This window comes from Oryza sativa, chromosome 3 (genome assembly GCF_034140825.1).
Source record: "Oryza sativa Japonica Group chromosome 3, ASM3414082v1".
Classification (NCBI taxonomy): domain Eukaryota; kingdom Viridiplantae; phylum Streptophyta; class Magnoliopsida; order Poales; family Poaceae; genus Oryza; species Oryza sativa.
The window spans coordinates 16,576,614-16,647,845 of NC_089037.1; the positions used below are offsets into that span (position 1 = coordinate 16,576,614).

Genomic DNA, 71,232 nt, shown 5'->3' on the forward strand with positions numbered 1-71,232 from the left:
GTAGTTGTTGGATTGTTGGAAACTTTGGAATATGTACCAACCTCGGTACCAGTCAAATGCCAATCATACAGAGTCAACACAAGCTACAATTATTCTCAGGCCAGTCCCAAGCCAAGACACTATACATAGTTTTCATAAACTCCATGTCACGAAGAAACTAGTACTCCCTCTGTTTCACAATGTAAGACTTTTTAGCATTGCCCACGTACATATAGATGTTAATGAATCTAAAAATATACATATGTCTAGATTCATTAACATCTAAATGAATGTGGACAATGCTAGAAAGTCTTACATCGTGAAACCGAGGAAGTATTAGACACTACTCTTTCAATGCAAACACCCTTGTTCCATACTTAAATTTAATACTACTTATCTCACGTAATGTTTTGGATGTTGTGTTGAAACCATGTCTCACGCAAGAACCGGTTTCCTTCCCTTTCCTCATTCATTCATTTGCCACATCATTTTTCATTCTAAGTGACGGCTTATTTAATGCTATGGATACCATTCTAGTCATTGGGTTGGGATTGGCCTGATATACTCCAACCATCCTAAAATACTAGCTAGAGTATGTGGATGTATTTATTAACAAAGTAGGTAAAAATAATTATGAGAAGTTGTGATTAGTTGAGAGAGAAATGTATGTTAAGAAATTAAATGAAGAATATAGTTGTAATTGGTGAGATCAAATGGTAGGTGTGTAGAGAGTTAGCTCCACTTATTTGAAACAAAGCTTGAGTGGTACAAATAGTTTTAGTTTGGAAGGGAGAGAATATTTATTTTTAGCATATAAAGTGCTCTCCAATTAAAATATTTCAAGGTATCCTCGTCAAAATATATTTGTTTTATTTTTTAAAATAGGATTGATTATTAAATAGAAGAGTTATGAAAAAAAACTGTCAAGACAATAAGAAAGAGGGATGTACAGACAGATTATACCTGATCGGTATTTTAGGGACATACGGTACAACTCATCGAGTTAAATTTAACAATGTTGTGGGAGGCAATGGTGGATGTTCTGGTAACTGTAAGTGGATATGCTCGTGAGCACTCAAATCATGGTGGAGCTGCAGGTTTGGTAAAGAAGATGGAGCGCTTTGAATTTGTATTATATTCATCATGCATTTCTTAATATCTTTACTCAGGTCATGTTTAGCTTCCAGAAGAAAAATTTTCATGCTATCATATCGAATGTTTGGACACATATATGAAGTATTAAATGTAGTAAAAAAAACCAATTACACATATTGCGTGTAAATTGCGAGACGGATCTTTTAAGCCTAATTGCGTCATGATTTGACAATATGGTGCTACAGTAAACATTTGCTAATGAGGGATTAATTAAGCTTAGTAAATTTATCTTGTAGTTTCCTAGCAAAATCTATAGTTTGTTTTTTTATTAAACTATATTTATTATTTTAAATGTGTGTCCGTATGTTCTATGTGACAACCAAATCTAAAAATTTTTCCCTAACAAGACCTCAGCATCACAAATGAGCTATATCAAAAGCTATGCAACGGAAGGATCATGATACCGTTGAAGCTATGGGTTTGAACTTGGATGTGAAAGAGCGTTTGCAAGATATGGGATTGATGTGCCAAATATGCATGGATGATCTTATTGAGTTATGGGTTAATCTCTGTTCAGAGAAAGTACAAGGTGAGTAAGTGACTCAATATCATTATTACAATGTTAACATTTTCTATGTCGTTATTGATGCAACTAAGCCTGCTAATGGACTGAGATCCAGACCAAAACCGCCCCAGTTCACTTGTATCTATAGTACACTTCTAAACCAATCCAATTCAATTCATAGTTTGCAGAAACCAAACCAATCCAATCCACTCACAGAGCAAGCCCAAACCAATCCAAACCAAGTGCAGACAAATGGATTCAACCCATTCTCAACCCATTTCCAACCCAAAGGAAATGCACAATATTACTCTGAACACCAACAGGCATCGTCATCTTCTTCCTCCTCCCTCCTTCGGTCAGCTCCGGGAGGATGAGCAGCTTGCAGAGGGCATCAATGGAGGATGAGCAGCTTGCAGAGCTCGTACAGGGTCGTGGGAGCATCTGGCGCTCCCGTGCGCCACGTCGTCGTCGCCGCCGCAGGGAAGGAGCCTCACCAGCGCTGGGATGCCGCGACCACCGCGAGCGCGTTCACCGACTCACCGTCGCGAGGCTCGTGAGCACTACAGCCGCGACCACCGCGGCTGCACCGCCGTAGGACTTCTCCCCCAAGTCCGCACCACCGCACCACCATTGTCCGCCACAAGCCCCACGTTGCCCCGCCCTTCTCCCCCATGATGGCGGCCGCGGCCACGGCCTTCGATGCCGTCGCTGTTGCCGCGGGCAGCCAGAAGATCCGGAGCCAGGGTTGATTTTTTGGGGACTTTGTGAAGGGAGAAGGTTTGCCAGAGGAGGGAGAGGAAGGTAGCAAGCCACCGGCGACGAAGTCGAGCTAGCGATGGCGGCGATGTGGTTGTCGACTTCTCAAGGAGACGATGGGATTGGGGCCAATCCAGTGGATACCCATGGGTTGAATCCAATCTGGGACCAAACTTTTGCAGCCAAAACTAAACCAATCCAAACCATTTCCCATCTCCATCCAAACCAGTCCAGTCCATCAGGTGCAGCAACCCATTTCCACCCGCCCAAAGCTAACCCACACTGAAATCCAACCCACTATATCCACTTAAACCCAGTCCATTAGCAGGCTTAGATGCAACTTTGCATGAAATGAATCATCACTTCAATGAAGTCTCCTCCGAGCTTGTGGTATGCATGTCTTGCCTTGATCCAAGAAACTCCTCCTCAAAATTCAATGTTAATAAGCTTGTTCCACTTGCAAAGATATATTCTGGAGATTTCACAACATCTGACTGATTATTGCTAAGAAGTCAGCTTCAAACCTTCATTCTTATTAATGTTAGGAGAACTGATGAATTTAATGAATGTACTAATATCTCAAGCCTTGCTCAGCTGACGGTTAAGACTTAAGACCACTAAGCATAGAACATTAATTTCCATTGGTGCATCGTTTCATTGAGCTTCCATTGCCCATTGGTGTATCTCTGTTGAGTGCATATTTTCAGCAATGAAAATTATCAAGACTGCAGATCTGCGCAAATAAGATATCAGATAATTGGCTTAATAGTTTGAAAGTATAATATACTCCCTCCTTCCCAAATTGATCATCATATATGTTTATATACCAAGACTAAGAATAATTTAAATTACATCAATTAAGACACCATGTACACATTCTCCCACAATATATGTATCGATTAAAACACCATATCAATCACACGTTAGCATGCACATATTCTCACGTGCTGCATTAGTTGTATTATAATGAAATCCATGTACATGTGGTTATATGATAATCAATTTGAGAAATTTAAAATTTTATTATATGATGATCAATTTAGGAATGAGTGAGTACTGAGCTAGAGATATTCAAAAGTATCGATTATGATGCAATCATGAAGCAATTCTAAGCCTTGAAAACCCGCAAAGTATCTTTGTCGACCTGAAGAATAAATTGCAATGACACGTTGCTTCTTTTAGTTAATGTGTGTTTACTTCTACCATTCATGCGTTACTAAATGTGCTCATTAATATATCCAGGTGGCTGTTCACTTTGCTCTTTACCAAAGATCTAAGAAAATTAGCATCTTACTCCCTCCATCTACTTTTGATAGTAATATTTCATCTTGGCACACAGACTAAGAATAAGCAATTCTACTTATCATCCATTTAAACATCCTACTAGTTATTCCTCGTAAACAAGCGATTCATTAATATTTATATTTCTCAATGCCCATGTAGACAATTTTGTGTGGAAGAATAGAGAGTCACACATTAAATCCGAGAAAGTCATTAAGATCTAGATTGTTGGATTGAAATGTCTATCAAAAATAAATTTTTCAGATTTAGAAATATGCCTATCAAAAGTAGATGGAGGAAGTACTTGACTACTGGTTAGTCAAGGTACGTACGTCTTTTATAATTAAATATGTTTTTCTATCTAATCATGAAAGTGTTACATTTGATTTGATAATGTTATGTGTCTTATTTTAGCATTACCGACTTAGACTTTCAGTCTAGCATACCCTCAATTTTTATTCTGTATTTTCCATTGCTTAGAGAGACACACCTACTGTAGTAGCATGGTGATAGTAGCATAGGTGTGGGTACAGCTGGCCAATGGTTTTGTCGTGTGTCTGATATTTGAATACACTGTGCTAGATAGGTGAGAAGGAACACCCATAAACAGTTCCCAAGGACGTAAGATTTGGCTTAACCTCATTAACAAATACTATGGTAGTATTATACTCTGGTGTCGTCATCAAGTTTAAATCTTCTATGGTGTTATTTTGTGTTCAGCTACCGATATCGATTTCAGAGCCAGTCTTATAATATAATTTTTTGCCGTGTTATAGTGTCTTTAACTTCAACCGTATTTAAAACTTAAAAGAATTATCGAACCAGAGGAAGAGGAAGTATACGTTAGAGGGATTGGGATCCCTTGACGTAAAGTCAGAGGGACGTGGTGACTGACATGTGGACTCCACAGCTCTTGAACCCACATTTTAGTGGCAGTTCACATAAGAGGAGAGGCGTCCACACTAATTAACCAGGTGAAATCATGTAAAGAAATTTCCATGTAAACACTAACTAGCGATATCCTGTTGCCCTTAAAATGCTTCCGACCACCAACGGCAAACACTAACCAGGTGAAATCATGTAAAGAAATTTCCATGCATGGTCACACACTTTTGCTTCAACATTCTCGTTATTCTTTCGACGAAGACGAGTACTGGACGCAAAAAACAAAATCCCGAATTTTTATTTTTTCCTCAGAACACATCACAAATTCACAGCCCGCATGCAATGCAATTGCGAACTAGTTGAAAGCATCGACGGGCCAGAATGGCCGAGCTTAACGACGACTTAATTACAATCAAGATGAGTAATAAAGTAATTAAGCTGCAATGCAGCTAAGCTAGCTAGCTAGGCCATGGTGGTGACGTAGACGTCCATCTCGAAGACGCCGGTGTTGGGCGTGGGGTTGCCGAACTTGGTCATGAGGCTGTACCCCCTCGCCCGCCGGAACCTCCCCGTGCCGCCCACCACGGCGCGCTCCATGTCGCCGGCGGCGCCGAAGTCGACGCGGCCGTCCAGCACCAGCGTGCTCCCGTTGTAGTCCCCGCCGGCGAAGGCGAGGGTCAGCAGCGTCCACGCCGCCGCCGGGTTCCCCAGGTCGGCCTGCACGACGAGGCCCTCCACCCGGCCCAGGTACCGCGACGCCGCGTCCGAGCCCTCCCGGAGCTCGTCGTCCAGGGCGCCCACGCTCCCGAACGACGAGTTGCTGCCGGCGACGGCGAGCGGGGACGGCGCCAGGGAGGCCGTGGTGGCGTTGTCGCCCGCGAACGTCTCGTGGATGTAGAAGTGGAGGTGCGTCGTCGTCGTCGTGCCGTCGCCCGTGGCGGCGGCGAGGACGGCGAGGAAGGCGAGGAGGCAGATGATCGTCGTCGGCGTCGGCATCATGGAGGTTTGTGTACGTTGCGGTCGGTATAGGAGAAAACCATGTAAGTGGAGTAGTAATTAGTGCGTGAGAGTCAGTAGAAGGAGCAGTTGGGCCTCAACTATCGTGGGGACTGGTCGTGGGAATCTTTAGAGCAGGTACAATAAGCTATTCTGACTGGTGATAATGCATCCACGGTGGATTTCTTTGGTGAGCTGGAAGAAAGATTAGAGGAGAGAGAGTGTGAGCCGGCGACTAATTTGTCGCCGACTACACACGCGCTCCAAGGCCGAGCGAATGGGAAGCTAGTGAGCAGCTATTGGACCCACAAGAACTGTGCAGGAACAAAGCATGGCAGGACGCCATTGAGGCCGTGAGCTCGGGGTCGAGGAACAGTGGCCAGGAGGGGAGCTCGGTGAGTGACGCCATGGTGACTAGAGTGGCCAGCTTGAAGCCTAGCTAGCTGCCATGAAGGAGAAGTTGAGAGCGTTGGCATGCCTGATTGGAGGAGGATGAGGTAGGAGTGAAGGCTGTCACCGGCGTGGCTTGGGCACGGAGAGCGGAATTTTTTTTATTTTTAATTTTTTTTATTAAAAGTTTTACAAAAATAATTTTCCATTTTGAAAATTGACGGAAGTGGTCGCCTACCGCCCTCTGGGAGGGCGATTTTTAAAAATCGCCATCCCAGAGGGCGGCGAAAATGACGTGGCAGACGGCCGTTCGCTCTCGGGCGACGGCCGTCAACGAAATTTGCAGGCGGCCCCCTTGCCGCCCTGGGGGAGGGCGATTTTTGCCTCCCCCTATAAAGCCCAGTCCCCCCTCTCTGAAATTTCATTATATTCACTAAAAATCCAAAAAAAACGAAAGAGAGAGAGGGGAGGGCAGCAGAAGGGGAGCGGCGAAGCCCTGCTGGTTCGCTCACTTCATCACAGGTTTGCTCCCATACATCTTTTGCATTTGTACTAATATGTTATGTTTGAGTATATATGTTGCGTTTTAGTTTTAGTTCCATATATTTTAGCATATCTGTAGCACACAGCACATATGTGTAGATCTAGAGCATAGAATATAATAGTATGAATTGAGACATAGACAGTAGTGTTAATTGTAAGATGTAGTTTAGTTTGATCTGGAGAATGTAACCTACTTTTAGAATTTTGGAGAACAATATTGTAGAGAATGTAACTTAGGGCGTAGTACAGAAATGCGAGGTTAACGCAGTTATTGTTTTCATCAAGCACAATGTCAAATAAGGTCACATTTCAGATAGTTCACGGTGAAGGAAATATTAGATTTGGTCCAGATGGTGTTGATCTGTCAGATTTTGTAATGACATCTAAGGGCATCGATAGGCCTGCGGAGAGAACATTTCAGTCAATTTATAGTTGGTTGTTGAGAGGATTTAGAATAGACCAAGAAGTCTACACAATGTCAGTATCAGTTGTAGTGAGTCGTGCAACAGAAGGTTATTTTTGGGAACTAATGCCGATGGACAGCACTGCTGCTTGGAGACGGTATGTGGAAATGGCTTTTGAACGGTCATGGCCCCTCGTTATATTTGTGTCGGTACAAGAGAAAGATATAAATGTTTCAATGCAAACCGAAGATGTAGAGGGTCCTATTAATGCAGGGGATGTTGTTGGACCATCGATGCAAAATGAGGAAAATCAACCAAGGGAGGAGCAGGCCATGGGCATGGCGGATGAGGGGGAGAGAGTCGGTATAATTGTTGATGAAATGGAGAGGGAAGATTCGGATAATGAGGAAGCGGACGACGACGCATCATCCGATGAGAAAGGTGATGTAATGGCCACTGATTGGGCAAATGAGGACTTCTCTGGACTTGTTATATCAGAGGGTGATCATGTACCCTGGGAGTATAAGGAGAACGAGGTAATTGACGGTGCAAGGTATGCTCATAAGGATGAGATGAAGGAGGCGGTGAAGCATTGGGCAGTTTCCTTGCAGAGAGAGTTTAGGGTGGTCAAGTCAACAAATTATGTGTATGAAGTGAGGTGCATGAAGGAAGATTGTCCGTGGCGTGTCCATGCATATAAGGGTAAATGAAATGATTATTGGAAAGTTAGCATTGTGACCGAGCACAAGTGCTACTTACAAGGGGTGGAGAAGTATCACCGAAACATCACTTCAGCTTTTGTGGCAAGTGAGATGTACAACAGTGTTGTTGGTAACATTGGCTTTGAACCAAAATCAATTATTAGGCACATCGAGAACAAATTCAAGTACACCATAAGCTATGCAAAGGCCTGGAGAGCCAAACAAAAGATTATTGAGATGAGGTATGGCACATTTGAAGCTTCTTATGATAATTTGCCTCGTTTGTTAGCCACCATTGCCCAGAGGAATAATAATACTTACTATGACCTACATACATTTACATCGGTTGATGATCGAACAAAGAGTGTGCTGCAAAGAGCCTTTTTCTCATTGGGTGCTTGCATCAATGCTTTTGTGCATTGTCGACCTGTTCTATGCATAGATGGAACTTTTATGACAGGTAAATACCGAGGTCAGATATTGACAGCAATTGGGTGTGATGGGAACAACCAGGTTGTACCTATGGCTTTTGCATTTGTAGAGAGTGAGAACACTGAAAGCTGGTACTGGTTCCTAGAGAGAGTGCACATTGCAGTGGTGCGTATGAGGCCCAACGTTTGCCTTATACATGATCGTCATGCGGGTATGTTGCGGGCTATTGACTACTTGCAGAACGGTTGGGATGAGAAAGGACTTCCAGCTAAGTGGCCTGATGTTCGGAGTCGGTGGTGCATGCGTCACATGGGTGCAAATTTCTACAAGCAATTCAAGAACAAGCATCTTATGGAGCTCTTTAAGAGGCTCTGTGCACAGAACCAAGAGAAGAAATTTAATGAGTTGTGGGACAAGTTGGATGAGTTGACAACGAAGCAAACAGATGAGCAATCTCGCAGACCACAAGTTGAAGGTGACGAGCCTCCCATACCTCTTGGTGCATTACATGATGACCCACCAACAATGAGAAGGAGGTCAGGGTCGTCCATCAGAAATTTCACTCAGTGGATTGAGAATGAGCCTAAGGAGAAGTGGTCTCTATTGTTCGACACCGATGGATCTCGGTATGGCATAATGACAACCAATTTGGCAGAGGTGTACAACTGGGTAATGCGAGGAGTTCGGATACTTCCATTGGTTGCTATTGTTGAATTCATCCTTCACGGCACGCAAGCGTACTTTAGGGATCGATACAAGAAAATTGGTCCGTCCATGGCCGATAACAACATAGTGTTTGGCAACGTAGTGACAAAGTACATGGAAGATAAAATCAAAAAGGCACGGAGACATAGAGTTGTTGCTCAAGGCACACAAGTGCATCGGTATGAAATAATGTGTGTTGATAGGAGCAGGCGTGGTATCTATCGCAAGCAAGCCGTGCAGGAATGTGTCTTGAAGGCGGATGGTGGATGTACCTGCAGTTGTATGAAGCCGAAGCTTCATCACCTTCCTTGCTCACACGTTCTTGCTGCTACCGGTGATTGTGGCATATCTCCCAATGTGTACGTCTCAAATTATTTCAGGAAAGAAGCAATCTTTCATACATGGAGTGAGGAGATATATGGGTTCGGGATCTCAGGATCTTACACAACGCTGAGTGCCCAAGTTTTTTACATTCCAGATCCATCTAAGTTAAGGGTGAAAAAGGGTCGACGCCAAACTAGACGCATCAGAAATGATATGGATGAGTCAGAAGCAGGTGGGAGGACTTTACGCTGCAGCAAGTGTGATCTGCGCGGCCATACTTACAATAAATGCCCGAAGAATGCAGAAGTTTCAAGCGGCGCAGATGCTAGTCCATCTGGACAGGCAAGTGATGGTAGGCGACCACCTGGTGAAGGAACAACAAGCAGGCGCGCAAGGCCAAGGCGTCGTCGCGCAGCAGGCGATTCCATGGTGTAACAATGCTATCGATTTAGGAAATAAAATGCTGTTGTGATGTGATGAGTGTTCGGACTAAATACTTGTATCGTGTAATTTCAATTGAATGTTGTTGTAATGAGTACCTCCGACTATTGTTGTACTAGTAGTATTGCGAACTATTCGGTGTTGTATCATAATGTTATCGTGATGAGTGTTCGGACTAAGTACTCATATTGCGAACTATTCGGTGTTGTATCATAATGTTATCGTGATGAGTGTTCGGACTAAGTACTCATATCGTGTAACTGCAGTTATTGTTGTAATCAGAAATATTCCGTATGGTGACACTTTTGTTTGTTTGTACTCTTGTTTAATATGTGTTAGTAATTCGCTTATGAACATTTATTACTTATGTTGAACTAATTATTTATATGTTTCTGATCAATCTATTTGATGCAGGTATGGCGTACGACACACCGGCGCTGTTGAACCGTGGGATTGACAGGAACCACCGCTCGTTCCTGTCAGCAGTCGAGGGTGCACAGCTCGGCACCTTCCGTCCACGCACGTCGCGCGAGTGGTTGCGTGTCGACCCCCGTCACGTTCCTTGGTACGCGTATGTTCACATTTCAACTCAACTTTGCTTTGTGTTGTACTTATGTTTGAAGTTTGCTCTATACAGGTTGCGTGCGGCAGACCTTCTACCACTTTGTAGGCTTGTTGAGGCGGCGGCGGACGACCGTGACCCAGCGAAGCGGTGGGATGCAGACCGGTCACTCCTTGCCGCTCTGGTAGACCGCTGGAGACCTGAGACGCACACGTTCCACCTTCCCTGTGGGGAGATGGCTCCGACACTGCAGGATGTGTCGTACCTGCTCGGGCTACCGCTGGCGGGAGCACCAGTTGGTCCCGTGGACGGTGTTTTTGGGTGGAAGGAGGATATCACTGCGCGCTTCGAGCAGGTGATGCGCCTTCCACACCTAGGACCGGCCAACACCCTTCCTCCGTACTCTACAGTCGGGCCTAGCAAGGCTTGGTTGCTCCAGTTCACTGTAAGTAAATAAGTTGTTATTATCATACATGCTTATTTGCGATCAACAGAGTGTTTTGTACTAACATTTCATTCTTAATTGTAGGCGGACCTTCTGCACCCTGACGCTGATGATAACTCGGTCCGACGCTCCCTTGAGGCGTACCTGTTGTGGTTGTTCGGGTGGGTGATGTTCACTAGCACCCACGGGCACGCTGTGGACTTCCGGCTGGTCCACTACGCACGGTCCATCGCGGATGCTCAGCCACAGGACGTGCCGCAGTGGAGCTAGGGTTCTGCCGTGCTAGCAGCCACGTACCGTGCCCTCTGTGAGGCGTGCACGAAGACTGACGCGGGAGCGATCATCGCTGGCTGCCCTATGTTGCTTCAGCTTTGGGCAGCCGAGAGGTTTGCCATAGGTCGACCAGTGGTGGACAGCGCACCCTACGGGGTTGGTCGCAGCGCGCAGTGGCCAGAGGACGGTCCCACGATGGGGACTTACTGGTGTCGACGTGGGGTTAGTGCAACTTCGCTGCGTTATAAGTTTATCAGTCGTCTTCTTTTTTTTCTTCACATAACATGTCTAATTCCGATCATGTTTATTGCAGCGTCGTTACGCTCACGTCCAGGTGAGACGAGGTTACCCGGACTTTGTGTTCGAGTTTGACCGTCTCCAGCCGAGCGACGTCATCTGGGAGCCGTACACAGAAGAGGCCGTCGCTGCGAGAGCACCGCTAGGACTTTCGTCGTTGTGCACACGCGACCAGGCTTACTGGCTCACCATCCTGCCGATGGTGTTCGACATTTTCGTTGAGCCTCACTGCCCGCAGCGTGTGATGAGACAGTTCGGACTTAGGCAGGTGTTTCCGGGCAACGTGCAGCCGACCGTCCTCCCTGCCGACCACTCGTGAGTTCGGATTGTTCATTTCTAAATTTTTATGATAATTACTTCATCGAGCCATATAATTTACCTCTCTTCACAGGTTGACTCGACGGGGACAGCTAGCAGGCGCACTTTGGGCTCCACGTGTACAGCAGTACATTGACGACTGGGTGTTAGCTACAGAGGAGGTGATCAACGAGCTCTTCCCACACACGGAGGAGAACTACCGTGACTACCTTCGCTGGTACCTTCCTCGCACTCGTGCGCGTGTGACCTTCACTCCAGACGCCCCAGAGCCGCACGTTGCCGCTGTGACGGACGCGTATCCCACGCACCGTGACCGAGACTACTTCGTGGGGGTACGTCGAATTTGTATTAGTTCTTACAATTATTTCATTTATCTTGCATAATATAGGACAACTACTGAATTTTTTATTTCCATCTTGCATAGGCTGATGCCGCACGGGATATCAGTGCCGATATCACCGCAGTCCAAGTGAGGTTGAACAGAGGTTTGCACTTGACTGACGTTGAGCAGAGGGTGACCTTCGACCGGATGCAGGAGAAGATGCGTGCGGTCATGCGCGTCTTCTCCTGTCGTAGCGCCGTGGACGTCGTACCTCCAGCTGGTCCGGTACAACCACGGCCTCGCGCGCCTACCGTCGGAGCAGGACCTCGACCTACGGTACCTGTTTCGCACGGTACTGCTCAGCCCAGAGGTTTCTTAAGTTTTGTTTCTGTTTTTGTTCGAAAACATCACCCCGTCGTAACTTGATGTTCCATCCTCGCAGGACCTCGTTTGCCTTCGAGCGCCCCTAGCTTCGGAGCAGTGCGACCTACAGCACCGGTTTCGCACGGTACAGTTCAGCCCAGAGATTAGTTCATTTTTGTTTCAGCTTTTGCACGAATATGTCACCATGTTTTAACGGCACGTTTCCTCATCGCAGGACCTCGTCTGCCTTCGAGCGCGTTCACAGGCACGACCGGCGCTTCCGCGAGCTCCGCAGGGGCGTTCGCCACCTCTTCGGGCGCGTTCGCCAGCTCTTCCTCTCACGGAGCGTCGATCCCTCGCCCACACGGTACTTTACTTTTTATTAATACTATTAAATACCTGTATGAAACTGATGGTCCTTGTCCAGCAGGATTTGCAGCCGGGATCTTCGGTACTGGGGCCTCTTCGTCTCACGCCGGTAGGACTAGTCCTACTAGCCAGTTCTACGACGACGACTTGCACGGTGCACACCACCACGACGTACTAGGCTCCTCTTAGCTTGGAGGAGCTCCAGAGGCGCACACTCAGGAGCAGCCAGAGGTCACACCTGTACAGGCAGGACGGGTTGGCCGTGCCGTACCCCCGGACCGACTCACGTACTCCCAGGGGCACATTAGGGCGCAGGGTAGGAGGGACAGGGGTAAGAGGCCTCGTCAGTAGTGTTCTACCTCTTCAGTCCTTATGTGACCGTTTCTTTTGGCTTACAAACTTGTAAAGCAGTACTACTTTTGCTATTACTACTGCAGTACTACTTGTGTTTGTCTCGTCTGCATAGTTCTTTTCATTCATATGGTGCTAGAACAACTTATGCTCACGACAACACACTTTCGGCGCTTCACGGTAGTGTCAGATCCAGTAGCGCGCACAGTCCACAACAGCACACATGAAAAGCGGCAGCTCGAGTTGTCACTATCAACTTTCGGCGCTGCCTGTTGACATAAAGTGAATCACGCCCACGCGTGATCGTCTTGTCACATCTAATGAATAATGTATCTCATTGAGTTCACATATATTGCAGTGAAAACGACGCTATATAATTGACAATCTGAAGGCAACCTCTTCATATCTTCTTTCCCACTAGCACACAATACACGAAAATGGAAGCGCCATTCCTTGAGCGTCTCAACTGGCGAAGCGATCCTTTTGCTGGTTGGTTTCCACCATGGTGTAACCGTCCTTTGTGCGATTGTGGGGATGGATGCATACTCAAGTCTTCCCTCATGATACAAACTCGGGGCAGGAGATTCTTCCAATGCGCGAACTTTGATCAGGTATGCTTCATCTATTCGAAGTTCAAATGGATAAAAAAACTAACTTCTTCGTACACAATTGTAAAATCTTACGCAGACATATCGTCCAATGTGCAACTTCATCGAGTGGGTAGACATGGAGAACCCACAAAACGACGGAACCCGTGCTTACCCACGTAGTGAAACAAGATCGGACTACCTAAGGTGGAAGGATGAGCATGAACGTCGAATTGCTGCTGAGGCTTTAGAATGGCACGTAAATCCCCTAGGACTCCCCACGTGGCGTGAGCGTCCGGAGTGTCGTTGTGGTGACCGTTGTCAGGTCATAAGGTCCGTAAGGCACCGAACTCGAGGACAAAGGTGTTTCGTGTGTCCAAACATTGTCGACGATGATTTCGTGGTAATTACAACTATTCTTTTCATCACTCCTCAGTACTATCATTAACTTAACTATCCCAAAATGGATGTACATAGAAGGATGTAAGGAAATGTCAATTCGTACAATGGATTGACACAGTCAGAGTTACTTCAAGTGGCGGGCCGATAACGCAACCTGAACCGACCATACAGTTCATTCATGCTTGGATGGAGTACGAACGTCGGGTGGAAATTGCAAGCTTAGACTGGAGGAACAATCCATTAGGGTTACCTAAATGGTCCGAGCGTCCAAAGTGTGGGTGCAGAGATCGCTGGCAGGTGGCTATATCCTTTGCTGAACAAACATTTCGAAGGAGATATTTTGTCTGCCCCAATGTAGACAACGATTTCGTTGTATGTCTAACCATTTACAAAATCCGCTATGATTTGCACAAAATTACTACCCAAACTAAATAACATTACTATTTTTACAGGGCAATCCAAGGATGGGTGGATTTACTTGATGGATCGACAATGTCACTCCATCATATCATGGCCAGAAGATAACAGAGTCAGAAACACAAGTAGAGTATCAACGATTGAAGGACCACGAGAATGCAATGCATTCTGACCGACCTAGAAGGTGCCGATAGGTTACCGCATGCTTGATTCGTCGAGATCGACAAATTTGTACCGTGTATCGATGGCACTTCTTATCTATCTTATCATTACAATGTTTAATTATGGTGGTGATTTTTTGTATGCGTAAGACTAAGGGCCTATTTGGATTGCTACCAAAAACATGCCCTACCAATATTTTGGTAATTTGAATAGTACTTGTGTTTGATTTCGATTGAAGCCTATTCATTGGTAATACGTAATCTAGATTTGAGATTATGTAGAACATTCTTCACTACAATTTTACATTTTGGCAGCAAACCAAATATGATCAAATGCAATTTTACCTTACCAAATGTTTGGTAGTGCCAAAACTTGCTTATATTTTGGCACTAACAAAATATTTGTACGGTAACATTCCAAATAGGCCCTAAAAAATAATAAAATTGTATTTTACCAGTCTTGGAGATTTTAATCTTGTATAGTTTTCAATATAAAAAGATTTGATAACTATTGATATTTATACAAAAATATAAAGCACAGTATAAATTCGCCCTCCCCCAGGGCGGCAAGGGGGCCGCCTGCAAAATTCCAGGCCCCCCGCCGCCCATTTGCAGGCGGCCCCCCGCACAGTACAAAATCGCCCTAGCGGAGGGCGGCAAGGGGGCCGCCTGCAAATTTCGTTGACGGCCGTCGCCCGAGAGCGAACGGCCGTCTGCCACGTCACTTTCGCCGCCCTCTAGGATGGCGATTTTTAAAAATCGCCCTCCCAGAGGGCGGTAGGCGACCACTTCTGTCAATTTTCAAAATGAAAAATTATTTTTATAAAACTTTTAATAAAAAAATTAAAAATAAAAAAAATTCCGGAGAGCGCAGTTGCCGGCATTCCGGTGACTTGGGCAGCCCGGCCCAGCGTGCTTCGTGCCAAATCGGGCCATGCCGGCCCGGCCCGGCACCACTCATCGTGCCGTGCCGTGCCAGCACGGTCTCTTCAGGGACGCGGCCCAATAGCCTGATGGGCCTATTCGTGCCGGGCCGGCACAAGCACGGCCCAAAAGACAGGAGAATATATGTGTGTACTGTATGTGTACTGTGTACTACTAATTGCAGTCATCCATCGGTGGCTAGCAGGTAGCATGGACGGAAATTTGAAAAAAGAGGCCGTGCTGGCAGGTAATACGAAAAGGAGGAGTATGCGTGTACTGTGCTGCAGCGTGCAGGCGTGCAGCACTGCAGCCTGTAATACGAAAAAGAGGAGGGAAATTTTGGAGGGAATCTGAAAAGATGAGGGAAATTTTTTGGGATAGAGTAGGGAAACGATATGGCCACACTATTTTTCCCTGCTGACTCTGCAATACTTGATTTATCTCGTCTAAAAATATGCAATATATTTTTTCTCACATCAACTGCAAATAACTTGAGACGTAAAAATTGGAGGAAAACAAATTTATTTCATAATAGAGATACAAAGTTGTTGCCTCATTAAAAACCTTACGCTCTAGAGTAGGGTTCCCCCAGTAAGGAAAAAAGTATAACAACTTGCTTACATTATTATAAATTACATTACTAATTTTGATTGGCACCGCCGCCATTAGTGGTGATGCCAAATTCCACCAACGCTTCTGCTGCTACTTGAATAATCTCTGGATCCTCTAGCCGGTGTTGCGTCCTTGCATCTGCTTCAATCCAGTCTTTAAGGCAAAAGATTGCCTCAACTACGTCAGGTGCAAGAGATGACCTCCTTTCTTCAATAATTCTTCCAACCACGCTAAATGCATGCTACGAAGAGACAGAAGAAGCCGGAACCAATAGAACGTCCCGTGCAAAGTGAGCTAGCACAGGAAGAGTCCGCTCTTTCTCTTTCCACCACTCAAGTAGATCAACATCTTCACCATCCAGTGTTCGATCATGTTCGGTGTGATTGGTGTTGAGGAAATGGTTAAGCTTTGCATCTGGGTTCCAATTTGACCTGCTACCTGATGAGGAGGCTTCTTCCTTGCCCCTGATCTTTTTCCACAAATTCATTGCACTTGATTTGCTTTGCTTTTTTTGTGGGGTTTCCTCAGGCACCCGATGAGCAACACTTAGCTTAGTTTGGTACAGACGGAAAACCCTGAACAACTCATCTCTAGCATGTTGATAAGCTTCAGAATAATCAAGACCCATTGCATCACCTATTGATATGAAAGCAGCCTCCACGATCTCCAACTTTTTATGAGGATCAAGTACCAAAGCAAAACAATAAAGGTGTGGAATAGCAGTGAAGTACTTGAGAAATTTTCCTTCCATTGGTTAAACAACATAAGCTAAAACTCTATCATGTTGGTTTTCTCGCAACACAAGGGACAATTTCCAAATACATTCAAGCACCAAACAAGAAGTAGGATAGTAAATCCCAGATAGTAGAGTGTCGACGTTTGATGTCGCAATTCTGGTATTTGCATGGTATGGGGATCGTTGGTGCTAGGATATACGCGAGACTGAGGTAAAAGAGACAGAGACGAGGATTTTTATACAGGTTCGGGCCCCTGAATTGTCAGGTAATAACCCTACATCCTATTGGCCGAAGCCGGTCGTTGATATTATTCACCATAATCACACCAGTATAATATTTGGGGTAGCCTATCTAACTGTTGTCGACATGGCGGTCTGAAGGTCTGACTCGTAGTCGACAACAGGGTAGTCTTCCTCCTCGAATCTGTGCCCGGCGAGATCAGAGATAGCGCTTTCGTCTCTCCTGACAGTATCTGGAGACACCGTAGGGGACTATGCGTGCCTATCCCTGAAGTCGATATCCGGCGGCTTGTCTTGGCGTATGTTGGCTTGTATGTTGTGGCTTCTGTTGTTCCGTGCATGTTGATTGAGGTGGTCGTGTCCCCTCTCCTCCTAGGGGGTCTTGTTTTTATACCCATAGGTGTCCCCTTGTCCAAGTAGAACTAGGGAAACCAATATGGATACAATCCGAATAGTCATTGTCGTTTCCATGTAGAACTCTGGTTGTCTTTCCTTATCCGGAACTCCCTCGAGGTCAGTTTCCGTATAAGACATGGTATGTGGTGGATCCTACCGAGATTTAGTCTACTATTAGGTATGTGGTATCCATAACTCTGACATAGGGCTGTAGCTTTATAAAAAGGCTTTAGGAATATACGCAGACGTCTTTCTATGTCCCATTCTTCCTCAGTAAGAAGCAAAATCATATCTCACATTCACCATTCTCATCAGTATCATTACATCTAACATGCAATGAATTGATGAAAACAGAAATTATTTCCTCATACCCTTTCAGTTGACGCAGCATGAGGTATGTTGTGTTCCACCTATGTTTCACATCAATGCCAAACATCCTCACTGGTTTATCCTTTGCTTGGCAATAGTCCCGGAATCTCGCCTTCATCACTGACTGACTCCCGATGATAGAAACAGCTTGACGGATCTTGTTGAGTAAATTGGAAATAACAGTAAATCCTACATAGATAATAAATTCCTTGTCATAGATGCATTAAAGTTGATAAATTATTTGCACTAAAAATGAGTTTCAATAAATTCTCAAAGACTACTAATACCTGCTTGCACAATCAAGTTGATGATGTGGCAGATGCATCTCTGATGGATAACATAACCTCCAATGTAGCTTTGCAGATTTGACTCCAAAATCATCATGGCCGTTGTATTTGCTGATGCATTGTCAAGAGTAATAGAAACCACCCTAGATTGTAAATTGAATTCTTGCAGTAGATTGTAAATTGAATTCTTGCAGTACATCTAGTAGTGTGGTAGCAATGGCTTGTCCAGTTTGTGATGACATCATTTTAAAGCCTATAACCCTCTTATTTAGTTTACGATTATTGTCAATATAATGCACAACAACACTAAGATAAGAGGTTCTTTGGTGCTTGGATGTCCAAATGTCAGATGTCACAGAAAAAAAAAAGCTAACAGTACTGAACGAGCGTTTCAACTCATCCAACCTAGAACGATATAATGCAACAATATCGTTCTTGGTGGTTTTCCTTGATACCTAGGTGTACTATGGACAAAAAGCATTTCGGATCATCCTCTCAAAATTTTTGTTTTCACCCATCCTAATTGGTAGGTTCTTCGAAACTATGTAACGAGCAATTTCATCTCGAGCTACTCGTGGCTCATAAGTCCATGTACTTACAGAACCGTCGGGTCCGAAGCTCAGTTGTGTCTGCCTTGCTCCTGCCGGTGCTTTATCCTTGAGGTGTGTCAAATAATACCGGTTGAGATGTCCTATTCCTGAACTAGAAGATGCAGACAAAGATTTTCCGTAAAATGTTTACAGGTAGCACGTGTTACCAGTTGACCATCTACTATTACCCTGATTTTTTTGAAGTGCCGCCAACGCTCCACTCTCCCTGCAGATGGTGCAAATGGCTCAGCCTCGCCTCCCGGTGTAGACAAGTCTGTGTCGTCGTTGGCCTTGGGGATGAGCTGTTCCATAGGATCATCCCCATCTCCCTCCAAACCATCCATATGGCGGTCATCTACCCCGTAGTCGTCCATACCCGGGGATAGTTGGCGGGCATCGACCGACCTACGGAAAGGATCAGGCGAGCGTCGGCAGTGCCTTTCCGGGGGTCTCGACGAGGTCGACCTCCGACGAGTATCACCCCACATGTTTGCTGTGGGAGGGAAATAATTATGTTGCTCTGTTTATTTGTGCTGCATTTTTTTTTTTTTGCCGGGAAGAAGAGGAGGAATTTATAGAACAACTTGCCATGCCGAGCAGTTGTTTCTTGTTGCACTAGCACACGTCACGCCACAGTGGTACAGTACCACGCAACACGTGGTCAAAGGACTTCAGGGAGAGTGTCAAGTAGTTGGGTCCCACTGTCCTTTTTTGCTTTTTTACTTTATTTTTTTCCTCTGCTTTTCTATTCCTCTCGGCATCTCCTCTTCTCTTTCTTTTTTTTTTTTTGACGCAGCTCTTCTCTTTCTTCGCTTCTTTCTCTCGCTTCTCTTCTTCACCACGCGCGCATGGCGATGGCAGGATAAAACCGACGGACAGCATCGAGGCACCGAGGCAGGGCAGGAGGCAGGAAGAGCCGTCATCAGCCGAGCAAGGAATCACAGGTACTACCTACTACCTAGTCCGAGCGTTTGTCCGACGGTAGATGGCAGGTCGTGCACTCGTGCCCGGCGCCGTGCGGCACCACAGTTGCGTCCGTTCGGCCGTCTGCCGTCCCCATCCCTGGTACTCAACTGCGTCCGTTCAGCCGGCCGGCGCCACTCGGCTGCGTCCGCGCGGCGCCACGGCTGCGTCCGTTCGGTTGCGCCAATGCGGAAGGGAATCGCCGGACACCGTCGCATCCTTGCAGGAGATGCTCTGAGCGTCTTGTTGCTGTGGCCTGGAACGAGATGCGAAGCGGGAGGAGGCGCCGAGCGTGCGCGACGACAGAGGCGCGGGTCACGGGCGCGACGAAGAGTCGAAAGACGAAGGACGAAGCGGCGCCGCTCAGCCTTTCTCCGATGCGAGTGCGCTCTTACGGGCCATCGGGCCGTCATCATGCTTACGGGCCATCGGGCCATTATCGTGCCGTGCCGGCCCAAGCACGGCCCACTGGTCGTGCCGTGCCGTGCCGTGCCGTGCCGCCCGTCGTGCTTGTTGTGTAGGCCCAGGCACGGCCCATATACGGGCCATGCCGGCCCGGCCCATTTACGGGCTGTGTCGGACCGTGCTTTGGAATAAGTTTACCGGAGGTCCCTCAAGTTAACAGCGAGATTTTTTTGTGTCCCTTAACCACAAAAACAGAAATGTACACCCTAAACTTACTCAAACCGTTCAAAGGAGGTCCCATAGCAGTATATAGGGGTGGTTTCGCTGACGTGGCATCCTAGTCAGCAAAGAGAGAATAAAAAATTTATGGGGCCCATATGTCATCCTCACTCCTCTCCTCTTTTCTCTATCCTCTCTCTTCAACAGGGCAGGTGGAGCGGCGTCGGGTGCTCCGATGGCACATGAAGCAGAGCGGAGAGGGGTGGCGGCGGTGGGGTGCAGAGGAGACCCAGGCAGGACGGCGAGGACGACGACGACGCGGCGGGCAACCTCCTCGCCCGGCCACCTCCGCCGTTGCTGCCCCCTCCTCCACCCACCTCCACCTGCCGACTATGCTCCTCCTCCGGCGGGCGGCGGAGCGGAGCGGGGGTGGCGGCTGGCGAAGGGTAAGGAGCCCGCCACGTCAGCTCCGGCAACGGCGACGGCATCGGCATCGTGGTGAGGGGTAGGCGGCTTGGGATCGGGGGCCTCGACGACGGGCGGCTCGGGATTGGGATCGACGGAGAGGGATGGGGTGAAGAGGACCATCGCTGCCGACCCATGTGTCGCCGCCGCCGCCTTCGTCGTGGGACGCCATCGCGGCGAGGTGAGGTCTCGAGGGTCCGCTCTGCTGGCTGCGCGCTCGCGGGCCTGCTTCGGACGCACGCCGCCGCTTCGCTCCGCCGGCCGCATGCTCGCCCGCCGCGCGCCCGCAAATGCTCTGTCGCCTCTTGTCCGCCTCCACCGCCGGCCGCTCTGCTCCCTCTCTCGGACCTCCTCTCCCTTCTCTCCCGCCAGCGCGGCCGGCCGCCTCTCCCCATCTGCGCCGGCGGCGGAGCTCGGCCGGGCTCGCTCGCCGGCCACCTCGCCCCCATCTGCCGCTCTCTGCTACCCGCTCCGCACCGCCTCCATTCCACTTTGCCGGCCGCGCGCCCGCCGCCGCCGCCGCCGCCGCCACCCCACTCTACTCCGCCGGTCGCCGCCCGCTCACCGCCTACTCCGGCCGCTCGTCGCCACCCGTCACCGCTCACCTCTGTGGCAAAGAGAAGAAAGAAAAGAGGAGAGAGAGGAGAGAAAGAGAAAAACAAGAAAATGTGGGCCCCACATTTTTTTCCATTCTCACTTACATGTGGGCCCCATAACTTTTTTATTTTTTATTTTGCTGACTAGGATGCCACGTCAGCGAAACCACCCATATAAGCTGCCATGGGACCTCCTTTGAACGGTTTGAGTAAGTTTAGGGGTGTACATTTCTGGTTTTGTGGTTAAGGGACTAAAAAAATCTCGCTTTTAAGTTTAGGGACCTCCGGTGAACTTATTCCCCGTGATTTCTACCGTGCCGGGCCGTCGTGCCTTGGGCCGGTCTGATAAAGCATGACCCAAGTCCCAGCTCCTATGGTGGAGATGCTCGCATAGTAGCTACTGGATAGAGTAGAGAACGGGCAAGGAAGAAAGAGGAAAAGATGTGGGTCCCATTAACATATAAAATAATACTTTGGCTAAAAGTATACTATATATCACTATTGTGTAAGTTGGCGGTATAGCGGGTTGTAAATGACCTAGAGATGACACGTATGCTACTATAGTTGACAGCTAGCGCTTCTATTAAACCTGCTCTTAGAATATTAGTATGAGAAATTACCGGTAAAATTTCAGCTCGTGAGAAAACAGATAAGCTGAAAAGAAATCAGATTCCGACTTATCATCTACTCCATCCGTGTTAGTTGTTACGATAAATATTTGACTATTCATCTTATTTATTTTTTATTAAATATAAAAATATTTATGTAATACTTAAAGAATATTTGATGATAAATCAAATCATAATAAAATAAATGATAATTACATAATTTTTTAAACATGACGAATTATCAAACGTTGATATAAAAATTAACGGCGTCATATATTAAAATACGAAGAGAGTAATTCTATAACTACTACTTAAAATTTAAGAAAGAACTAATTTGTTTGATAAGCTTTTAAATTTGAGAGAAGTTGTAGCCGTGAGCAGCTCTGTGAACAGATTCGCTCTAGCTGTTGGAATATATATTGGCCAGCGCAATCAAACCTCCTCACTGGTCAGTATCAAGTGCACCAACCATGCAGTCAACTACAACGGCAATAATAAGGTCTTCTCCAATCAGGCATTCCGAGCAACCCTTATCAAATATAATTGTTTTATCTTTTTTTTTCGAAACTGTGTAGATTGTTTAAATAACCGGAGGAAATTACAGCATGACGATGTTATAACACAAGATATGTCAAAATATTAAAAGGAGATCCACACGCTACTTAAAAAATAATTTTTGTTGGACGACACCCTCCTTATATTGCAGACGGATCAGAACTGATCTCATCTACTAAAATCGACCTTTATTTTCATATATAGCTCTTTAAGAGGACTGCACGTAAAAATAAGGCTACGCGAAAATCTATTTTTTCTGGCAGACCTATTAAGGATCTACCTAAAATCTAAACCTAAAATCTAAGTTACCTCCTCTTTTCCCCTCCACAACATTTCAAAATTTTTCATCCTTATATTCTCTCACTTCCTCTCCTCTCCTATCTCACTCACTGGCAGGCAACGGTGGCAGTCGGCGCGGCACGCCGCGGTCACGGCGGCAGGCGGCAGCTGGCGCGGCGCACGGCGGTGGGCGTCTGCGCCACGACGGTGGGTGGCAACTGGCGCGGCGCACAGCAGTGGGCACAACGCACGACGGCAGCGGGTGGCGGGCGGCAGCTGGCGCGGCACACGGCAGCGGGCGGCGAGCGGCACCTTCAGCGCGGCACACGGTAGCGGCGGCGGGCGGTGAGCCCTGCGACAACAGCGGTGGGCAGCACCTCGGGTGCGGCGCACGACAGTGATGGCAGCCGGCTCAGGCTTCCTCGGTGACAGGCTCGGCTCGTGACGACCGGCGGTGTGCTGGCTCGGCAGACGGCGCTGGGCGGATCCGCCTCCGCCGGCCCTGTCAACACTAGTGCTGCGACCGCCGGATCCATGCTGCCGCCGTTGGGATTCTAGGGTTTCAATTCTTTGATTTTTTTTCAGATTTTTATTTACGTGCAGACGACATAAGCACCCGCACATATTTTCACGAGCAGGTGTGCTTCCCGTACATAAAAAAACAATTAGATTTTCACAGATCATTTTGGGCAGATAGGCTAGCCTTCCGCACGCAAAATAGGTTTTGGGCCGCCTAGAAAAACCTACTAGTGACATATTACAACATCTTAAGAGATACAATCACAGGATCGCAACCAAAAACATTTTCCAACTTTGGCACGCGTACTAATTGGATACCAATTTGTCATCGACATCCTGATGGACAGACAAATATTTATAGGTTTTCATTGACAATCTTAAAAAAAAATACTTCATCCATTCTATAATGTTCTATAATATATGGAGTTATACCATTTTTTTTAAAAATAAGGATACAGAAAAAGTGCATGTCATGGTACAGAGGCGAATGAGGGAATAAAATAGTAGAAGAGTAGATGGGGAATTAGTATAAGAGTTCATAGGTGGAAGAATAAACTAATACATGACTTAATATAACAATTGTTTTATATTGCCACATATGGTGAGAAGCGTGCTAATCCTTAGGTCTCATTGCTTAATAAAGCTTACCATTTCTTTTAACCGGCAATTATGAAAGCTAGATAAGAAAATGGAGAAATATGCATAATATTGGCTTTGCTAATGCCACTACTAGAAAAATAATTTTTCATAGCGGTATCCTATTTTTTCCACTGGCGGTTATATGAGAAATCCGCTTGCGAAATTCTAACGAGGGATAGAGGGTTTAGAACCGCCAGCGGTTACTTAAGAGCACCGCTTGCAAAAACACATCTATTTTTACAAGCAGCGCTCCTAAGACCCCGCTAGTAAAAATAGATTTTCAGTAACAGGGTGTAATAGCCACCGCCATAAAAAATCATGGGATTGGCATAAATCCCGCATTCACACACGGTGAGACCAAGTCCAACGCATACACTCCAACCACTCCTCTCCCTTCCATCCCACTTCTCCCAGATACACCGGCCATCTCTCCTCTCCCTTAATCATGGGTGGTGTGCGGCGGCAAGGATAGCTGAGGTGGCAAAGCTCGTGGCGCGTGGCGGCGGCGCGACGGGGGCTTGCGGCAGTGGCGCGCGGGCGGCTCACGGCCGGATCCGCCGCTGACGCCGACGGTGGAGGTCGGATCCGCCGCCGCGATGACGTTGGAGGCCGGATCCGCCGCCGCGACGAAGGGGGAGGCCGACGAGGAGGGTTGGTGCGGATCCGCCAGCGTCAGTGCTCGGGCTGTCCTTCACGGCGGTGAAGGAGGTGGATCCAGCGGTGGACGACGACGACGGCTCCCGCGACGACGAAGACGGCTACCGTGACGATGACAACGATGGCTACGGCTTCCTTGCGACCCTTCTTGCTCGCCGGCTCGCCGCTGTACCGCCACAAGGTGCCTCAAGGGAAGCCCGCTTGTGATGATGGTGATGGTCGTCGCCACCGCCGTGTGGAAGTTCATGGCGTTCCTGAACAAGGCGGTGGCCACGGCGAGGTGTCGTGGGTGGCGGCCAAGGAGGTGGTGCAGCTGTAGCGATTGGAGGAGGACGCCGGAGTTTACGCTACGTCGAGTCCTCCATGGATTTGGGATTTTGGGATTAGGGATTGGGGATTTTGGGGTTTTTTTTTTGCAGGAATGTGAATTGTGGATTTGGGATGTGAATTGGGGAATGTGAATTGTGGAGTAGATTTTGAAACGAGAACATGAAGTTTGAAATTTGATTTGGGATGTGAATTGTGGATTTGGGATGTGAATTGAGGAATGTGATTTTTATTTTTTTTCTCCGAAATTATTTTAGCTGGTGGGTCATCTTACTTGCCGCCAGCGAAACTAGCTTTTTGCTGGCGGCCACCCACCATCCACCGCCAGTGAAAATATGTTTTCGCTGGCGGTCCACATAAGGCTGAAAATTGAACTTCTCTAGCGGTTTTTCGCCGCCAGCGAAGATACTTCATCTTCATTGGCCTTTGCTTTGTGACGGCTCTAAATGCCGCCAGCGAAAACCCAAAATGGCCGCCACGAAAGATGGTTTTCGTAGTAATGTGCAATTCCAATATTCTTTAGCACTACTAGGAAGAATATATTAAATAAGAAAATACTACCTCCATCTATAAATAAATGTGTATCTATCAATTGAAGGACAAAATTAGTATGGTTATAGAAATTTAAATGACGGGTAGTTGAGTAGAAAAGGAATACTTTACAAATTTACTTATTTCAGATAAAATTTAAGAACTAGAAATGTATTTATTTAAGAATGAAGGTAGTAATTACAATCTCATTGGTTTTTTTCGAGCCAAGGAACACCCCCGGCCAATGCTTTTTAAAGAAAAGAAAAGATAAATAACAATGTGGAAAGGCTGCCAAAGCAGAGCATTCCACCGGATCATGAAAGCTAGTAACAACTACTCTAAGGTAGCACTCCCATTGGAAAAACACTAAAATATAATGATTGAGTGCTAACCCACTCATCAGATTTTAATTCTCGATGTCCACGGATATATTATATTTATGTGAGACAATAATAATTAATTTAGTAGGATCAGGAATTTTTTTAAAATAATTTTGTAAAAATCAGGGATTTATTGGAATTCATTGCTGCTAGTTTCTGTCTCTTGATCAGTGTGTAGGACATTCATATATTACGTGTAATGTTGTCACTGATGTGCGTAATGGTGCGCACGCGTTTGCATCTTCCACATAACTAGGGAAAAAACAAGAACTCTTCAGAAACCGTTGACTTTTTTTAATACATTTGACCATTGGCTTATTTAAAAAATTTAATATGATTATCATGTATTTTACTGTGATTTCAATTATCTTCGAATATTCTTTAAGCATGACTTAATTTTTTTTATATTTGCACAAAAATTTTGAATAAATCAAATGGTCAAACGTTATAAAAAGTCGACGATATCATCATATATTAAAAAACAGAAAGTAATTTCCTGGGCATGATACTATTGTCAATGGCATGATGATGTTGCCCTCGAACAGGTCGCTGGCCCATCGTTCTACACAGCCCGTCAGCGGCGCCCAACAATTCTGCCCCGAGGTGGTGAGTCCAGGGTATAAACCGACGTAGAGAACCCGGAGCAATAGACGCCATCAGGCTCTTCGCCGACAACGAGTGTGTTCGGCAGTGCTAGTAGTTGGATGCATTGCAGCCATCAGCTACAGTCCAACCACAAGAAAGATATAGGAGAAACGGCAATGCTGCGGCTGCATAGCCGCAGTTAAGCACTACCGAATAACCTCAACGTTTGTGTGATTTGTTTTTCACCCTGGGAGTGATCCAACTCCTCAGGCTATTTTTATTTTGAGGTGCACATGCTGCCCGGGCCTCGAGAGATGCTCGGGTCCCAGGTACATAGAATACCCGTGTTTCCTAGCCGTGCCCGAGCCCCGGGTACGCTTCCATGCTTTACAACAAAAGATCTCATTATGTTTGATAAGCTTCTCGAATATATCGTTGGAAGAAGTTTATGATGGACATAGCTTACTAGAGTCATACCAAGTTACATACGTAGATACCTTGAAAATATAAATCTTGTATATTTGGCTTGCGTTCTTTGCGTCCCCGAGTACTCGGGGGTCAATCACAGGGGAGATGTGTTATAGGTACATCCCCCGAGAGACAAGTGCCCTGAGCGTAGCCCTTGGGGGCTGCACCTAAAGGCAAATATGCCCCGAGAAGTAGTAGTGTCGCTTGGGGTCCAATGTGTGCCTCGGGAACTACCCTCTGGGTGCACCCTGGGGCGATAACTCGGGTATGGCCTGCGAGGGAGATCATCTGAAGGCATATGTGCCTTGAACAGAAGCAGTCTCAATCAAAATCCGATGTGTACCTCGGGCACTGCCCACTGGATGCACTTAGAGGTTGTACTCTGGCACGACCCGCGGGTAGGGGTGCCCGGGGGGGGGGGGGGGGAGGGGAGCACACCTAGGGATATATGTACTCCGAGCAGAAAAGCTCGGGTCATCCCGGGGGTCGTGTCCGTGGATTAGTGGTGAAGATGTGATGTGTGGCCTGTAATGGGATTCTAGTTTTCATTTCTCCAACATAGTCTATTTTACTGTGTTGTATTAAATATCGACTAACATTTACCCTAAAATAGTTTTTATTGCTGTGCTTTTTTTTATCAGCAGTATCCTAACAAATAAGCCACCCACAAGTTTTGACAATTTGACTATTTGCAAAAACTAATTTTATAAATGAACGGTGGCTAAAACTTATTTCAGAAATGACCATTTTGTTCAGCGTCAAATCGTATGGCGCTGAACTTAGACAGCTCAGTGCCATGTCAACTGGCGTCGAATGCTGTGCCACCGCAGATGGGAGATTGAGTCGGCGTGCCAACGTGCATTCAGCACCGTGCTATTTGGCGCTGAGGTGTCTAAGTTCAGCGCCATACGATTTGGCGTTGAACAAAATGGTTATTTTTGAAATAAGTTTTGGCCACGAATTATTTGTAAAATTAGTTTTTACAAAAGGTCAAATTGTCAAAATTTGTGTAATCCACCGGTGTCACTGTTACTGAACACACGTATATATAGATCAGATCCAATGCTGTAACTTGCACTAGATCTTGCAGTAAATATGTTGTGGTACCATGCATGCTAGTGGCTTGCCACGTAGATGAGAGTAAATTATGCACTGGTTATTCTAAAACTAGCTCCATGCAAGTATATATGCGTAACTACGATCACTCTGATCCACCCATCGATCGATCATTAATTTGGTTTTCTCACTTTCAATTAGCTATATATATATATAGTCACTTGTAGTTGAGCAGCAGGTTGCGGAGGTCGACGGCGTCCACCTCATCCACCCGGTTCTCCGGGGCCCAGCACCCCGTCTTCGGGTCCCGCATCCAGGCCACGTCTCTCTTCGCCGTCGCCGCCGTCGCCGCCGAAGCGACGTCCGTTCGCCGGCCGGCCGCCGCTGCGTCGGAGGCGCGCGTGGTCACCACCGCCCGCGCGTACACGCCGTAGCACCGCCGGCTATTCAACACAAAACACATGCAACTAATTAGTAATTAATAAACAAACATTAAACCATGATGAGAAAATCGAGCATACAATTTTTTTATAAATGAACAGTACTTTCTTCGTTTCAGGTTATAAAATGTTTTACCTTTGTTCAAAGTCAAACTGTTTCAAATTTAAAAAATTTATAGACAAATATAGTAATATTTAATACTAAATTAGTTTCATCAAATAGATAATTGAATATATTTTCATAATAAATTTATCTTTGGTTGAAAATATTAATATTTTTTCTATAAACTTGATCAAAGTTAAAATAGTTTGACTTTGATAAAAATCAAAATGTCTTGTAACTTGAGACGGAGGGAGTACCAAATAGTGCGAGATGATCATATAGTGACATAGTATAGAAAATGAAATTACAAAACTATAGCAACCAATACGTCATGCCGCACGTCTACAACAGATGGCCTAATGCTGAGAGACAGACAAAAACACGGCATCCCACTACACTTAAAACCATCCATATTTTTGGTACGAGAGAAGGATGGATTTACATGGTATACAAACCAACATTAAAATTGATGCTGGTAAAAAAGAAAAAGATCTCTCACCTGATGATGCCGGAAATGACGCTGCTAATATTGGACATTGTAAGAGCAATGTGTAATCAAGCAGCTTAGCACAGGTAGTAGTAGCCAGGAGATCAAGAAATATCACTTGGCTGTGTAGTACTACTTGTTTGTTGTGAGCCAAGGGTGTGTCTTGGAGGTGCTCATTTTATAATCAGAGTGGCATGCTAATCAAAGCCTAATTATTATTCCTATTCCTCCTGATGGAATTTGGGAAGAGGCCGAATCTTGGAAAGGTTTGGTCGGACAGCCAGAAATCCAGATATTCGGTCTGAGCCTAATATTGTATACGGATGGATTGCTACTGCTATATCATGGTTGCCATACATGGGGATATATGCTCACTACCTTTAATTGTAGCTTTTCAATAACAGAACTTTTACATGTAAATTAAACGTGATACTCGACCGTGTGTATATATGCCTGCGTGCCTTTCGGCGCATTAAGGTTAGTTTATGCGATAGGTACCTACCTTGCTGAAAAGCAGACGCAAAGAGTAATTGGATATGCTGCGCACAAGGTTAGTTTGTCTAAATCACCAAGAACAGTAAGTCCTCTGTTTTTTTTTCTTCTTTCATTTTAACTAGGAACAAAGCCCGTACATATGCGCAGGAATCTTGTTGATTGTTTTATAAAAAAAATGTTAAAAAAGATCGTATTTCATCATTTCTACTTAAATGATAAGAGTATTTCTTATATTTAAATAAAACACTTTGACCGAGTACCATATAAATTACTACTTCTTATTATGTTTTAAAAGCTGAGTAATAGATGAAACTGCATATGTACCATAAAATAAGCATAATATATCTTTAATACACTAAAACATCCGCTACTTAGATTTCATATCTCACTTATTTGTAAATCCATATATAAATATTGTAACAATACCGCTACTCTAATGGATAAGGCTGATCATAGCCGCCACGACTTTGGTGAAGGAGAGCCTGGCTGAAGAGGTAGCCACCAACGTAGATGAGAGATCGTTGCCAGAGAAGTGGAGCCAGCCGTCGTTGCGGCAGTTGGAGAGGTCGGTGGCGAAGATACGGGCAGTGACACCTTGTCGAGGAAGGAGATGAGCGCCTTCCGTGTGGCGTTGGAGGCCATCACGCCTTCTGAGTCAACAACGTTGGCGGCGGTGGACGGATCGACGTCATGGCGGGCGGAAGGTTGGAACGCCTCGCGCACGGCGTCAGCGATGGCGGCGGAGGCAGTGTTGACCGCAGCCAAAGGGGAGAGAGAACCGTCGGCCATGGCGTGGGGAAGAGAGGGGCATGGCACGCAGCGAAGGGGTTAGGGTTTTTGGCAGAAGCGGATATATATCATCTAATACCAGGACAAAGTATGTGAGTCAACATGATAATTAGATTAATCATGGACACTAGTACATATAGAGATCGTGCATCCTTATCTCTATAACCGACTTAGAGAAATAGAATCGGGAGAGATCAAGGGAAACTGAATGCAGTACAACTATATGTCTATCATTTAGAGTGTTTATAGAAGTGCCGCGCGACGGTTTTAGAGTGTTTATAATGAGTTCAATGGACCTTTTAAGTATATAATAGATTAGTTTATAGACTGGCTGTCCGGTAAAATATCTCTCCTACTTAAAAAGTTGAAGATGTTTCCATCGTCCGTCCGATATAAAATAAAGGGTGAAAAAAAATCAAATCTGATTATATGCGAGATGCTGGAAAGGGTGAAAAAAATCGAATCCGATTATATGCGATGCGGGAAAAAAAACAGTCCGTCGATAATCTGATTTGGTTAGCAATAGCGATGGAAAAAAAACAAAAAAACCACCCACGGATTCACATCCGAATCATCACAGATTCACCTCGTCGGGCAACCAATTCATCACAAGATTCAATCATAAGGAAGGTGAAAATCGAATCAAAAAGAGAAAAAAAAGTGCAAAAAGAAATCTCTTTCAAACATTCATCGCAAAAAGAAATTCACGAGGGGGATGGGGGAAGGCGTCGTCGCTGCTGCCGGTGGTGAGGGACAGCTCCGCCACCGCCGCTGCTAGTGGTGGGGGAGGGCGGCGCCACCACCACCGCCGGTTGTGGGGGAGGGCGCCGCCGCCGCCGCCGCCGCTGCTCGGGGGAATGTCGTCGCCACCGCCACCGTAGCTTTTTGAGAGAGAGGATGGGGGGAGAGGGGGAATGAATTTTAGGGTTAGGGTTAGTATTAATGTAGTTTGGGGTCAATCTGGACCGTCCATTCGATTGGACGGCCCCGGCTTCACCCGCGTCAGGCCGCCGGACTATTGGGCCGCACGTACCTAGCACAGAAGAAGGCCGCGGGTTTGGGTTGGGTTAAAATTAGTGTTCTCTCTCAGTAATTTTAAGCATCTTTCTACTTTTAGAAATAGCATTAGTACCATTTTAATTGTTTATGACTGCTTATTAATTTAATTCTAGCTAAATTGAACAAACTAAAAATTTGGCTAGATTTTTCTCATGATATGGATTTATTTTCCGACTAACGTTGATTATAAATTCGTATAAATTTCATTTATGTTCATGTTTCTTAATTATTTACGCCAACAGTGATGTAATTCAGGAATTATTTCTTTTTAGCTATGTAATTAATTGATACAACACAAATTAATTATTCATGTTCATCCACAGGTTTCTAGTATTACTCGTTCAGCGACACTATAAATTTGGTCGAGTAGAACTGATCAGATCAGACGTTGTATTTCAATTAATTACTATTTAATATGTTTTAATTCAATTTTCTTGTTTTTCTTCCCGTTGCAACGCACAGGCACTTTTGCTAGTAAAAAGAAAAATTCAAAACCTATTGTCAGTTCTGTTTGATGCCTAAAATACATACCAAATTTTGATAATGCTAAATTTTAGCATTACAAATTTTCGATGAGGTGAAGGTGTGTGGCGGTTTGTTTGGTATAAAACTTTATCAAAAAAGTTATTGTACCAAATTCTTGAGTATATAATTTGGTAAGGCCAGAAATTAAAAAAAATCAAACCAGACAAGCTTCTAAAATTTTCAGATTTTAATTTTGGTTTTTTTTAGAATCTTTCGTTACAGCTTTTTTGATTTTTGAGAAGTACAAATTATTTTGAGTTCCTTCTCAGGCTTCTCATTTTATTTGAATTTAAAATCTAAATTCCGAATAGGTTGATGGACATGGTGGTGCATGCAAATTTCTCTGTATTTTCTTCTCAATCAAAAGTAAACTTTTATCTGCTTCAGTGACCTAGTAGTAAATTGTCATCAAATAAGTGCCTCAAAGACAAATATCGATATTACCGGTGTAAACAAACAAATACAACATTAGGCGCAGTGGCGGAGCCAGGATTTCAAAGTTGGGTATTCCCGTCTAAGCGCTGAGCCGTTGGCCGCTTCTGCCCCTCGCGGCCGCCGGCCACCCAACCGGCCTGACTGTCTGAGCTTGGCGGAGTGGCGGGCGCCGCCCGCCACGGCAATAGCCTCTCCCTCCGCGGTAGCATGGTCCAGCTCTCGCCGCCAGTGGCCGCCTTGCCGCGTTGCCGCCTAGGGTTTGGAAATGGGGAGCGGCGTGAGGGAGCCGAGCCAGGGAGGGATGGGTCATGGAGGGAGAGCGAGAGGAGGCCGTCTGGAAGAGTGGTGGCTAAGTGGATCAATTGATATCTGATGGGTCATGACGGAGTAGGTCGGGTTAGTAGGAGGCGTTGCAAGAGGCCGGTTGGGCTGTGTTTGGATCGAAGAATTGAGGATTTAGGTGCACTAATATGTGTACATGTGTATAGGGCTATGTTTGGATCGAATAATTGAGGATTTAGATGCACTAATATGTGTACATGTGTATATACTATAAGTATACTTGTTTTTCGATCAAAAAAGTTGGGTATTCCCGGGAATATCCGGGAATCATGGTAGCTCCGCCCATGATTAGGCGTTCTCCTATGGACAATCCAGTCCACATATGTGGACATCCGATCCATATACGGGTAGTACCTGGTTTTATGCACATCTAGACCAAGCTCAACTGCATGCGTATGTCCAATTGACATTTTGCACGTTTGATTCGATTCTGCCAGCAACTCGACTTTTAGGCAAACACAGAATGCGATGCTGCATTCCGCTACGAAATATCTAGCGTTCATCTCCTAAAAAGATATCTTCAAATTTTTGTGTTGAGTAAGAGATAGCACCAAGAGAAAGTGCTGCATTTCTGTTCGATCTTATTTCTGCACCAGACTGAAAGTCATATTTCGCTGTGTGGGCGTGTATGTGTTCTAGGTCGATCGGTGCATTTATGCAGAGGCCAGGAGTATTATTAGTAGGGTTCTATCAACTTTGATGTTATTGTCTGAGATTAATAAAAGCTTTATTTATCTTAAAAGAAAAGCTTTATTTATCTTAAAAGAAAGGACTAAAAGTCATGTTTCACAATTACCAGACGCCTGGCGAAATTACTATGTGTTCTCTTATACGCATGTAGGACTAAATTGACGGTTATTTACCCTTTCTTTTTCAAGCTAAATTGGGCTCATTCGTTTTGGAGGAAAAAAATGAAGGGAAAACATAGGAACAACTATTTATCCATTTGTTTTGTAGGATTTGAGCAAAGGAAAAGAATATGAAATTTTCCTTTGGTTATTATTCATAAGAAGTTCCATAGGAAAATTATCATCCACTTGGAACTCTTTTTTCTATTCATATGCGTAGGATCGAGGCAAAACATTGGATATTGATACGAATATAGGTGCAAAACAGAGGATTGAAAAACACAAGAAAAACATAGGAACGATCGTTGTTGAACCACAGGAAAAGACATGAATCAGATGAGAGAGAGACTCAGAGGAATTTTTCCAAGAGGTTGAACCTCTTGCTAAATTTTCTCCAAAACATACATACAATGAGCCATTCCATAGGAATTGTATAAGATTTGGAAAACTCCAATCCTTTGAATCAAAGGGTCAAATAGGAAAATTTCTTATAGGATTTCAATCCTATGAAATTCCTCAAAGGAGCCCTAATTGTTCTATGTATTTAGCCTCAAGTTGCATAGATAAATCATTCCAGCATTGATCATGTTAACTTAATACTAAGCATTACTATATTTTTCCTACCAACCATCCAAAAGATCAATCCTACATTTTCCCAATCTTTTTTTTGCAATTCCTATGCAATTCCTATGTTTTTCCTATTTCTATGATTTGGAAATCCTGTAAACCGAACGAGCCCAGGAAGCAGCCAAAATGCCAAGAGCCTGGATTTTTCTTCTTCTTTTTTTGTAAAAAAAAAAGAGGCTTGGATGCTGTCTTATGTTTTTTTTTTGTTAAAACACACAGTAAAATCATGAAATAGTTCAAGTTTTTTTTATATATAGAGTTTTGGTGTGGTTTTAATCTTCAAGCTCCCCCATTGGGCTTTCCATGGATGGATGTAATTAACAATTTTTACCTTCGTAGTTTACCTAAAATAACACATGGCCATGTCATTGGAAGTAGACCAATTAAAATATGAAATAGTTTCTAAACTCATAAGCTTTGACATTCTAAATTTCTGACCATTAGTTTTTAAGCAGTACATGAGAGAATTAAAATGTAGAATGTTTGCATAGTATTTTTTTTGGGTTGCAAATCTAAAAATGGAGCTTTCATGTTACATAAATAATTTAGAAACTACCAATAGTCAAAACTCACTAAGGCAAAGTTAAAGCTGATAAATATTTGCGAATGGAAAGGCATCTTGTTGTATGCGGGCCCCTAATTTCTCAATCACCATATTTGAGACATCACCAGATTCTGATGCAACTTCGGCTTCAGGGAATATGAACCTGAAAAAATTAGGCCACAAAAGAGACTCCATTGTTTAATTACTTGGAGACTATCCACATTGTGCCTCCTAATGTTGAATTCTAACTCAAATTGTAAGGTATATTACCTACATTTTTCGAAACATGACAAATTATGAGGTCTTACATTTCGCATTGAGATTACAACTTCAATATCATATTTTATTAATTTACCTCTGTAAATTAATAAGGTTAATCATGATTGTAGGGACATGCAAACTAGAGAGTTCGATAACTCGCCCTTAACAACTATCAAGTAAAACAAAACTAACTTGCAGCAAGACTCTGGAGAAGCGCGTGTTTGTGTTCTTCCATTCGTTTTTGTTTTTGTTCTTTTTAGAGTGTTCAGATGGAGCACACGAAGCATACCTGTCTTTCCTTACGTCCTGCTGAAAGAATGATATCACACACGCACTCTGTAAGTTCATCAATGATTACAGGTGTGATACCAGGATGAATCTCCTTCCCATCAGGACCAATTTCATTATCACTTGCAGCTTCACCTGCTTGCTCAGCTTCATATGCCTCTTTGGCCCGCTTCACCAAACATAACAATACTCGAGCCGTCTTAAGCCTAAGTTCACGGGCCCTGAATATTTCATTATAGACTATCAACCAAGACACCTTCAAGATCTTATCTTTATATTTAGGTGCATCATCTCTAAACCACTCCAGTTGTAGTCTTGTAAACAGCTGGAAGAAGCACACTGGCATTAGCTGAATGAGAAATTTCCATCATATGTGGACGCATTCACAAAACTATTATGGCTTACCCATTCTTCAGGTTCATTTTTTTCTCCAGGGCAGCATATCACCTTGAACGCTGCCGCAACTTTCATTAAATCCCAACTCTGTGTGTCAATGCGAGATATTTTCTTAATGTGCTCAGCAGCACTGCGCAGGGGGTCATTATGTTGGTTCACACAACGATCACACTCGAACATGACACCTGCCTTCTCAATAATAAGTTTAATAACCTGGATACAAGGAGCATTGTTATGTCAATAATGCAGAAACCACAATAATACAGAAAAAAAACACGCGTATGCAAAATTCTGGAAACAATTCATATATTGCATGAAAATACTTTGGTCAGTGAAAAATCAGAAAACACTTCAATGTCAGACATACAAAGGGGGTAATGGGCTCACCAACATATCTGGATGGACTCCAAACTTATGACGATTCAGGAGAAATGTCATTCCTACACTCATCGGAAAGCGATCCTCTTTAATCAGCTCTGAATTTCTCCAGGCACTAAACACCGCATCTGAATCTTCAAGCCCCACATTAACTCATCCACATGAGGACCACTCATGCAGGGTATATGCTGAAATAATCCACAGAAAAGCTGGTGCTCAAAATTATTCATAGACGTGAAAAACAAAGGAGCTTTAATACTAACCAAGCGCTTTTCAATGATATCTCTATAATTATCATTTCCTACAGGTAGTTTCTGCAGAGCCAACTTGTCCTCAAAAGTTTTAAACTCTTTCAGCGCAACAGCCTATTAAACAAATGAACGACGACAAACATATGTTAAGGGGAGGAAACACTATTAGTGCAAATATATTCCACACCTCAGCATGATAAATGCTTGTTCAAGTCCTCAATTATTGCAGTGTAAATCATAACGAGAATAAGTCCATGTGTTAAACTAATGCAATGTATTTTGAAAAAAAGGATATATTGGCGTTCTTTGTTAGTAATACCATCATCTTGCCAGGTCTCAAATCATCCCTAACTAGCAAGTCAAACAATTGGCACACATGCAATGGGTATCACCAACCTATGCCCATCTATTTTTCGGATATTTCTTCACACCCATAATGACCATAACAAAATCATGCTACATGCTTCCCAATCTGCTTTTATGGAAAACAAAAGAAGGGCTGTGGAATTTGTTAAATTAGTAAACAGCTAATGAACAAATGAGCTGATGCTCATATTTGTTCATTCAATGCAAAGAATAAATCAAAGTGGTAAACATGAAACATGCAAGATCGCTGCTCAGGTGGTTAAATTGAACAGTACAAGCATCGTAGTGAAAAAATTAGAAGCAGGGGAGAAAGGGGTACTAACTCTTTTTGCCACATATTCGCTGACGAAGTCTGCCCAGATATCCTGCATGGCACAAAGAATTTAGAAAAAAATAGGTAGATGACACAAAGACTGCCAATAGAGAGCAAATTAACAGACAGGCACATGAGTAAATAAATCAAATCAAACTTTGCATGGCATCTTAAACATAATCAAACTGGAAGGAAATAATCAAAGAAACAATGCAAGTACCTGCATGGCATTTGGTTTAAGGAGCTTGATCCCATCATAAGCGAATATTGCAAAGCCAGAGGGCGTCTCAAATAGAACGTTGATACACCCACCATGCCCCAACTAGGCAGCTGGTTGTTGGTAAAACAGATACTCCAGAATTCAAGCAAATTCAGGCAAATCAAGCAGAATTACAAGGAAGAAAAACGTAACTTGACTAATCGACTAGAGATCGATATATCAATCAAAATGCTGAACTCAACTAGTTAGTGGCTGGCCAAAGGCTCTCTAGCTAGCCCTCGCCAGCTGATCCGCCAACAAATCCTAATCCCTGGGGTGGATTGGGAAACGAAAAATATCAATTTGACAACACTAACTCATTGACAAGCTTGATCTCACTTGCCTGGGTGCTGCGGCTGCTGCGAACGCAGGTGACAACAGCTTGCCACCCATCTGCATCCAAGCTCATCTCCCTCCTCGCCATCTGCTCCAAGACGAAGCACGCCTCCTCCACCTTGCCGTCCTCGCCGAGCCCTCTCACAAGGTGCGAGGTTGAGGACAGTGTCCGCTCGCCAACATCGCGTTGAAAACCCGTAGACCCAGCTCGAAGTCGCGAGCCCTGCAGCACCCGTCGACGAGGACGCGGTACGTTGGCGGCGCCCGGCACGGTGCCCTTGAGCTGCATGTCAAGCAGCGCCCTGTGCGCCTCGTCGACCCTGCCGACGTCGCACGGGCACTTGATCAGGACGTTGTAGCTCGCGTCGTCGGGCTTGAGCTTCCGCTTGCGCATGGCGGAGAGGAGCTCCCTGACGCCGTTGACGTCGCCGCGCCTCGCGCGGGAGCTCGTCAGCACGCCGTAGTTCACCACCTCGGCCTGGTAGCCACGGTACTCCATGTCAAACATCAGCTTCTCGGCGTCGGCGTGGAGGTCGGCGTCGCAGAGCCCCTGCATCAGCAGGGAGTAGGTGGCCGCATTTGGCGCCACGCCCCGGCGCACCATCTCGTCGATGAGCCGCTCCGCCGCGCCCAGCTCACCCTCACGGACGCCGAGCTTCGGGGCGAGCTGGAGCATGTCCCTGGCGGCATCCGCGCGGCCATTGGAGACAAGGGCGTTGAGGAGCGAATGGAATGTGGCGGCGGAGTGGGAGCAGAAGGCCGGGACGGCGCGGAAGACGAGGACCGCGGCGTCGGGGCGGGAGGCGGCGGCGAGCACGGAGGGACGGAGCGGCGCGCCGCGGGAGTGCAGCGTGGCGAGGAGCGGGGGCACGAGCGGGAAGAGGCGCGCGCGGGCGAGGCGGTAGAGCACGCAGGCGGCGAAGGGGTGGTCGTGGAGGCGCGTCGGCGCGGAGAGGAGCGCGGCCGCAGCGGCGACGGGGGACGGGAGCGACTTGAGGTGGAGGAGGAATGGGCGCGGCGGCAGCGGAGGGCTCGGTAGGGCGAGGTGTGGAGCTCCTGTACCTTGCTCCTCCCGCCTACCCCCCCCCCCCCCCTCCTCCCAAGTCCCGAGTCCAGGACGCCGCACCGGCGATAGAGACGACGGCGCCGCGCGTCGATAGCGAATGCCGCGTGCGAGAGGATCAGAGGAGCGAACGAGGCCAACTAATTAGGCCCATTGGGCTTGTTTTTTTGTGTAAATGGTTCCCCAATTTTCCATTGGAATAAGTTCATCTGAGGTCTCTTAACTTGTCAACAAATCCGATTTTCATCCTCCAAATGCAAAACCAAATAGTCCCTTAACTGTCAAAACCGGTGCAATATAGGTCCCAAGGCGGTTTGGGTGGCGGTTTTTGCTGATGTGGCGCCTACGTGGTTAATTTGACTCGGCCTTCATCTGACGTGCCATTGACGTGGCGCTTACGTGGCAATTTGATTTAGAAAATAATAAAAAACATGGGCCCACGTGTCAGATAAAAAAAATAATTAAAAAATGGTGGAGGCCCCACATGTCATTCTCATCCCACCTTTCATCCTCTTCTCTCCCCATCTCCCCTATCCTCTCTCTTCTCCTCTGTCCAGGCCGTGCCGAGCCCGCCCAAGACCAGACCCGGGGAGGCACAGGCGGTGGCGAGGGCGCCGGCGGCAGTGGAGGCGGGGGCGGGCTCGACGGGCGTTCGGCGAACGACTTCCTCCCGCCGCCGACCTCCAATCTAACGACTTCCTCCTGCCGCCGACCTCCAATCTATCCGGCCTCACCGCCAGCTTCTTCGCCGCTAAGGGGCTCGGCGTCGGCGACCTCGTCGTGCTCTCCGGCGCGCACTCCATCGGCAGGTTACACTGCGCCTCCTTCTCCGACCGCCTCAACTCGTCGGGTTCCGACATCAACCCAGTGCTTGCCGCCTCCCTGACGCAGCAATGCAGCGCGAACGCGAGCAGCGCCGCCGCCGGCGACCCCACCATGACACGGGACGCCGTGACGCCCGACATGCTCAACAGCGCACAACCATCTATCAATTAAACCGATGTGCACTCGTCAAAGAAAATATAAGCACAACCATATGCACATGCCCACACTGAATCATCCAGTTAATTGGGAAGCACAAATTAGCAAACGGTGCCGTGTAAATGAAGTACACATTGATCATAGCTTCAATGGCCAAGAGATTTCTACTAGAAAAAGGTGTTCTGGAGCTCCCTCCAAATGTACCGAACCACGTCGCCATCGGATCTGGAGCAGGGATCCTTGACAAAGAACATCGTCCGGCCGTCCAGCGAGGGCGCGTCGCCGTCGTAGTCTTCCTCCGGCTGTGCCATCCGGAACACCTTGAACGCCGACGTGAACTCTCCAGGATGAAGACGCTGAGCCCCTTGGCGGCGAAGCTGGCGGTGAGGCCGGAGAGGTTGGAGGTCGGCGGCGGGAGGAAGTCGGGCGCCGAGCGCCCGTCGAGCTCACCCTCGCCTCCACTGCCGCCGGCGCCCTCGCCACCGCCCGTGCCTCCCCCGGGTCCGGTCTCGGGCGGGCTCGGCAGTCGGCACGGCCTGGAGAGAGGAGGAAGAAAGGTGGGATGAGAATGACATGTGGGGCCCAGGTAGGCTCCACCATTTTTTTAATTATTTTTTTATCTGACACGTGGGCCATGTTTTTTATTATTTTCTAAATCAAATTGTCACGTAAACGCCACGTCAATGCCACGTCAGATGAAGGCCGAGTTAAATTAACCACGTAGGCGCCACGTCAGCAAAAAAAAAAACCGCCACCTGTCATAATTGAAGTGAACTAGAAAGCCATAGATGATTTGCAATAATAGAGAAAGAGACGCAGATGTAATTCCATGGTAATACACATTTATTTTTGTAAGGTGTAACATGTAGCTATAATTTCTACTGCAAAGGCGTCCTATGGTCGGTGAGTTTATACATAATAATGTTGTACAAAAAGATAATGATCTGAAGTTCTCTAATTACAAAGGTAACAGAGAAGAAGACAAGAAATGCAATTACTGACACACTGATATCTTCTTTTGTAGGATACTCAGTGCCATTAAAGAAGAACCCAGTGCCATTTTTAGGACGAGGATGACCTGCAGCTGAACGCCATGACAGTAGTGGATCACCAAGAAAAGATAGCTCACTGAAAGTGGAGAGCTGACCACTGCTTGGAACCTCGCCCGTGAGAAGAGGATTGTATGACACGTTGAATTGACTCAGTTTAGAGAGCTTTTCAAGGCTCGACGGTAGTGAGCCAGAGAAATTATTGCATGACAAATCGAGGCTCTCAATGGAACCCAAATTGCCTATCTCGAACGGAATCTCACCCGAAATAGAATTGTTCGATGCATTCAAAGAAACCAGTTGAAGAGAGCCAATCTCTGATGGTAGGTGCCCAGAGAGGCGGTTGCCATCGAGAAGGAGCAAGCTGATGTTCTTCATGGCACCGATTGCAGAGGGTATCTGCCCAGACAGCAGATTACCTGACAACTGAACATACCCTAATGCTGTTCGTAATGGAGAAGATGCTGGAAGTATGTCATACCCCATCAACAGTCGGTTCCATATGGTGCGGCAGTTCTTGTGTGAGAACATCATCGATTGGACATAGTCAAACTCTGGGTAACTTGATGGGACCCAACGGTATACAGCAAGGCATTTGCTGGTGACAGATTTCATCAGTGAAGGGTTCTTCTGATTCTTGGCAAAGGTTGAGCTGGGGTTCCTCCCCATTCCTGCCATCTCTGGTGGGATCTGTCCAGATAGCCGGTTTCCGACAAGGTTGAGCCAAAGAAGGCTAGTGCAGTTTCCAATCTCCCTAGGGATTTCTCCTGAAAGTTGATTCCCAGCAAGCATCAACAAGAGAAGCAATGTCAAATTACCGATGCTTGGTGGAATCTCACCGGAGAGGCTATTGTATGACAAGTCCAATGCTTGGAGATTCACAAGCTGACCATATGATGGAGGGATTGTACCAGAGAAGTTATTCTCCGCGAGCATCAGGGCCTTGATGCTACCCATACTAGCGATCTCAGTAGGCAACTTGCCATTGAAGTTGTTAAAGCTGAGGTCAAGGAGGGCCAACTTTGGCAACTCTAGTATACCAGAGGAGACAATGCCTCCACTGTAATTATTCTCTTGTAGCACAAGATTTGTCAGGCTTGTCAATTTTCCAAGAACTTGTTGCACCTCCCCTCCAAAGTTGTTGTCACTGATGTCCAAATATTTCAAGCTGGTGCAGTTCATCAGCTCAAGTGGTATCTCACGATCGAAGTGGTTGCTCGTGAGAACGAGTTCCTCAAGCCCATGGATTGAGCCAATTCCTGGTGGTATAGATCCATTGAAGTGATTGTCCCATATCGACAGGTATGTCAAACCGGCGCAATTTGCGATTGAACTCGGGAAATTGCCATAGAAATGATTACTGGAGAGATCTAGTAACTGGAGCTTGCACCCCGTGGAAAAAATTCTTGAAGAGATGCTCCCAGCGAAGTTGTTCTTTCCAGCCTTGAACTGTCTAAGCCTTGCAATTCCATTCCAGACGTTGCCAGTGAAGCTGTTCCAGCTGAGATCAACATCCTGGAGCTTCAAGCAGTTGTTGAACAATCCACTTATACTTCCTGTCAGGTTATTGCTGGACAAGTTGATAGCACTTAGGTTGCGGCAGATTGCTGGGAAGTTTGCGCTAATGCCGCCTTCGAACCGATTTTGGGACACATCTAGTGTCTGCAGGTTGGCGAGGCTGGAGACGTCGAGAATACCACTGATGAGATTGTAAGATAAGTTTAGGTACTGGAGATGCAGGCAATTCTTGAGATCATCATGCAGCTCCCCAGTGATGCTGTTTGCTGAGAGGTCCAAGTGTGTGAGCCCACTGAGGCGTGACAGGTTTTGGAAGGCTGGACCAGATATATTTGAGTTTGAAAGATCGAGAAAATTAACCCTGCCAGAGGCATCACAACCAACACCTTGCCAATGGCATGGTGAGGTCCCTGACTCTGGCCAACTGTTATACCCACCATGGTTTATCGGGTTCTGAAACTGTAAAAAGTTCTTGAGCTCAAGAAGAACTTCCCTATCACTCTGTCCAAGAATTACCTCAGCTGTTGAAGAAACACAGCAACTAAACTCAGAAGATATCAAGAACAAGAAGAAGAAATAACTAGATAATCATGCTTGAAGTGTTTTAGAGTTGAGTGCAGGAACATACCAATGATAAGTGCATGGAAGAATGTTTTAAGGATCTGATGAAAAAGGGGCATGGCTCAAGGACGAGTGTAGCTAGTTTGCACTGGGAATAGGATTGCTATGGAATACCCATTTGCAAGCTTGTACAGCTTTTATCGACCAGAAGAATAGCACTATCGACGGCGTGTGTGTGTTGTATTAGTCAAGTGATTTAGTCCTTTTCATAATTTTGTTTCTTAGAGATCATGGAACCAGTCAACCCGTCTGTTGTAGAGTATCGCATTTTGCCATTATCACCCTTTTTTCCACATTCATTTAACATTAATCTTTCAGTTTGCACTACAGTAATTAGATCACTCTTATATCAAAGATAGAAATGGATCTCTCCAGATAACTATCCACTCCATTTTTCAAACAACTTTTTATCAAAACCTATAAAAGTTATTTCATATATCTAAATAATTGACGATGCACAAAAGTTTGCTTAATTTGTGTTCTTTTTTGTCAGATTTCCATCAGATCTATTAACTTATGGTAGAGCTCCATCCCCAAGTACGAGTGGTTTAAGTTTTTTTTTGCATAGTCTATCTCTAACATTATACTTTGATCATTAATTTATTTTATAATATCAGCAACTACAAAATTAGCATTATGTAAAAGTAGTTTCAAAATATAAATCTAATGATATTGTATGCATGATCCACAGCTAATGCCAAATATAGAGTAGTGGTTGGTCTAGAAAAAAAATTTATGGGGTAGTGTTTTTTGGACGAAAATAGTGATTTTTCTCCTGTAGTGAACGATCGAACAACAAATACGTGGTATATCCTCTATAAAAGTATTCCCTCCTATCAAATATTTGATAACATAAATATTTACTCAGAATTTTAAAACTTTAACATCAATAATCAAAAGCTTAATTTAAAAATAAACTAAATAAAAAAATGTTGTGTAAATTTGCCTTGATAACTATTATCATGGTATGATGAACTTGTTAGCAGATTTTAGAAACCCAATAGAGTACTTTAAACAACCGCTGTTTATGTAATCTTTTCACGTCATGTTTAGAGGACATAGATAACACATCCAACATATCGTTTGTTTTGTTTATTCCAAATAGATTAATTAATGATTTAATTCTAGAGACGAACTATAGAATATAGACAATGTAAATGGTATCAATGGTGTTAAGCTACCTGTCCATCTTGTCTCCTCTTTCTCTTTCCTCCACTTCAGAAAAAAAAATCTAATTCCTCCATACCAAAATAAGTTTATTTTTCATCCATTCCACATATACCAATATACTACCTCCGTCCCAAAATGTACTACCTCCGTCCCAAAATATAACAAATTTTGGCTATGAATCTGGACACACAGTTGCCCAGATTCATAGCTAAAAATGTTTATATTTTGAGACGGAGGGAGTAACAACAAAGGACTAGAATATACAATTGTTTCCTACTTTCTCTTTTCTAATGCAATTGTCTCTTACTTTTACAAACGCTGATATAATGATTATTTAAAAATAAACTTATCTATTATCTACTAAAAGTCCATTAAACTAACATACTACAAATGCTCTCGTAACGCCATATGGCATTCCTATAAACGCTCCTAAATTGCCACGTGGCGTTCTAATATATAAACACTCCTAAATTTTCACGTGGCGTTATAATATATTAGAAATATCTGGCCATCGATTTTCATTTAAATTGGTGGGTCCATTAATTTAGACCATTAGATTAAAAACAGAATTTAATCCCTCCCTCTCCTCTCCCTCGCGTGTAGGTGAACCACATACGTATACACACGTACCGTAGGTACCCAACTCCTCCTTTTTCTCCTCATTCACCTTCTTTTTTATTTCCATCATAAGATATTTATATTACCTCTGGTCTTTACACACTGGTGGAGAACCCATCTTCACTTCCGGTTTACAACCCCTTTAGTTCCGAGTTGCAAACCAGGACTATGAATCCGGGACTAAAGATCTATATTTAGTCCTGATTATCGGGACCAAGTTTTTTTTCATTTTTTTTTCTATTTTTCATATCTCGCACCCGATATCCCAACAACGAAATATCATCTCCCGATATCCCAAATCATCCACAACAACATAATCATCTCAAATCATCCATAACAACATAATCATTCTCAAATCACAGATCGAATGAACAAATTATCCTCAACAAACAATTATTCACAAATTAAGAGGGAAAAAAAGAAAAAAAAACATCCCTACGGCGACCACCACGGCTGCCCTCCGGGCCGGCCGCTGCCCTCCTCGCGTGACGGCCCTGCCGGTCACTGCCGCCTACCACCGCCCGCGACGTAGAGGGAGAAGGGAAGGGGAGGAGAAGGAGGGAGAGGGGAAGAGGAGTGGAGGAGAGAGGAGGACTGTGGATAGACACTATAAGCATCATATGTACGATTATATAATCTCATTATACTTAATTTATAGAGAGGTTGGTTTCAAGTACATAATTTCTAATATTTAATTATAAATTCATATAATCATGGAAACAATCATAAAAAAATCATATTGACAAAATAATAATGCCTTCGTAGTTATATTCATGTTCTTGCTAGGCTATGTAGAGCTTCGCATACTTGAAAAAAAATAATCCTATATGGGTTGTCTCCTACACTGTGCAATATAAATTGGATCTACAAGCCTGTGTATTTAACATAGTCTTGAGTCATCCTAATCCGTCTAACATATTTTAGAATTAGTTATTTATTAGAAAATATATTCATTTTTTTAGAATATGGTTGACAAATAAGGTGTAACGCTCTGTCACTATTTTGTCATCTCACAAAATATGAACTTAAAAATAAGATTGTATGAAATAAAATAAAAAATACAAAAGGGAGAAAAGTGAACTAATTATAGAAAAACTTAGAATATTCTTAGAGAAAAATAGGTTCTTAGCTTTCACTCAAACTAGAATACCTATTACCATAAACATTGCATAATTTTTGAGTGCTTAAGTATGTTGTAAGCATGCACGAACCAAATAAAGGGCGATAGCTTTGATTGTACAAATAAAACATGTCTATTAAATAATAATGGTTTTAAGATTTGTTAAAAAATAAAGCCCCTAATAAATCAATTATAAAAAAACCTTGATTTTAGTTTATACTTAATTTGTGAAACCTGTTTCGAAAACAAACTAAGCATTCATTCTTCTTTTAAATATGATTAAGCTTATAGTGATAAATTAAATTTATATAATATAGGTACAACAAATAATTTGGAAGAAAATTTAAGCAATACCGGTGAAGAATGTTTTTGGGAATCATATTTTTTAACACAGCACGAATAAATCTATTGATATTTTTCTCAAATAGTTTCTAATTCAACTTAAGATGTATGCACGCATATTCGCACGGGCTAACTTTCTAGTTTTAGGATAAAAGAAGGTAAAGATGACGGGGGGAGTACATGCTATCTTCTCTAAGACACTAACATCTCACCATTATCCATGTCCTAAATAAGGGATCCAATTAGTGTAATAGAAATAGGAATAATAGATCAAATATGAAATGCTAAGTAAAAAGAATGACAGTTAAAAAAAAGAAAAAAATGTGCTGCCCCAGTGGACCGGTTCAAGAACAGCGGTGATGCTCCTACACTAACTGACAGTGTGTGGACTTGGAGAACGATGACGCTGAGGGTCATAGACGGTCGCTGGCTGGCAGTGCGACTTGTTAAAGGAGCTTGATGACATTGGGCCCAGCTCTCTTTCAGTGGCCGGGTCATAGGGATTTGGATCAGGTGCAGTTGGTACTATGAGTGCAACTTGAATGTGAGAGAAATGGACAATGCCAGCTTGCATAACTCACTTTCAAGAAAAATTCTTTCCCAGCCTCTTAAATTTTACCCAATCTTTTTTATTCCTCCGAGTTTTCTCCACTTCTTTTATGTCCCTGAATTTTAGTTTTGATCACATTATGTTATTTAATTGTTTTGTATGAAAAGAACCAATTTGCGTAAAAGAAACATATAAATTTATAGACTACATCATAAGTTTGTTACATAAGACTATAAGACTATTAGATTCATGATTTTATTTTATGAGGTATTATTTATGGCAAAGTTTATTTTTATAAGGAATTCCTTTTTATAATGACAGAAAAATTTTAATATTTTATTTTTTAAAATAATATATATAGCATATTTTTATGGTAATTCAACAGATTTATCCCATATTGTATGTATTATATAAAAAGTAAGCTATCCAAAACTATGTTTACCCTTTTAAATTAAAATAATATTATACTAACTTTTTAATATATATTAAAATTGGACACACCTATACAGTGCAATCGCTGGCTTGGTTAAACCAACTAGCACTTCATCCAACATGACGAGGAACAAAGGTACCGGTTTTGGAACCAGAACCTTTGAGGGTCCATGAATAAAAAAAGAGAGAAAAAGTTGGCTCGATGCATCGATCATCGAGCAGCTCTTGATCACCCCTAAGATCATCATCATCATCCTCATCATAGAATCAACATCTGACGCCGTCCCCAAAGTGAGTCCACACAGAAAGAAGATCAACATCAACAAAATCACACATAGAGGAGAACACACAGTGGAGGCCACCGTCGTCGCCGCTGTTGTCGTCGTCGAGCGGTCAGCCCCTATGGTCATGGTGGTGGATCCGGTCGCCCATGAGCGCACGATGGCAGATCCGGGCACCCCCGAGCACCTATTGGGGAGGGGCGGAGAGGAGGAGGGGCAGCCGGCTAGACATGCGTCGGCGCTGAGCCCGACACGGCCTAGCACCGCTCGAGCGACAACACAGCGTCGGACCAGTCCTGCTCGTAGGCGGGGAGTACAAGGCCGCATCAGCGAAGGAGGAAGAGGCGGACGGCGCGAGGCTGTCATTGGGCGCGGCAGGAGGGGAGGAGGTGGAGGAGGTTAGTGGTGGGGTTGGGACAGCGCGGGTGGTGGGCAAGAGAGAGGTGTGAGAGAGCGATGAGAGGGAGTTGGAGAGGATAAGGGAGAGATGGAGCTAAGAGAGCTAGAGATAAGAAAAAGGATGAGACTCAGGGAGCGTTTGGTTCCCTTGCCTAGCTAGCCTTGCTAGGCAAAGGCAAACCAACTCATTGCCTGCTTGCTGGGTTTGCCGTACCCGTCCGTTTGGTTCATTTGCTATCTGTGGCTTGGAATGGTAGCAGGCTAGCTAGCAGCTCGTATCGTATGCATTCATCCATAACTGGAAAGATGGAGTGATTTAACAAGAAGATGGCAGCGAAATAGATACACGATCTGCTCGCCCTATAGTTCGGCAAGAATGGAGCCTGGTTGTTGAAGAAAGTCGCACGCGAGAAGTTTGCCGTCGGAGGCGAGCTGATTTGGCTCTCCCTCGTGAGCCAGTTTTTTCTCGCCCTTGCAGGCTAGTTCGCCCTCAAAAGTTAGGATTTTCTTCACGATTCCAAACGCCTGGTCTTGCCTGCTAGGCTAGGCTTGATCTAGCCTTGGATCCAAACGCACCCTCAATGGCTCGGCTTGGCTCCTCATATGTGTTGTTTTTTTAAAAAAAAACCAGCACATATAACCCTATTATAAGTGCCGGTTTATTAAAAAGACCGGCACTAGTAATATTGGTGCAGGTTTGTTTGTAAACCGACACTTACGAGGGATCAAAGGTATCGTTTTTAACTTTAGACATGTCCGAGGGGTAGGAAGGTGTGGCCCCCCGGTTTTTAACACTGGAAACCCCATGTGTCTTACAATATCACTCCTTGTATCAGTAGGTGGTACACACATGGCATAGTCGAATATCACAAGCTGACATTGTTATACATGTATTATACTACATTAATACTACAAGGGTAGCCCAAATGGAACCCAAATAGACCAAGCATGGTCATGTACATTATAGACTACCAAAAGAAATTTACAAGATAGTAGGAGCGAAGCAACGGCGGTCTATCTAATTCCACAGGCATCGACTGATGAACCTAGGACCCTATTCCATCGTCTTCGACATCTTCTCAACAGCATAGCACACATGTGGTCGACTCCGACTCCTTTCTAAAACATTTAAATTAAGCAAGGGTGAGTACAAACATACTCAGCAAGCCACCACTATAGAATGCATGTAGTGCACACAAGGCTTTAAGGATGGCTTGGTTATTTGCATGAAGCTAGTTTTCACAATTCATTTCATAGGCCACATGGAGTGATCTCACATCCATAATCATATAACACAAGTATGGAGTGTACAATCGTCTATAATGGCAATGCTAAGCAATGTCAATAATTGACTACATATAAATAAATAGACTCGGGCAACAATGGATGAATGTATAAGCATAAGGATAACAATATCAAGGAGGGGTCATTCAAGTCAAGTGTAGGTATGCAGTTTACAAATAGCATGCAGTTTTATTTGCAATTAACATATTTATAAATATAGGTTCAATATGTTCAAGGAGGGAAGAGTAGTGACTTGCCTTGCTTTTAAAATCCTATATCTTCGAGAAATATAGGTTCTGCCCGAAGGTTAGATGAAGGACGTTATACAGACTTCTAAACAGGAATTAACGAGGAATTAATCTCTCGAGTTTAGCCAAGGAAATATAGGAACGTAGCATAGACTTTTGTAAGGAATCGAGGGTTGGTTTGGTTTATGGTCTAAATAGACCTTACCAAATTTTGTCAATGCCAAATTTTGATAAATTTTGGCATGACTAATTTTGGTAAGGCAAAGTTGTGTTTAGATTGAAGCCAAAATAACCTAAGTTCACTATTGAAATGGCCTATTTTCTTAGTCAAAATTTAGTTTTAAACCAAATAGACACTAAACACTATTAAAATTACTAAATATTGGTAAGGCTAATTTAGGCCTCAAACTAAACCAGCCCTCATCTCTTGGGCTTGGACAGGGAAGTAGAGTGAGTCGAAAACTCGAAATAGACTTTTGGAGGGGGAGAGAGTTCTGTGAGGAAGTCTCTAGAGTGTGGGTCCCACTAGTGGGCCCCACTTATTTTCTTTCTCTTTCTCTTTTCTTCTCTCTCGGTCTCGCCTCCTTCTGCTCTCTCTCGCTTTCTCCTCCTCACGCGCAAGAGAGGGAGGGCGAAAGGCGCTGGCGGCGACCGAGCGCGGCGGTGGGGATGGAGGGGAGGCCGGCGGTGGGGGAATGGAGAGGAGGCTGGCGGTCTGGAAGGGGAGGAGCTCGGTGGCGGCGGGGATGGAGGGGAGAGGTCGTCGCGGGCGGTCGCGCGCGAGGCGGCCGGTCCGCGACGGTGGCGTAGCGGCGCTGTGTCGGGCAGAGGAGGGAGGCGGCGCGAAGGAGAGGTGGAGGGAGGTCGCCGCGGGGACGGTGGCGCGGCTCAGGCGGAGGGGGGCGGCGCGGCGCGGTGGCTAGGCCGCGCGCGCACGGGAGGGAGGCGACGTCGAGGGGAGGAGAGGAGGAAGGGAGTGGCGGGTCTGGGAAGGAGGAGGTCAGGGCGTCGGCCAGCGATGCCGCGCGCACGTACGGCGTGGGTGACGCGCGCAAGGCGGCGACGGCGCGGCCGGGCTCGACGCTGCCACGGGCGTCGATGCTCGGCTCGGTTCGTCCTCGCGTGCCGAGTGCTCGACCGAGGTCCTCAGAGGTTCGTTTTCAATATATTTTAGTTTGGTTACGTCCACGGTTCGAGTTCGAATGCTAGTTTCTGTTACGTTCAATCGTTCATGTGTTCAGATGTTCAAAGGTTCGATCGTTCTCACGTTCGTTCGTTTGATCGTGCAAGGGAGTTCGCGGAACGGCGCGGCGGCCAACTCCAACCTGCCTCTTGCCCAACCGAGGCTCGGCTCGTGGCCAGCCGCGGCGGAGCAAGCGGCGAATGCGCTGGATAGAGGAGTGCAGAGCATGGAGGTGGAGGGGAAGGAAAAAATGGAGAGTAGGGAGAGGAGGGGAAGGAAGGAATGGATTTTTTGCGCCGATCCGTGAATTTATTTATAGGTTAAATAGATGATAACTAATGAATTTTTGCGTCGTGGTCCAGTTTGCCGCATCTAGAGATACAAGTGGATGAATCTATAAGTCAAATTAATAGGTAATCCGCGAGTCAAACCTGTAGGTTCCCCACTCATTTTGCCTATAAGCGGTTTGCGGACAAGACCGCTTGCAACCTTAAATTGTGGTGGCCGGAATGTAGGAGGCAGCTATGCATGGCTCCCTGGACTTGGCGTTGTTTCTCGGTGTGGACTATCCCTCATTGTTGCTTGTGGTTTGGGGATGTTTTTGGTGGGCTGGGAGCATGGGTGCATGGGTGGTTGCTGGGGAGGGGACCCTACTGAGTTGAAGGCTGGCGAATCTTGGTTCAAATAAGTGTTGTGGCGAGGATGGATTTTAATCTCTCATGTGGACATTCACATATTTCTTATATGCCACCTAAATGATTATAAAAAAATCAAAAAAAAAATTACAAGATAGGTTAATATGTAATATATCACTTCACAAACATGCAAACATGCAAGTTCAAATTCGACTTCTATAAGTTGTAACAAAAACAACAAATTAAACTCTAACGAGTATACGTATATTCACAGTCAAATTTGTTATTTTTGTTATAATTTGTAGAAGTCGAATTTGAACTTGCGTGTTTGTGAAGTGATATATTACATATTAACCTATCATGTCAATTTTTTTGAAAATTTTTCATAACTATTTAGATGACATGCAAGAAACGGGTTGACATTCACCCGAGTGTTTAAAACAGTTTCCCGTGTTGTGGCTTGTAGGCAATTCATCGAACACACTCTATGCTTGCATGCTGGCTGTGGCCTGTGGCAAAGCAGAGGGAGGGAATGTGGACTTCAGGCCGAGAGAGGGCTGCTAGGTCGGCTGTAGTTTTGAGAATATGGAGGGGAAACAGACTTGCTGTGGGGGATGAGTTGGGCTGGCAGGGAAGGGAAGTCCCACTTGAATGGAAACATATCTTGTAATTTGCTAGAGTTTGTAATTTGGAATCTGCACTGTATAAGTTGGACATTTAATTTGGCGATTTTGCTAGATATTTGTCATCAAATTTCTCCCCCTAATATTTGTCAGATGTAATTACAGTACAATCGTAGTGTAATTATACTGTAACTTGCATGTAATTACACTGTAACTATAATGTAACTTGTACGTAACTTTCAAGAATCTCTCGGTAACATGTTATTTCAGTAAAATAGAGGTCGTGGGAACAAATTCTTTCATATATGTGTGTGATGTGATTTTTTTCTTCCTCCATAGAACAAATCTTGTAATAGATCTAACGATTCAAAATTACGTGAAACTTACATACAAGTTACACTGTAGTTACATGCAAGTTACAGTGTAATTACATACAAGTTACATTGTAATTACACTACGATTGTACTATAATTACATCTGTCAAATTTTTAGTAGAAAATTTGTCGACAAATGTATAGGTGGTCCCTTAATTTGGCTCTGTCCAATTGGACTGTTAACTTGGACATTTGAATTCGTTGCAATAGACCCGTCGGTTGTAGACCCTAGCTACGTATATTTGGACATTTGAATTCGTCCCTAGCTAAGTATATTATTTGTTCCTTGCAATAGACCCGTCGGTTGTAGTTTTAGGTCTCAAGCATCTAGGCCTCCGTCGTTGATTTTGGTAATTAATGACAAGCACTAGTTATGGACTAACTATTCTCTTGAGTTATACATTTTGAGATAGACCACATGATGTGTATGCCATGGATGATTACCGAGGATTAAAATCGATGGCACAAAGCAAAAGGAATGAAGACGGTAAAACTAGCGGTTTTATTTTAAATTGATCGAGGAGTTTGGGCAATCAAATTTGCTAAATTATTTATAGCTTTGCCGTACTATCAAGAGGGGTAATGACCTAAACAAAGAGATGATCAAAATGCCACATTAGGTCATATGCATGGAAACTTGGTTCGATTGTTTTTCTCTTGGATTCTCTATCTGACCAGGGCCGAGCTCGGTCTGACAGGGCGCCTTTGAGCCAGATGGTTGGCCTCTTGGCTAACAATACAGAGCCACTAGAGCCGCGGCCGGTCTGACCGAGCCCCTGGCGGTCTGGCCAGCCGGCTTATGGCGGTTAGATTGGCAGCCTAGTGTCAGTACATTTAATTCACTGTAACGGCTATAAAACTTGTCGTTACAATTGTCAGGGTTATGGATAAGGTATACCCTCTATCCTTGGATGTACGTTGTATACCGATACGGTATACCTGCGCGTATACGGATGTTTTCTATATACGTTAAGGAAATCTATCACGTGATAGAAACAGAATCCACAGATGGGAGGAGTCCTACTTGGACAAGACTGGGTCGTTACTATATCGTGAGGGGTCCGGTACTTCCGAGTCCTACTTGTAGATCGGCTAACCCGCGATATAAAAGGGACCCCCGGGAGGACCTAAGGCATCGAATCTTACCGCCAACACATCCACCACAGCCTACGAAGTCGGAGCCTATAGGAGCCAAGTCGCCAGGTGATCTAGTCGAACCAACTCGACTACGATCTCGTCGGTATCATCGAGTTCCGTTATTCCCTTTGTAATCTGTGACTTCCATCATATAATCCCATACCAACTGGATTAGGGCTATTACCTATTAAGGGGCCTGAACCAGTATAATCCTTGTCTTCTATTTGCTTGATGTCGTATTACTAGATCCTCGTACCAGCGTACCCCAATATCCTTTATATCCGGTCTACGGGTATCCCCCGTCGACAACAATGTAGACCAGTCTGAGCGACAGGCAACAAAGTTAGGGATTTCGACCCCAATGGCTACTTTTTGAGGGTTGGGGTATAAATACTCCCCAACCAGCAGCAAGGGGGCTCTCTTGACACTTGCTTCATTTGCATACACCCCTTGGAACTACTCTCACACTCTCTAGTGCTTGTGTTCATCCATTTGGTGTGTTTGATCAAGAGCCAAGAGTCAAGTGCATTGCTTCTTTGTTGAGCTAGTGTGGCACTTGATCATCTTCGAGCCAGGTCATCGCTTGTTGCTCTTAGAGATTTCCGCCTCCTAGACGGCCTGTGGAGGTGTTGTCCGGTGACCTCTCCAAGGAGATTGTGGAGAAGGCCCGGTACTGGTTTGTGAGTGGTTTGGAGTTCACCACCTTCGGAGCGAAGGAAGAACTACCCCTAGTGATCGAGGCTTGGGTAGTCCACTTCGTGGGCCGGCTCCCACCTTGGCCACCCCTTGACGAAGGGGGCTTCGGTGGCTTCGTGGTTTTGAGCGGTGAAGTTGGGCTCGCCTCAACGGGGATTAGAAAACCGACGAGTTTCCGAACCTCGGGTGAAAAATTTCGTGTCTCTTATCTTATTTACTTATTGCATTTACATTTGGGTAATTTACTTTCATAGAGACATATTTGAACCCATATCACCCTACGATTGTAAAACATAACTTAGTTGCTTAGTTAAGTTTATCCATCACCAAGCCTAGTAATTTAGGTTAGTTTTGTTTAGGTGTAATTTAATTTTAATCGTCTATTCACCCCCCCCCTCCCCCACCCTCTAGTTGGCATCTCGATCATACAAGGTCATTGTTGTTGACATTGGGTTAGTGTGGGTATGGTTATTGTCCATACCTCTCGTTGTCTTGACAATGTGTTCAAAGGTTTACCTGCACATCATTTGAGCCTCAGGCCTTGGAGGGCACTCCTCTGCTTCTGGATGTATCATGAAGTGGATATTGCAAGGGCCGGTAGTGGAAAAGCTTTGTCATGTTGGAATGAGCCTCCGCCCTCCTGTGTGGTAGCTCAGGTTTAACGTGTCATGTGGGTACGGTTGTGCACACTCTGCAGAGTTAAAATCTATTCGGATAACCGTGCCCACGGTCATGGACAACTCAGTGAAACCTCCTCCATATTGTCTTTTAGTTTTACAATATTTAAGGCAAAAACCCGGCAGAAACTGTCGGTTGGCATTCTGGTTATAGCTGAGAATTGGCAGGCCTTGGCAGGGAGCTGGGAGGGCTTGGAACACACGGGAATGAGGTCTAAAGGTTTACTTTATGTTGCTGCAATCTTTTATGAAATTTTCGTTGCAAAAGTTTACTTTGTTTTTGCTATATATGCTATGTTTTATGCAAATTGCAGAACCTGAACCATTCCTTGTTATCCTTGCATTATTATGGATTACCATTGGATACACTAAAAGTCTTGCGGAGTACGTATTGTACTCACACACGCTTGTGTGACCTCTTTTTTTTTAGAGATGATTGAGGAGGTTTTGAAGATGACAATGACGGTGCTTACTAGGACTTATCGGTCGGTTGCCTGTGGGAGAGAAGAGGCACACTTGCTGGTTTTTGATGCCTTTGTATTATGTTTCCGCTGTGTTGTACTCTCATATGTTCTCTTGGATTTGTCCGGTCGGCCCGTGATGTAATCGTTAAAGTCTAGACCATTTATTTACTTAACTTTGGGCTCCTATGTGTGTGCTAGCAATTGATCGTGGGACTAGCACGGCATACACATAGGATTTGGGGTCAAACTCAGGTCCCACAAAGTTGTTATCAGAGTCATACTGACCATGGTTTAGTCATAGTAAGCCATGTCGTCGGCTAGGTTTTTGCTTTGAAAAACTTCCATTCAAAATTCTCATCCATCTTCTAAAACTTTCTAAGTATCCATCCTATTTAGGGTCTCATTTTACTCTACTCAACTCCCTCGGCCAATAGTTTTTGTCTTAAACTTAGGCTTCATTTAAAAAAACAACTGTAGTGGCTGCCTTTTTTAAAAAAAACCTTGCCCATGAAAATGGTTTCAAGTACTTCTGAAAATATGTTCTAAATGGTTCTTGAAGTTACTATAAAAAATCTAAATGGTTTATTGAAAAGCTGCAGCAAAATGCTTGCAAAATATTTTTCAATTTTCAGCTTGATTTGAAAGAATTCTCAGCTAGAGCAAAATCTAAACCCTTATATCCTTACCTACTGTCTTTTGGTTTCAAAATGATCTTTTTGCAGCACATTAGACATTAGTAATAATAATATTATAGGATAAGGACTTAAGGGGTAGTTGTATCGGGATGGGAAAACGTTGTATCTTCCATTTGTTCTTGTTGTTTGTGTGTTGTGGGATGTACGATATAGTTGCTATATTCATTACATCCACATTTACCGTAATTTTGACAAATTGACTCTTCTATAAAACTTATTTTCAAAATAGATCGTGCCAAAAACTAATTTCAAGATTAGGTCGTCACCTCAGCGCCAACCACGATGGCGCTGAGCTAAAACGTTTCAGCGTCACCTTAATTGGCGCTGAGATATGTCCGATCGTGGAACACATTAGCCACGTAAGAAGAGCTCAACGCCATATGAGTTGGCACTGATATCTCAAGTTTAAAAGGCTTTGCGGGCAACAATAGACACAAATTGAAGCTAGCTTGGTGGTTGGTTGTTGCGGCTGCAAGTAAAAGGTCCAGGTTCGATTCTCACCATTGCATTCAACTCATTTTTTTTCTATCGCTCCTTGCTCCTAAATTAAACTCATTTTAATTATGAACTCAGTAAGAACAAATTTACTTTTATCGCTTCTTGCTCCTAAAACTCATTTTATTTATTAATTTTTTTTCTATCGCTCCTTGCTCCTAAATTAAACTCATTTTATTTATAAACTCAGTAAGAACAAATTTACTTTTATCGCTCCTTGCTCCTAAAACTCATTTTATTTATAAACTCGGTAAGAACAAATCCGATAACCTAAATTATACATCACAAGTTTTAAAATACAAAATTATAATCATTGAGCTTAATATTTTAATTAATGTTTCAAACTTGTTTATTCCAAATTGAACATAAAATAATCCCCTGTAAAGGAGAAACATAAAAATAAATCTACAAACAAAATATGTGATTGTTTGAAAAAAAATTCAATTGAACAAGATTTAAGGAGAATATATAAGAAAGAAAAAGCCTGAAAAAGAGCCATCCTTGGTTCGAACGAGGGACCTGTGAGTTGGAGCAAAAGACCCCTACCACCAAGCTAGCAGCACACACAGTCTTGTGGTCGTTCTAAGATGTCAGCGCCAGCTCATACAGTGCTGAGCTCTTCTTACGTGGCTAATGTGTTCCACGTCGGACATGATCCGCTGAGACGTTCTGGCTCAGCACCATTGAGGTTGGCGCTGAGGTAATGGCCTATTCTTGGAATTAGTTTTTGGCATGGTCTATTTTGAAAATAAGTTTTATAGAAGGGTCAATTTGTCAAAAATACGGTCCACATTTGTTTGTAACCTTAAAACCTAATTTCTAAAACTTGTGGAAACTAAGAGGTATAATATATATTACTCGCCTCATTTAGTTTTTACTTCTAACCATCCCGCGTTTCATTTCTTTTTCTTCAACCTTGAAGCAAAACAGCATGGCGCAAACCCAGTTACTTGAGAAGATTGAAAGGAACATCGATTCAACACACTTGCCAACTTTTGCATGAATCAAATCTCATACTATAAGAGGCTGACAACTTTTGCATGAATCAAATCTCATACTATGAGGTATAGTAGATGTCTTGTCCAAAGGTTCCTTTGGAGATTGCAATCTCTTGCATCATAAGATTGATCACGTGAAATATATGTCCTTGCATAATGGCATCAACCACATGCCAAGCCACTCCCCAAATGTCATCGTTATTTCCACAATGGGGAAGAATAGTGGCCCTCACAATCCAATTCACCACACTTGGGAGGGTCCTCAAACCGACAACTTTTCCATAAGTATGCCTCCCACCATCCTCATACTCTCATAGAACTGAGCTAATTCATTAATAAAAACAGATTGTGGGCATGCACTTCATGAAGATTGTCACCATTGCCAAACAGGATGTTCAAAAGGCTCTTGAACTCCCTTCTGTCGATAGAACACTGAACGGTTCCCAACATCCATTTCAAAGTATCAAAATCACCGGGCACCCACACAGTGGCATAAAATTGTCTAATAAACTCTTCATCATAATCTTGCCTCAAGGTCACAATGCGATAAATTCCAACCTACTCAAACAGATTTTGCAATACTTCAAACTCTGGGGTTTTATTGATATTCCTCCATGAAATCCACTTATGTTCAGCAAACGCCTTGCCCGGCTTGTAGATGGTCTCAAATATAGCTTTCTGGAACAAGGTGTGAAATCAAGGATCATCGGAGTCATTGGTTCTTCGGAATTGATCATGGTGCCTAATGATGGTGTACTAGGTGGGGTTTCTTAGGTATAGAAAGAACTGGATCAACAGATCAACTTCCATCTCATCATCACTTTCCTCCTCATCCTCATCATCATTGTTGCCATCATCACTCCCATTATCATTCTCATCACCCTCATCTTGGTCCACCTCAACACCCTCTTCTTCTTCCTCACTTTGAGCATATTGTTCTGCACTGGACTCCTCTTGCTCACTCTCAGACACGATGACCACGACGAGTCCGAGGTGCCATCACTGGATACAAGGAGCAAGGAAAAGGATATTAGCGAATATTTAAACACTTGTTTAGGTGTGAAGAAAAAATTGCTAACTTCCTGTCAGGGGCGGTCAGACACTGGCAATAGGCCGGTCAGACCGCCAACCTGCGATCGGTCAGACCGACGGCACAACCGCCGTTAGACCGCCAATGGCACTGGTCAAACCACCACTAACAGAGGAGCACAAGCACAAAATTTCTCCACCTCTACTCAAATGATTAACATGCTAGAACAATATTCACATGTTCATTAAGAAAAGTGTGTATTTCATCAAGATTGAACTAGAAGGAGAAAACTACCCTTAACCCTAATAGTGAAATAGATTGAATTGAGATGAAGCACAAGAGAGAAGTTGATTTACCGGATTGAAGAGATGAATCACACCAAGAAACTACCCCTATTGGTGCAAAACAAAGAACACCACTTCCATGCCATGGATCAATAAATCAACCAAAAGAGTAAATAATCCATAGAATAGAGAGAGGAAGTGGAGAAGACTCACTTCCGGTGTAACCGGAGCGAAATCCACGATCAAACCGAGAGGATTTGGTGGATGGATGAAGCTAGGGTTTGATAGAGGAGAGAGATGAAGAGTTTTCAGGTTGGGGATGAGAGGAACTGAATGGGGAGGAGATAGGTTTGGGTAGAACCAGAAAGGAGAATTTCATGGACCCACCATGTCTAGCTGGTCAGACCAGCCCTATGCGACCGGTCAGACTGGCCTATATGGCCGGTCAAACCGCCTGTCCCCTGTTGGCCGTGCACAACCCTTGCACAACCAACACCCCCACACACAAAAACACCAAATAAAATTTTATTTTGGAGCATTTTAAGATGTATGAGTTGAAATATAGTCTTGAGCATGCAGGCGCTATTACTACATGCATATAAATGTCTTTCTGGCGAGTTGACTTGAGTCAATGACCAGAATATATTCTCAATCAGTACAATGTACAAAAGATATGCTTTAGTTGGGGAGGGGGATAGCATTTTCCATGCCGTCTTCTTTGGAAGAGGAGTTGATTCCTTGCTTACTGGGAAAATAGGAATTAATAGTTAAACTCCTGGATAGAGATAGGAAGGTCGCACTCTAATTACAGATAGATATACTGTACATAAAACAGTAGTGATACAGCTATTGTAAAATGTTTCAAGACTTCAAAGGAATATGTTGAGAAAAGTTTATGACTGTGTTATCTGTGTTCTAAACTTGCGTTCTTACTCTTCTATATACATACCCAACATAATACACAATAAGCAAAATATAATATGCAAATGCCTTGGGAGTGAAATGAGCAAATACTTGGTAACAGTGAAAAAAAATTGGTGGGCTGAAAATGATGCATAGCTGCTTTGTGCAAGACTAGTGCCACAGTTTCAGCATTGGGATGCCTATGCACGACACATTGACAGCCACCACTCACCTGCTGATAACCAGACGCTAAATTGGCAATTGTAAATGGCAACACCTGGAAGCTATATTGCTTCAGCGATGGGCTCCAGTTGAAAGCAACATATTCCAATAGGACCATGGACGGCCTTATAATATAGAGTTCAGTCCAATTTTGAGAAATTCTGGATCACACAAAAGTTGACAATCACAGATTAATATCACGCAAACATCAGAAAATGATGGCCATGGTATTAAAAATTGCCGCCCCTTGCCCCAGGTTAAGTGACAACTGAGGTTGGGATCTTCTTGAGCAGGCGCATGATCTGCATGACAAATGGCGTTAATTAGTCCACAAATAATATATACTCCATTATCAGAATGTTCATCCTTAAAACCACATTTGGATACCCAAAAAGAAAAGATTGGTCCACAAATTTGGTAGCAACAGAGATCATTTATATATTGATCATGCAAAGTAATAATAAACATCTTATAAATGATGAAACTATCCTTAATTATTTGCACGTACAATAATTTGCAAATTAAGTAGTTGTACCGTTGGTAGAAAATGGAGTAGCAGTGTACCTTTTATTTAAATTATGTAGCGTGCCATAATTGCATAATTTAAACTATTGCATACGTGACATCCATTGCTGCTTTCAGCTGAGTCACCAACTCCTATCCATGCTCTCCAAAACTATCATTCTGAAGCCGACTCCACTCATCTACCTATATTAGTAACCCCGAACAATAGTCAAGCAGACAATGAGAACCAATTGGCAAACTTGATGTGAGCTCCAGTAGTAGCTCAGAAGCTGAAACCCCCAGAGGTCAGTAACTCTTTCCTGCTTTCTACACTTGTTCCCTTTTGATTCAGCTTCTGTGATGCTTATATTATTATTGTTTAAATTTTAGCAACCCAAAACTCATGAAAAGAAAAACAGAAGGCCTTTAGTCATTTATTGATCTTTGTTACCTTTTTGTATTTCTAAGAATTGATTATTCATTGCCATGTTCTTGTAGTAAAGTACATATGGCTGCCTTTTTATCATGACTTGACCTGATAATTCAAAGGTTCCAACAATCTTCCATACCAAGTCTGATGAACGCCCAAATCATACGAATCCAGAGATTTTGTGAGAAGCAAGCAACATATAACTAAATTACTAGTCAGACTAGCGAGGGATTGCCTATTCAATTTATGCAGCTTTGCAAATACAACGAATCCTTCAGTTCCAACCATCTCGAGAGAAAAGCCTACAGACATAACTAAACCAGTTCCATGGACTGGAGGGAACCAGCTAACATCTGTGAACAGAAACTACCAACAAAACGGCCATATCCTTCACTCAGTGACACCAGCAGTGAGGGATCATGCAATCGGTACCCCCGAAATCATTATGATGATACACCAATGAGAATTAAGTTTATTTGTAATTTTGGTGGTAGATTCTTACCAAGGCCGAGTGATGGTCAGCTCCGGTATGTCGGAGGTGAGAGGCACTTGATTAAAATTAGCCGGGACATTTCATGGAAAGAGCTCATCTGCAAGACATCAAAGTTAATAAGGCGAGCTCATATGATCAAATACCACCTACCAGGGGAGCCAATGAACATGCTCATTTCCATCACCTGTGATGATGACCTCCGGAATATGATTGATGAGTGCATTGTTCTAGAACGAACCAAAGTATTGTTGACCGTTTACCTCTTTGCTGATAATGATGATGAGCGCCATGTGCATTTCGTATTAGGAAGCTCATCCAGTACAGACAAGGAAGCGCAGTTCATTGCTCTTGTCAATGGGCTCGTCAGACCAGGTGAGGAATTGAAAAAGCAGAGGCTTAGAAACACCTCAGCCAATGACCTAGATCAACTTATGTTTGACATCAATGAAGAAGGGTTGTTAGCCAGGACAGACAAAGCTTCACCAAACGTCCAAAGTAAGCTCTCACCAAGTATCGTCAAGGTACCGCTGAAGACATCAAGGGAGCAGCTGGAGAACATGCCTCCAAGTTCCCAACTAGCTGTGACCAACCAAGATTACAAGGCACCAAGAAATGAAGATAACCCACTGTGTACCGCCAGAAAGACAAATAATGCTCACCTTGGCTCCTCTGTACCTTCTGAATCCACGTGCATAGGTAAGGTGGAAGCTGGGGCTCATGCTGTCTCCAGGCATCATCCAGGACAGAGAAATACTGCTACAAACATGACCAGAAAGAGCAACCAAGCAACAGAAGATCAGGTAAAAGGATCACCAAGAAAACAGCTTCCGATACAAGTAGACAGCAGAGGTGTGAATGTAGTGTCATCAAATTCAAACAACAATAGCCTAACGATGCATATACATCTACCTGTTTATGAAAAGGTTGCATCCTTATCAGGGGGTTCAGAGAAAACAGTCAACCAGCCAACCTCCCATGATAACAAGATGAAACTAAAAACATATAGCACCCAAGAAGAAGCTGTGTCTCACTCAGCATCCCATAATAAGACGGAGATGCATAAACGTAGTCTTGACTTTCCTACTCCATCACGATGCCATGATGATACGTACAACAGTACGAACAGTACAAACCTGCATATTCTGGAGAAGTCAATTACAACTAACAACAAGCAGAAGCAACAGCCTGCAGTCATGTGCATTGACATTTTGAAGAAAAACCATCCTCCTGAACCGACCAAAGGTGAAACAGTACTTTCCTGTTCTTATCTATCTTCAGACAAGACAACTGAGCTGCAGAAAAATATTCTAGTCAGATCTTCAAGTGAGCGACAAGAACGACCCAACAGTCCAAAACCAGATGAACATTTATCAACAGCCCGTTCTCGATCAGTTGGTGCAGATAGAATTAGCCCTCAGATCAGAACTCCATCGCAAGAATCTAAAGATAATGTTGCACCATTTATCGAAGAGTCTGAGGTACATCTATAATCTAGTTTCTTGTTACAATTGAAAAGTTATAATTTACTGTACAAATTCTGAACAATCTTTTGGCAGGCATGTGAGACCAAGAACAGTGAGGAAGCTTTATCTGCAAACACAGTAATGGGGAGAGAACTTATAAGTAATGTCCAGGTTGTAGTGAAATCCTTATCTAATGCTACATTCAGTCACAAAAAATTGACCAATGAAATTCTACTATAATATATCAGAAAATGCTATACTCCACAAGACTAGAAGTGTAATATTATGCAAAGCATACTTTATAACGGATTTGCACATCATTTTATATATATCCAAGTTTTGCGTCGTAAACATTAGCTTTAGTTTAAAAAAAACACGGCCAGCATTCTTGGGCGTTATAAAATATACAATGTTTGGGACAAGATTTGGTCAACTTTTTAAAATTTTGACCATCAATATTTTGAAGTTCTTAGGTTACAAACAAAAAAATTGGTGTGTAGATTTGCCTCGAAAAGTACCATCATAATATCATAAGCTTATTAGATTTTATAAACTTACTTTAATATAACATCGAAGGTCAGGATTTTAAAATTTTGACCAAATCGTATCCAAAATGTCATATAATTTTGGCAGTGGATGCCATACAAATGACACATATTCCCAAATTTCTACCATTAAATGGGAACTAGAGTTTAAAAAAACTTATTCCTACAGTGGATGTCATACAAATGACAGGTAATAAACAATGGGGACCTTGAAGATCTCCGTGAGATAGGCTCTGGTTCATTTGGGACTGTTTTCCATGGAAGATGGAAGGGGACAGATGTTGCCATTAAGCGCATAAAGAACAGCTGTTTTATGTACCCATCGTCTCAGGCAGATAAACTGGTAAGCCTATATGAACTCACCCAGATGATTTGAAGTTGCAATAGCTAGTTAGCTCCTGAGGTCTTGTACTCCAGTAATCCAACTTTTAAAAGATCCTCATGATTGTGCATGCCTATCACATGTAGTCATATTAATTTTATCTTACTCTTTGAATTGAAAAAAGAAATAAAACTATAGATCAACAATCCCACCAATATGTCCTATAAACCAACTACATTGGCCAATATCGGACCCAGACCAGGGAGCTCCTCACCAGGTGAGAACAGCTGGTATGGAATACGACCAAGAGCTGCAGTGGCCAACTGGTTCCAGAAATAAGACACCTCTATGGCTCTGAAATCCTAGTATAGAAATTCAGTATTAACTAAAATTTAGCACTATAAAAAAAATGTGCTGCAAATATTACTGTGTTGCCCATCATGTATTGTCATGCAGATCACAGAATTTTGGAGAGAGGCTGCTATAATCTCAAAACTTCACCATCCAAATGTTCTAGCACTTTATGGTATTGTAAATAATGGACCTGGGGGAACATTAGCTACTGTAACAGAATTCATGATCAATGGATCCCTCAAGAAAGTCCTCCTTCACAAAAACAAATATCTTGATTGGCGCAAGCGCATAATGGTTGCAAAGGATGCAGCCATTGGAATGGAATACTTGCACTCCAAGGACATTGTCCACTTTGATCTGAAATGTGATAACTTGTTGGTGAATATTAAGGATCCCTCTCGTCCCATATGCAAGGTATGTTCACTTAACGTTACAGTAGCATAGATTATGACAAAATTATCTTGTACATGCAAATGTGTGGATAAATATGTTTCACACCTTAGATTTGTTATATAAACTGAAGGATATTGTGTATAAAACTGGGGGCCGTAACAGACAAATAATGGTGCAACAGGTTGCTGATTTTGGTTTGTCGAAGATGAAACAAGCGACTCTTGTTTCTGGTGGAATGAGAGGAACTCTTCCTTGGATGGCTCCAGAATTGCTGACAATGAGTGGCACAAAAGTATCCGAAAAGGTAAAGTTCTGATTTCCAATTTGCATATTTGCATGTGAAAAAGGGAAAGATAGACAGTACCTGTTGTGTTTTTATAAATTCGAAATTTGGAGATCCCCTGGAAAAACAGCTTTATAGCGTTAATATTATCATTATTAGTTAAACAAATGGATGTTGTAGAGTTTGACATGCACCCCCCATAGCCGAAGGAGAAAGATTTCACATATCAAACTGACAGTTTATTACTTGATGTTATTAGATAGCATATATGTAACAAAAGAAAGGTGGGCTTTACATTTTATAAATAAATGAGATACTGGTGTACTTGGCATTTACTCATCAGACCACCAAACCGTATCGGTATGATCAAGATATGTGATGTGCTCACTAGCAGTTATCTATTACGATCAACCACCACTGATTTCTGCCCTATAAAAGACAACGACTGACTTTTGTCCTAAAAAAGCAACCACTGACTTCTAACAAGAACTAAACTACTGAAGGATATAATTTTTTTTTCGCCGGGACGGCAAAGGAATGTCGGCTGTAGTATATTAAGAAAAGGAGAGAATGTACAGTGTAGCGAGGCTTTGCAGCCCGCGCCTATTTACTGAAGGATATAATCATTAGCGGTTCATGAAAACATAGGAGCACAGAAACTAAGCCATACTTATTTTCTTTTTCAAAGACAATGTAGGGGAGGGCCCCACAGTTAGATTTTATTAAAAGATATTATGTACAAAGATTACAACAGATAATTCACGCATTCATCAAAGAATTAAGGTGTGCCATGAAAAAGAGAACCGCACTGTCTTTCTTGGAATTTTATATTTTCTAGCCTGAACACATGGTTTTTATGCTAATACAGATTGATGTATATTCATTTGGCATTGTGATGTGGGAAATTCTGACTGGTGAGGATCCATATGACGGCATGCACTATGGAGGAGTCATAGGTATGCATTTAATACAGATACTCTGGAAAAAAAATAAACTCGTTTGCTGAGTTGCATGTTCTGTTGCTTTGATCCTAAACTCGATAATTAACCCTCTAGGTCTGCAAAATTGATAATAAGGCAAGACAGGACAAACCCAGGCTTAGACTAGTGATTAATTCCTTGTGTCCCAAAACACATATTACAGTATTAGCAAAATTCCTTTGCCTCACTGACAAGTCACAACCATAGCTCAGTGAAATAACCGATTGTCACATAAAGGAAGAGGTGAACATTCAGTTGCATATAAGAAATTCACCTTAAATTAGTAATTATAGTGATGATAGTGCAAACCAATTTTGTTTTTTAAGTTTTCTGGGAAAAAAAAAGTCAAGTCAAAATTTGAGAACATTCTTGCAAAGTAAAATCTGTCCAAAGATATACAAGAGTTTGATTTATATCCATAATAATCAATTATCCATTCATCTCACATGATAATGTCAAAAATAAAATAAGTTATACTCCCTCTGGTCATAAATATTTGGCGTTTATAACTAGATTTGGTTTGTCGTGTGTGAGGTAGGGGCACTCACACAAGTGGTGACCTAAATGTAGTTTGTCATGTCATCGTACAAGGGTTACATTTTATTCAACTCCAAAGTTTGAAATATTGTATATGCATTCACTGTCTACAGAGATCATGTACTCCCTCCGTCTCAATATAAGTGCAACCTAGTACAGATGTGGCATATCCTAAGACTACGAATCTGAACAGCTATCTGTCCAGATTCATAGTCCTAGGATATGTCACATCTATTAGGTTGCGCTTATATAGAGACCGAGGGAGTAGTTTTCAGGCTGTCACTAAGGAAGCCATCCAAGTATTCAAAATATACAGCAACTATAGATGTTAAATTTGAACATCTTCCTATATGTATCATCAGAAATGATAAACAGGCAATAAAACCAGGTTCACAAAATCAGAAGTCACCACTGGTAACCAAGATTAGGTGAGATATCAGTTTACTTTCGAGTAAATTGCACCCACGGTACAACAACTTGGCAGGTGGGTGCGATATAGCGCAAGAACTTGAGAATTGAACGTCCGAGTGCAACAACTTAACAAGTGGGTGCGTTCTAGTACAAGAACTTGACAATTTAGTATTTTGGTGAATCAATTTGGCTAAGCATATGCTAGGTGAGGTTTTTCACGATGTCAATATGCCAATACATAGTAATCCTATGGATATTACCTTATAATATTGAATTTAATCTTTAAGAATTATATTGCACATACAATTTACATTCAGTTACCTTTAAGAATTTTTTGTTTTCTTCACCTTCTCAAATATTAACCGAAATATAATAATTTCTACATCCAGTTTAATTGACTTTCAGTTATTAGTTATTAGAGTTATTAGTTATTAGGATAAAAATATAAATATGTTTATACGAATCCACGCTAGTATATTGTCAAGTACTTAAAATTTTGAATTTATATAAAAAATGCTCCAAATAATTAAGTTGTCACAACTTCTTAATTTATTATATCAAAATCGTACCTACCTTGCAAGTTGTTGCATTTATACGATCACTTATAAAGTTCTTATACTAAATTATACCTTCTTGCCAAGTTGTTGCACTAGAACGCTCATTTTTCAAGTTATTACACCAAATTGCACCCACCTGCCAAGTTGTTGCACCGTGGGTGCAATTTACTCTTTAATTTCCATGCTTGTCCTAGCTTGTTAGAGACCATTCCAGGTGATTGTGTCTGAACAGTGGCTAAATTAGGTAGATCCTGGCTGAATTTATCCTGTTTGCAAGCAATCCATGATTTACTAAGGCTGTGTACGGCAAGTCATTTTCCCAACTACCACTCCCTCATTTTCCACGTGCATGCTTACCAAATTGCTAAATGGTGCATTTTTTGCAAAAAAAAAAAGGATAGAAAAGTTGCTTTAAAAGATCATATTAATCCATTTTTCAAGTTTATTTTAGCTAAAGCTTAATTAATCATACACTAATCGATTGCTCCGTTTTGTGTGTGGGGAGGTGGAGTTCCTAACCTCCATCTCCGAACACAGCCTAACAGAGTTTAGAGACTAGCAATTCTTAGCCAGTTTTTGAAAACCACTTCACTGAGGGAGGTCACTGCATTCTGCAAAGTTGATTGAGACATTATAATGCTCTGCATATAATTTTCATTAATTATAGCGTAGAAATGCAAGATTCATATGCTAATAAAATGGCATACCAAAAAATGCAGGGGGCATTTTGAGTAACACACTGAGGCCACTAGTGCCAACTTCATGTAACCTGGAATGGAGGAAACTGATGGAGCAGTGCTGGTCAACTGAACCTGAGCGACGACCTTCCTTCGCTGAAGTTGCAACCCGTCTTCGCTCCATGCTAGAAGCAAGCCAAAGTGTGACTCTGAGAGTTAATTAGCATCACTCTCTGTCTGTATATCTATCATTTAGGTGCATGCTACAGAATTGCAAATATGAATGTTTCTTCTTATATTGAGTATCGCTTATAAGTATGCAATTGTATAACTCCTGCAGACCAAAGCTGACTATCGGGTGCCCCCTGTCTTGTATTGTACATGCATGTATCCACAGCATGAAACTGTAGGGGAAAAAGTAAACAGAAGCTCCCTTATCTATGTGAAGATCTTTACACTTTAGTGGGGATACTTTAAAGTTATCCAGATTCTGCATTCCGATTGTTTTATTCAAAAGGAACGCCTAGAGATGCATAACTTATAGTATCGGCCCTCAGATATGCATGCAGCACGCTCTATACCTACACACTAACTATTGTTTTAGGTGCAGCACATGTTTGGCACATTACCTATGTGAATGCATCATATCAGAGTTCATGTGTTGAAAATCAACAAGAGGTTACTACTGAGTTACCTTTGTGTCTCTTCGGATCTTCAGAGCTTGGTTCAGAAAATCTCTCGATCAGACAGTTGACTAAACATTGTTGCCAGTGCTTAACCAAAGCTACAAAGATACACGCAACATTGAATTCGACTTCCAAACTACATGGGGCCCTTCAGTTGTGACCTATGACCTGGCAGCGACACCTGCCACAAACATAGTACTGTTATACATTTGGTTAATCTTTTGATTACAAACAAGTCTGAATTACCATATGCAACAAGTTACCGAAGGTTATTCATCCAGAGATCATGCACATGTAAACTAAGGAAATAAGACAGTAGATTTAACAACTTGATATTTCCTAGAAGTCCAGTTCAAAATGAGTGTACCTAGATTATAGAACTTACAGAAACTGTTTTGACAATTTATGGTAACAAAATACCGAACCGCCAAACAACTCAGCAAGCATATAACTAGTGTTTTGTTTGAAGGAAACAAGGCCCAAAAAGGTCTGCAGCTCTAGATTATATCAGAAAGTGCAGTAAAGACCCGGCTGTTAGAGAAGGGACCATGGTGAAATAGTTCTGCAAAGATGCATCAGAATTGAAGTCTTGAACCATGCTTGATTGTTCATTGCTCACTACAAGAAATGTGGATCAAGCACACTGAATCGCTGGTTCATTAATCATCATTTAGTTTCTGCCTACCTTGTTCTGTTGGGAGCAAGATGCATTTGTACACCACAGCAATGAGGGCCAGAAAGATGTATCTAATGCAAATAACTAAATAAGCACACAAAGCCAGCTTATTTTCCTGACAATCCTGGCACAGGTAACATATTCAAATATCAGTAGTTTTAGGGTTATGTTATTGATGAAACTGAGTAGAGATTAGCCATTAGCCAAGTTATTTTTATTAATAATTTTAATATTAAATTGGAATTGTAAATCACAACCCAAACCAGATACTCCCTCCATTTCATATTATAAGTTGTTTGACTTTTTTCTAGTCAAACTTAAGTTTGACCAAATTTATAAAAAAATATAGTATTATTTTCAACACAAAACAAGCATATTATCAAACTATATTCAATGTTAGATTTAATGAAACTAATTTTATATTTTAGATGTTAAATTTTTTCTATAAACTTGGTCAAACTTAATAAAGTTTGACTAAGAAAAAAATCAAACGACTTATAATATGAAATGGAGGAAGTACTAATCAAGGGTATTGACCTCAATACATGTCAAAACTGATCAAAGGCCACTAGCAGAAATTTGTTCTGAGCTTGAGCAATTTAAAATGCTCGAGTAAGAGTAACAAGTACATAGCTATCAAGAAACATTACCTTTCTTCAGCCTTATGCACAGGATAAGACACCAAACAGCTTCACATAGAAGATTGATTCCTTGTATGTCAAGGAAATTTTGTAGAAGCCCTCGTCATCTCTAACGACAAGGTGTATCTACGCCCACACATTATTTGAGACAGTAAGGGCCCTAAGGTGTAAGCTGATACAGTAAAGTTTTAAATGGTACACAAGGAAATAACAAACTTTCACAAGATAACAGATACAAATAGCTACTTGACATTGAATGTAACTATCCATATTAGACTGTGTTGTTGAATATTATCATCTACTCCCTCTGCTCCTTTTTACTTGTTTAGGACATCAGCATAGTCTACAATGCACATGTTTTATTATTGCCTTTTCTAATCATATATCATGAAAATTACAGAAACAAAATAAAAGTATTTTCATGACAAAACTAATAATATCATTCTTACATATATAATAGTGAACGGAGGGGGGTGCTAATTTGTTGGATGAGAAAACATGCCATTGAAATTTACAAGATGTCCACACTGGAGGATTCATAAGAATTTTGCATTTATCTGCTTGTTGATATATCAACGTGACCTCTTCATTAGAACTTTAGACAAAACATCACATATTTTTACTAGAATTGATTAATATGTTCTGTAATTAGATTCCATGTACATAAATGCTGCTGACCCTTAATCCTAATCCTGCAACAAATATTGCATGATTATAATCTGATAATTCATTGACTTCCGCTTTAAAGCTAGCAAACTTTGCCCTGTCCTGAAAGCTGATTTAAAATCTCCATTGCTAATACATAATATAATCTAAAAAAAGTTATTTGCAAAATTCAAGCTTATAACATCCATCAACAGTTTTAATCCATAAGTCAACTTCCACTAGCTTGAGCTTCACATATAAGTAGGATTTACAAATTACATATAACTTCAGATTATTGGGTGAGATACAAAAATACACCAAATGCTCTTACTTAGTGGTGGTTTGCATTTTGGGCATCATATTTTCATTGCATACTGATAGTAAAAGGTAACCAATTAAGGAACATTTGACAAATACTCCAGCTATTTATCTTCGGCTCAAATAAATAAACAATTAACATTTTCCTACCTCGCTTCTCCACTGTGCAAACAACAGCAGGCATTCAAGTCATACAGACCAAAACGCCAATGGCGTTTTCAGATTATGCCCTTACCTTTTATACCATGGAACTTGTTTTCTCAAATATTTTGGTATGGCCCAAGCATGTCAGATGGGACTAGTACTAACCAATACAGACCAAGCAGGCTTTCAGCATCAAAGATGAAAATGCCTACTCTGTTTACTATTATAAGAAAAATATGATGATGCAACAATCTTTGAGGCGAGGACAAAATGCAGGGTTCTGTTTCATCTTCAAGTTTGAATATGTACATACCTCCCATATGATGTTTACAAGCATTTACTATATTGGGCAACATTGTACACAACAGCATCTATTATGCATGAACAAAATCAAATTAGAAATGAAAGATTCCACTGACCTGTAAACCAATTAAGAATACATAAATAATTTTAGTTATTAATGAGGTCCTGCAAAGATATCCGGAAAAGGTGTCACTTATAAATAGGATTGACACATGGAAGTGACCTGCTGTCATGATTACCATATTTTAGTCACACACAATCAATGATTCTTTTGAATTGATAAAGTAATAACACATTGATATGAACCACTATTCAGATTAACATATCCATAAGACAAACATGAGGTTCACTCAAGAAAAACAGAAGTCAACAGTGACCATAAATCTCCTAAAAGCTTCCACTGACAAACTGCCACATGAGCTTCTAATTAGTACTTCATCTTCTAGAGTTGCTTAATAGTATAGTT

The 71,232-nt window shown here is 43.2% G+C and overlaps 5 protein-coding genes and 4 long non-coding RNA genes across 15 annotated transcripts in view; 4 read left to right on the top strand and 5 right to left on the bottom strand.

Annotated features, from left to right (window-relative positions):
• Nucleotides 1–5,023: 5,023 nt before the first annotated feature.
• On the bottom strand, nt 5,024–5,560 carry LOC4333056 (dirigent protein 2). The gene has a single exon (XM_015774725.3). It carries the CDS (start codon nt 5,558–5,560, stop codon nt 5,024–5,026), a length of 537 nt encoding a protein of 178 aa, XP_015630211.3.
• A 5,546-nt stretch (nt 5,561–11,106) lies between these two features.
• On the top strand, nt 11,107–12,040 carry LOC136355903 (uncharacterized). Its single transcript, XR_010740464.1, has 3 exons — nt 11,107–11,389; nt 11,466–11,724; nt 11,817–12,040. It is a non-coding gene; the product is annotated as an uncharacterized lncRNA (long non-coding RNA).
• Nucleotides 12,041–19,335: 7,295 nt separating this feature from the next.
• On the top strand, nt 19,336–21,447 carry LOC112938233 (uncharacterized). Its single transcript, XR_003241288.2, has 2 exons — nt 19,336–19,462; nt 20,313–21,447. It is a non-coding gene; the product is annotated as an uncharacterized lncRNA (long non-coding RNA).
• A 12,856-nt stretch (nt 21,448–34,303) lies between these two features.
• LOC107277454 (pentatricopeptide repeat-containing protein At1g07740, mitochondrial) lies at nt 34,304–39,340 on the bottom strand. Its single transcript, XM_066308467.1, has 8 exons — nt 38,956–39,340; nt 37,320–38,515; nt 36,938–37,047; nt 36,728–36,769; nt 35,797–35,975; nt 35,419–35,622; nt 35,015–35,338; nt 34,304–34,627 (listed from the first exon to the last, which is right to left on the bottom strand). The coding sequence occupies exons 1-5, from the start codon at nt 39,338–39,340 to the stop codon at nt 35,960–35,962; spliced, it is 1,749 nt and encodes a 582-aa protein (XP_066164564.1). The 3' UTR covers nt 34,304–34,627; nt 35,015–35,338; nt 35,419–35,622; nt 35,797–35,959.
• An 846-nt stretch (nt 39,341–40,186) lies between these two features.
• On the bottom strand, nt 40,187–42,706 carry LOC9267322 (probable LRR receptor-like serine/threonine-protein kinase At1g74360). The gene is made up of 2 exons (XM_015773796.3): nt 42,552–42,706; nt 40,187–42,444 (listed from the first exon to the last, which is right to left on the bottom strand). The coding sequence occupies exons 1-2, from the start codon at nt 42,601–42,603 to the stop codon at nt 40,235–40,237; spliced, it is 2,262 nt and encodes a 753-aa protein (XP_015629282.1). The 5' UTR covers nt 42,604–42,706; the 3' UTR covers nt 40,187–40,234.
• Nucleotides 42,707–49,577: 6,871 nt separating this feature from the next.
• LOC107280242 (uncharacterized) lies at nt 49,578–50,727 on the top strand. Its single transcript, XR_001544233.3, has 2 exons — nt 49,578–50,140; nt 50,279–50,727. It is a non-coding gene; the product is annotated as an uncharacterized lncRNA (long non-coding RNA).
• A 6,237-nt stretch (nt 50,728–56,964) lies between these two features.
• On the bottom strand, nt 56,965–60,983 carry LOC112938358 (uncharacterized). Its single transcript, XR_010740036.1, has 3 exons — nt 60,841–60,983; nt 59,415–59,706; nt 56,965–57,967 (listed from the first exon to the last, which is right to left on the bottom strand). It is a non-coding gene; the product is annotated as an uncharacterized lncRNA (long non-coding RNA).
• Nucleotides 60,026–67,794, top strand: LOC4333060 (uncharacterized). Of its 7 annotated transcripts, none has more exons than XM_015774354.3 (9): nt 60,033–60,213; nt 60,407–62,073; nt 62,143–62,309; nt 62,388–62,465; nt 63,030–63,182; nt 63,618–63,929; nt 64,090–64,212; nt 65,060–65,147; nt 67,396–67,794. In XM_015774354.3, exons 2-9 carry the CDS (start codon nt 60,666–60,668, stop codon nt 67,575–67,577), a joined length of 2,511 nt encoding a protein of 836 aa, XP_015629840.1. In that variant the 5' UTR covers nt 60,033–60,213; nt 60,407–60,665; the 3' UTR covers nt 67,578–67,794. The 7 variants fall into 7 exon arrangements, 6 of the variants coding, with proteins under 6 accessions (XP_015629838.1, XP_015629840.1, XP_015629841.1 ...); XM_066308570.1 differs by having other exon boundaries at nt 60,049–60,213; nt 60,412–62,073; XM_015774352.3 differs by having other exon boundaries at nt 60,026–60,213; nt 60,407–62,309.
• A 3,267-nt stretch (nt 67,795–71,061) lies between these two features.
• Nucleotides 71,062–71,232, bottom strand: part of LOC4333061 (uncharacterized) — a 3,408-nt gene continuing 3,237 nt past the window's right edge. Inside the window, exon 2 of the mRNA XM_015774356.3 lies at nt 71,062–71,232. This exon is cut by the window's right edge and continues 2,601 nt beyond it. The gene's annotated coding sequence lies outside the window, so the exon portion shown is untranslated.

Coding starts and splice junctions, on each gene's coding strand:
- LOC4333056 (XM_015774725.3), bottom strand. CDS start 5,560: ATGATGCCGACGCCGACGACGATCATCTGCCTCCTCGCCTTCCTCGCC.
- LOC107277454 (XM_066308467.1), bottom strand. CDS start 39,340: ATGTCGGGCGTCACGGCGTCCCGTGTCATGGTGGGGTCGCCGGCGGCG. Junction 38,516..38,955: donor CCTGTGCCTCCCCGGGTCTG/GTCTTGGGCGGG, acceptor GGGCCTAATTAG/TTGGCCTCGTTCGCTCCTCT. Junction 36,770..36,937: donor TTAAACCAAATGCCATGCAG/GTACTTGCATTG, acceptor TGTGCCATGCAG/GATATCTGGGCAGACTTCGT.
- LOC9267322 (XM_015773796.3), bottom strand. CDS start 42,603: ATGCCCCTTTTTCATCAGATCCTTAAAACATTCTTCCATGCACTTATC. Junction 42,445..42,551: donor CTTCCATGCACTTATCATTG/GTATGTTCCTGC, acceptor TTTCTTCAACAG/CTGAGGTAATTCTTGGACAG.
- LOC4333060 (XM_015774352.3), top strand. CDS start 60,666: ATGGACTGGAGGGAACCAGCTAACATCTGTGAACAGAAACTACCAACA. Junction 63,930..64,089: donor CCTCTCGTCCCATATGCAAG/GTATGTTCACTT, acceptor ATGGTGCAACAG/GTTGCTGATTTTGGTTTGTC. Junction 64,213..65,059: donor GCACAAAAGTATCCGAAAAG/GTAAAGTTCTGA, acceptor ATGCTAATACAG/ATTGATGTATATTCATTTGG.